The following is a 72,089-nucleotide window of genomic DNA, read 5'->3' as shown; positions in this document are numbered from 1 at the left end:
AAATCTCTGACAAAGTTTAAACACATAAATTTTGAAGGTCCAGCTACCATACTATTACCCACAAAGGTAAAGAAACAACACCACTACTTGATAGCTAGAAAGTCCCAATGTGTGTCAACCTCTGTGCTCCATGGCAAGGCAGACTGGCAAAAATGCCCAACCTTTACTCACATTTGAGAAAACACTCCCAACAAGATTGCTTGCACAAAAATCGAAGAGGCACCGCTCTCTGAATCTCGAGAGCCAGACTCCCAACATGATTACGTGCTCAAAAATTGAAAAGGCACCGCCCTTCGAATCGCGAGAGCGAGACTCCCAACATGATTACTTTCTCAAAAATCGAAGAGACACTACTCTCCGAATCTCAAGAGTCAGACTCCCAACATGATTGCTTTCTCAAAAATCGAAGAGGCACCGCTTTTCGAATCTCGAGAGCCAGACTCCCAACAGGATTACGTGCTCAAAAATCAAAGAGGCACCGCCCTCTGAATCTCGAGAGCCAGACTCTCAACAGGATTACTTTCTCAAAAATCGAATAGACACTGCTCTCCGAATCTCAAGAGTCAGACTCCTAACATGGTTGCTTTCTTAAAAACTGAAGAGGCACCATTCTCTGAATCTCGAGAGCCAAATCCGCGACAAGATTACTTGTTCGAAAACCGAAGAGGCATCGCTCTCCGAACTTCGAGAGCCAGATTTCCTTGGACAAAGCTTGTCTGCAATCTTTACACGTAACATCAGCTTTCCAGATACCACAGACCACTTTTTCAAAGTGCTCTGACAAAGTTAAAACACGTGAAGCTTGCAGCTCCCACTACATTGCTATGACCAAGAAGGGTAAAGGAATAGCACTACTACTTGTTGTTAGGGAGACTCCTATATATGTCGACATCCATCCTCCACAACCAGGTAGACCTGTAAATAAAAAAAATGCTTAACTTTTCTTCACATCCGAAAGGGCACTCTCAGCAGAGTTTCTCGAAATACTTAGCTTCTTTTCCTCCCGATAATACCTCTGCAAACAAGCCACACCAGAGCAAGAGTATCTCATATCATCAGGGTTAAAAGCAAGAGTATCCCATATCATTCTTTTTCCCTGTATTTTCCTTTGTCTTTGTTCTTACCTGCAAGACAAGGAGAAGGAGAGCAATCAGTCAACACTTGGAATCAAGCTTCCAGTTAGGAACTGACTGCCTGGAACCCCTTGCCTGATTACTTACCTGACATTGTTCTCGAGTACTCATCTTCAACATCTTATGCTTCTAGAGAAGATACCACATCTGCCTGAGGAATAGATAGGGTAAGTGAGAAGGATACAAGGAAGCATGTGGAGACAAGAGTAACAGAACACGTGCCGATACATCCACTACTTTGTCAACAACAAAAGTATCCCATATCATCAGGGTCGAACGTACTCTAGATTCGATGGACTTGTTTTGACCCTCAAATTCTTGAGTCAGCCTTATACTCTGGAGGAAACCAGAAAACCCTCCAGCCCAGTTCAAGAATAAACCTGTGGAAAGTTACTTCTTCAAAAGCAAAAGTATCTCATATCATATCTTCTCCATTTGCTTCTCCTTATCCTTGTTGCTGTTTACGACACAAGGAGAAAGAGAACAATCAACTGGAAGCCGAAGTCGAAACTCCGATCCAGGTTGCTTGCTTGGAAGTCTGATTGCTTACCTTATCTGTTACCTCTTTCGGCAAATCTCCTAGCTCGGTGACTTGGGGGACTTCTACTATAGGGTTCATATCGCACTGAACCAAGCCCAAAACTACAAGTAAGCTTCAAGTGAAATTGATACATTACCTTGTGCATCTTCATCGGTTAAAGATACCACCCTTGGATGGAGGAAAAGTACTTCCAGAGAAGATGTCACATTTACGTATGAGACAGATAAGGCAAGTGAAAATGATACCACACTTCGGTACTTAGAAGTTTCGTGATTACTCAATGGCTTGGATCTTGCAAGTCCCCAACCGAGGAGCTTCCTTCACTCGGGAACTTAGGGGAGCACTGTTTGTACCATACTTGACCAATCCCGAAACTACTGAGCACCGGTCAACGTTATACCGTCAAGGACCCATAAGAGTTTCCCTCAAACTAGGGGGCCAATCATAGCGCGACACATGTCGACATCAGAAGCCAATCATAGCGTGACACATGTCAACATTAGAAGCCAATCACAACACGACACGTGTCAATGTCAGAATGAAATTAGAAACTCTTTTCTATAAATAGAGATCATTCTCTCACAATATTGCCAAATGTCATTTGTACCAAATCATTCACTAGTACTCACTAAAGGAGAGCTTGAACCTATGTACTTGTGTAAACCCTTCACAATTAATGAGAACTCCTCTACTCCGTGGACGTAGCCAATCTGGGTGAACCACGTACATCTTGTGTTTGCTTCCCTGTCCTTATCTATTTACATACTTATCCATACTAGTGACTGGAGCAATCTAGCGAAGGTCACAAACTTAACACTTTCTGTTGTACCAAAGTCCTCACTGATTTTGTGCATCAACAAGTATTATGTTTTTCATTTGATTATTTATTGGTTTAAAATATATTTTCCTTAATAGGTAATGGGTCAGGTCATATTATCTGTTAATATTATCGGGTCAGGTCATTTTATCCGTTTATTTTAACAGGTGTTACACGACACAACCCGTTAAGATATCAGGGATGACACGAAAACGATACAAACACGGAAAACACGACATGAATGCTAAGTCTAAACTACCCCCACCAGATTTGGAGACAATTAGAATATATGATTCAGTTACATTTTCAGTTATGATGCTAAAATTACCGCCTCAACGTCTCAAAACTCAATAGAGAATTGTTCATACATAGTTACAAGAATATTTTTTCATTGATAATAATAGGAAACGTTGCACAATAATGCATCGCCCGGTCGACAGAAATAAGTATGAGAAATTACAGGTATATGATTATCAAAATCTGTAACTTTCACGATTATAGAAATGGCACATCTGTGTCTCAGACAGGCTGTATTGCTACCCCTATTATCTTAGCATAAATCATTTTAGAAATACCAGGTTGCTCTTATAGAAACGTCAAGGTCCTTACTAGAACAAAACGTAAGATCAAGGACCTACCAGCATGTGAGAAAGAAATGTCAATTCTCTGTCCATTTCAATTTAAATATTGATGATGTAAGATAAGGGAAAATAATTGGATCCTCCTCAGTTGTAATTTACAGTTGACACAAATGCAGAAAGTACTGGACTTTAACTAGAAGTAGCACAACTCTTTACTATAAATCACATTAATTGGTACCGTTCTGAAACATATGCCAAAGCAAAGTGCAAATTAACCAAATGCAAATAGGTGATCACATTCTCTTTGCACTTGGGATATTGCACAACTACTTGAGATGATGGCGTCGTGGGACAGTTGGGTCGAAGAGGGTCCTTAGAAACTCGAACGCCTGCAACTCATTGGGTCTATCAAACCCATTTAACTCCATAGAACCCAAGATGATACCTAAAAACCTGTCGATGAAGATGAATTCGAGGTGTACAATGAGATTCAGCCGTGGGATCGATCATCTGTGGAGGTTCACATTCCGGAACCCACGTTCCAAAAGTGGCTCAATGAAATTCCCAGTTCCGGTATATATGCATGCGTGCATGCATGGTTCAGTTCAAATCAATTTATTTCAAATTTTTAGGTTAAGATTATGAACTATTTACAGTTACCCTTTTCTGCTGGAATTAATTTATAGGAGATGAGTTGGAGGAAGGCACGCACAAGTTCAAAAAGCTACTAATATTTTCTGGAAATGACTATTTGGGCTTGAGTTCACATCCTGCTATTCGAAATGCTGCTGCTAAGGTATATATGTGTGTGTGTGTGTGTGTGTGTGTGTATAGTGATTAGATTTGTATGTATCTTGAATTAACCATGCATGTTGTAATTAAAATTTTAAATGCAAACCGTGATTCCTAGGCAGCCTTTGAACATGGAATGGGACCAAGGGGTTCTGCTTTAGCCTGTGGATATGTTGATGCACAAAACCGGAGGTCTTGGAACAACGTAAATCCGACCGTGAATCTGCAAGAAAGTAAATAACACAAGATGTATCGTGGTTCACCCCAATGTTTGGGCTACGTCCACACTAATTATTGTATTTCTCTGAGAAGTGAGGGGAGTGAGGGAGAGAGCTTCTGAGGGTGAGAGAACTCTTCCCATGGCCTAAGAAATGGCCTCCCCTAATTGTATGGGTGAGGAGTCCTTTTATAGAATAAGGGCTCCTCACTTATTACATATTTGCCCCTTCCTTTATTACATAATTACATTTAAGTCCTCCGAATATTTGTACGAGATCTGAATACAGAGGCCCTAAGTATGGTATAAACAGTAGTCCCCCAAGTCTTCAATCAAGAGAGTCTTTTGGCTGGAGACTTGAAATTCAGTCCATGTGTGGGCCGAAGTAACTAGATGTTGTCTTGAACTGATGCTCGATCTGAGGCAGTGCTCAATCTAAAATGATGCTCAACTAGAAATAGCACATACTGTGAGGCTACTCGGCTCGTGGCTTATGTTGCCTTGGTTAGCTCGGCTTGTGGCGTTAAAGGTAAGGGAGTCCCTTTTATAGAATAAGGGCTCGCTTCTCAATACATGAATGATGGGCTAGAGTTGATGCTTGCAGCGAGGCGGTTGCTCACCAGGCGGCGATGCTCTCTAATGATGGTGAGGGAGTCCCTTTTATAGAATAAGGGCTCGCTCCTCAGTACATGAATAATGGGTTAAAAGTGATGCTCGTTGCGAGGTGATTGCTCAGCTGGCGGCGATGCTCTCTATTGAAGGTGAGGGAGTCCTTTTTATAAAACAAGGGCTCGCTCCTCAGTACATGAATAATAAGTGCTCTCTAATGAAAGTGAGGGAGTCCCTTTTATAGAATAAGGGCTCGCTCCTCAGTACATGAATAATGGGTGCTCTCTAATGAAAGTGAGGGATTTCCTTTTATAGAATAAGGGCTCGCTCCTCAGTACATAAATAATGAGCTAAGTCCCCCAAGTATTTTTCATGAGGCCCAGTTGAGGCCCAATATATGGTACATAGTGTAGTCCCCCAAGTCTTCGGTCAATAGATTCTGTTGGCTGGAGACTTCAAATTGAATCCATGTATGGGCCGAAGTGGCGGTTGTTCGGATGCAGTATTTATATACCCTGCCCTGAAGCTTTGTAGGTGAAGTTTTGCACCACTGCTTAATAACTAGAAAGTCCCTATGTGTGTCAACCTCCGTGCTCTATGGTAAGGCAAAATGGCAAAAATGCCCAACCTTTACTCATATTCAAGAAAACACTCCCAACAGGATTGCTTGCTCAAAAATCGAAGAGGCACAGCTCTCAGAATCTCGAAAGCCAAACTCCCAACATGATTGTTTTCTCAAAAATCGAAGAGGCACCGCTCTCCGAATCTCGAAAGCCAAACTCCCACCAAGATTGCTTTCTCAAAAATCGAAGAGGCACTGCTATCCGACTCTCCAGAGCCAGACTCACAACAGGATTGTTTTCTCAAAAATCGAAGAGGCACCGCTTTCGGAATCTCGAGAGCCAGACTCCAACAGGATTGCTTTCTCAAAAATCGAAGAGGCACTGCTATCCGAATCTCAAGAGTCAGACTCCCACCAGGATTGCTTTCTCAAAAATCGAAGAGGCACCATTCTCTGAATCTCGAGAGCCAAATCCCCGACAAGATTGCTTGTTCGAAAATCGAAGAGGCACCGCTCTCCGAACTTCGAGAGCCAGATTTTCTTGGATAAAGCTTGTCTGCAATCTTCACACGCAACATCAGCTTTCCAGATACCATAAACCACTTTTTCAAAGTGCTCTGACAAAGTTAAAACACGTGAAGCTTGCAGCTCCCACTACATTGCTATGACCAAGAAGGGTAAAGGAATAGCACTACTACTTGTTGTTAGGGAGACTTCTATATATGTCGACCTCTATCCTCCATAACCAGGCAGACCTGCAAATAAAAAAAAATGCTCAACTTTTCTTCACATCCGAGAGGGTATTCTCAGCAGAGTCTCTCGAAATACTCAGCTTCTTTTCCTCTCAACAATACCTCTGCAAACAAGCCACACCAGAGCAAGAGTATCTCATATCAACACGGTTAAAAGCAAGAATATCCCATATCATGCTTTTTCCCTATCTTTTCCTTTAGCCTTGTTCTTACCTGCAAGACAAGGAGAAAAAAAGCAATCAGTCAGCACTTGGAATCAAGCTTCCAGTCAGGAACTGCTGCCTGGAACCCCTTGCCTGATTACTTACCTGGCATTGTTCGAGTACTCATCTTCAACATCTTATGCTTCCAGAGAAGATACCACTTTTGCCTAAGGAACAGATAGGGCAAGTGAGAAAGATACAAGGAAGCATGTGAAGACAAGCGTAACAGAACACGTGCCGATACATCCACTACTTTGTCAATAGCAAAAGTATCCCATATCATCAGGGTCGAACGTACTCTAGATTTGATGGACTTGTGTTGACCCTCAAATTCTTGAGTCGGCCTTATACTTTGGAGGAAACCAGAAAATCCTCCAGCCCAGTTCAAGAATAAGCTTGTGGAAAGTTACTAAGGGCTCCTCACTTATTACATATTTGCCCCTTCCTTTATTACATAATTACATTTAAGTCCCCCAAGTGTTTGTATGAGATCTGAATAGAGAGGCCCTAAGTATGGTATAAACAGGATATACCATTTACCATAGGAGACTGGAGTCATGCCTGGCAAACCTAAAGAAAAAAAGAGGTATGATTTACTCTAGATTTATATCATACATACTATGCGTGCGAGGTAATTACTGTTGGAGGTATAATTTAGGGGCTTTGAGATCCAGGTCCAAAATAATCATAGAGTGTTTTTAGGAGTGAGTCCAGTTATTTAATTAAATGTATTTATTTCTTTTATACTCATTGACACACCCCGACCCAGGATGTCCACTAGGACTCTAAATCGAGCTGTGCTGGCCGACACCTGGAGGGTGACGAAGCCATAAAGTATGAAGATGTGGAAAAATGTGAATAAATTTAAACCTAAGAGTGCCTAAATACCAGAGTGCGCTGGTGAGCGGGAAGGAACCCACTTCACACGCAACGTTAGATCATAAGTAAGTACAGTAGAAGGGATTAATAATCGTACCCCTGAAAGAATCTCTAATAGTAAGAATCGCCAAGAATCTTCAATGATAAGAAAGCTCAGCTAATAAAAAATGGAGGGTGAAAACAAAACAAGAGTGAGTGGCCCTGGAGATAAAAGTTTAGTAGAACCATATAAAACATTATAACCCTTCGATACAACAATTGTATAGTTTCCAAAAAGTTCATAAATATACTACAACACAGCATCTCATCAGCAATATCAATAATCATGTGATTAACAACCCATACTAGTACGCAAGTCGGAGTCACTTATGGTGACTTGTACGACTGTACCCATATCTCATCAATCGATGTTAACTTATAAGTCGGAATCACGTATAGTGACCTGTATGACTTACCCATATTTCTTCAATATGTTAGCTCATCACATATCGTATCACATATGCTAGTTCATCACATATGCTAGCTCATCATATATTTCATCACATATGCTAGCTCATTGCATATCGTATCACATATACTAGCTCATAAGTCGGAGTCACCTCTAGTGACCTGTATGACTGTAATCATATATCATCAATCAATGCTAGCTCATAAGTCAGAAGTCACCTCTAGTGACCTGTACGACATATTCATATCTCATCAATCAATCTCGCCGGAGTCACCTATAATGACCTATATGGAATATTCATATCTCATCAATCAATCTAGCCGAAGTCACCTATAGTGACCTATACGGCATAATCATATATCATCAATCAATCTAGTCGGAGTCACCTATAGTGACCTATACGACATAATCATATATCATTAATCAATCTAGCCGGAGTCACCTATAGTGACCTATACAGCATTACGCCTGCACACGAATCAAAACCACTATAGTGGTCTGTACGACAGGACTGGGTGTAAATGAATACGCTCAAGTGCTACGATCACGTGAAGAGTCACCTACGAGTCAGAACCATCTATAGTGGTTTGTACGACAGGCATGTGCACCTATCTCGAATTCAAGGTGAGCGTATGGTGCAGGAGGTGAACATTACGTGAAGGACTGTGCCCTGGCCATAAGCGGAAGCACTAACACCGGGGTGCAGGTTTAAAAGCTTTAAATGCATCTAATACAACATGTATGATTCATAAGCAACCTATACGACAATGCCGAAGTTGCCTATTATTGCAACTTGTACGACAATGTCAGAGTTGCTTAAAAAACATAAATGTAGTCATACCATAACCCCATTAATTCAAATAATACCGTATGCTTACCTGAACTTACTTGAACTTACCTGTGAGTCCTACGTTCACCTTTGCACTTCGAAGCATTCACAATAATCATGTGCAAGGAATATACAGATGGAAATACCAGGATGTAAGTCTAAATTCAACATATCATAATATTTCCAGATATATAAACATATAAACAAATGGTCTATAATGCATAAACTGTAATGCCCCATTCCCAAACTAGGCTATTGTCTCGATTATTCATTCTCATTTATTATATGGCTGCATCTAACGTCTCGTTAGACTGCCTACGTACCCTAAACCGAGATCAAGCCATTCGTAGTTTGCAATAGTATTCCAAAGCATTCACAGTAATCATAAGCAATAATCAATTTATAAACATTTATGTAATTGTTAATAATATATATATATATATATATATATATATATATATATATATGATAGGATTTTTATTACTCATGTGTTGGGCTTAAATCTCCTATTTTACTTGCAAGAATCACAAGGTTATTGTAGTATAAACGGATTTCGCAAGGTCATCTCCACAGAGATTATTAAATAATTCGAACTAATTAGATTCCATTTAATTATTGTAAAGTAGAAATTGAAGTGATTGATTTTGTAACCTAATTAAAATAAAAACGAAATTAATGAATTAAAATAAACAATCTGCAATATTAGAGCTAGAGAGAAAGAAAACAGTTTTGGGAGAATAAAATTAAGAAAGCACTAGGGTTCCACCATCACCTAGCAATCCTATGAATTTTTACCAATTACTTATGATCTACACATGCTACTTTGAAGGTTAGATTTTCCTAATTCATATTCTACTTGGAACCTCCAACATAGAACGTATATCTAACATGCAACCCGTCCGGACGTTCGGATCAAATCTAAACATGAAAGACTCATTATGCTTTATGAAAATCCTTTGAAAAACCATGCAATCCTTAAGACGTGATATTCATCCTAAGAGAAATTACAATTATTAATCACAAGAAGCCAGCGTCAATTTCAGGGAACCTTCCAACCAAAATTGCTTCAAATTACTTTTCTAAAGATCCTAATGGTGATCAAGCATTACGACAATTAGATAGTTTTTATCCCGGTGATTAACAATTCAAAGTACGCATGCAATCGATCATAAGTAATTAAATAAAAATCACATATTCATGCTAAGGCTCAAAACTTCACCCTAGCAAAAGAAATTAGTTCCGCATATTCATAATTGAAATCATAGAAATATCTCTTAAGAAAAGGATTGAAAACACCTTCAAGTAGAAAATCTTCAAAACCCTAGCACTTCTCTCTGTCTCCAATATTGCATAAAATAAAGTGTAGTCTGAAACTATAGATGGCTAAGCAATATATTTACTCAGCCACCACACAAACCCTAGCAAACTGAAATTAATAAAAACCCTAAATAAAAATAGTAAAATTCGTCTAAAATATGAACAGCCACGTTTTGGCCCATAAGCTGCTCCAAAACTGGCCCAATATAGCTGGATTTGATGTTTGGAATATTCTGAACACTTTTCCAGAAGGCCACGAACCCATCCGAGGTCATCTTGGGCTCCAAAAACGTCATTTAAGCCCAAAAACGTCATTTTCCAGCACTGCGCACTGCTTCTTTATTTCATCACCAGAAAATAACCGCTTGGTGGAAAAATCCAAAATTTTGATACAATCAAGCGAAGTGACTCACGAACGTCCTCCAACTGGAATTACTCCAAAATTCGTCCATTTGATCCTGTTTTTCTCCAGAGGAAGTCGAAAGTCCTATATTGAAAATACACTTCAAAGTATCAAAATTCTTCCAATATATTAACCAAAATATACTAAGATTAGGGTAAAATATATAATGTAAAATCTACTCATCAAATACCCCCAAACTTAGCTTTTTGCTTGTCCTCAAGCAAAACAAGACTCAAACAAAAATAAAAACTTAACAAACTAGATAACTAGCTAAAATTAACTGACAAAAACTTTCACCTTTAAAGTTGCAATCCATAGCGAATTTCAAAAACTAGAACATCTTTTCAAAAGTTCCAACCAATCCCACCACAGAGTCTAAGCCATTTAGAATCAATTAGAAAAGAATTCACAAACTTCCTTTGGTGTAAAGTGAACCAACATAATTAAGGAGACTCGACTAAAACCCTTACCTCTCGTCCTTATTTATTTCACACATAGTAACTTTAAATATAACTCTCTTTCTTTTTCTTTTTTTTTTTCACTTTTTTTTTTTCATATATAACATTTTTTTTTTCAGTAACAGTAGTGGTCGTGCAATGTCGGTTCACTTAAACTTTCGATCCAACCCATGTAGTGAGCTTTAGGTCAATGACTCCCAAACCACTAAGGCTTTAGGGCACTAGGTGTAGAACACCCCTAAGGACTTATTAACCCGAGCTGAAAAGGTTACGAAACCAACTAACCACCCTGCCCCATGCCAAAATTCTACCGTTTGACGCGAGAATCACTGCTGATTAGGCAGGACTGGCCCGGTTACTAGGCAAAACCTCGGGTGAGACAATTATTACTTTATTCACAATAATAACTGACTTTACTTAAAACAAAAATTAAAAATAACTTAGACTAAAAGCAAGTGTTTCAATCTCACTCCCCACAAACCATGTTGGTGTGATGTGCAAAGTTCAAAGTATAATTCATGAATTAGTGTCTAAGCAACGTTAAATAGCAAAGACTCTAATGTGGGATTAATCTTTACCATGTCCATTTGTTCTAACGTTTAAAATAATCTATGGATATTAACTTAAAAAGAATGAAAACTTTTAACCGACACAAAAATAAAAACCTAAAATGTTATTTTCCCACCCCCAAACTTATTTCACACTTTGTCCTCAAGGTGTGGAAAATAAAAGAAACATGACAAAAATGCAATAAACTGAAACTAACATATAATAATTATAAAAGGGAAAATGAGTAACAAAACCAAAGCAAAGAACGATAGTACCTGGGCTTGACTATAAAGATATATATATATATATATATAATGATATAAAATAAAAAGAAAATGAAAGAAACTATAAAATAACATGTAAAGAAAGGAAGGCATAAGACCTGGCGTTTGTGGAAAACATCATGGCATGACCATGACAAAGAGTGGCCTGGGAATGATGGCACACGGATGTGATGTGGCGGAGTGATAAATGAGTGGCCAAATAAAAGCCACGCATAGGCCATGCATTGAGAACCTGCCAACACGCCAATTCATGTGTACAGTAGGCGTGCACCAACATTTGAAAACATTGGATGCCATGCTTTGAAAGGCATGCAGCTGGCATGCAAGTGGAAAGTGGCGTGCAGCATCAGTCTTCTGTCTATTTCAGGCATCAAACACAGAGCCCAAACGGCTCTCTCCCCTTTCTTCAAACCGTGGCCTAGGGAAGCATAAAAAATTGATGTAGCGCAGACGTGTCAAGCATCAGGCAGGGGAGCTCCATAGGATTCGAAATTAAAGGTGAAGAGCAATCCATTGGCCCATGTCTCTCTAGAAAAACTAAAAAGGCTTTTAATCCTTCTCAGTTCGGCATCCCTCTTCCTGCAAACCTTCCATTTTATTTTTCAGCCCTCTCTCTCTTCTTCATCAAACCCCAATGCATCTCTACTCTCTCTCTAAAATCATGGCTCTCAGAAACGCAAAATCCTTCTGTCTCTTAGAAATTCAGCCACCTCCTCTCTCGGATCTCTGCCCTCGCAGCCCTTTCTCTCTCAAATCTTCTCTGCCGGCAACTGAACAACGTACCTCCCCCTTTGTTGACTAGCCCATCCGTGGTAGAAAATCGGAAAAACTGACAGCCAAAGGTAAAATCATCCTCCAATCTGTTGTGGTCATGTCTCAGATTTATTTGTTTTAGAGAAATAGAATTAAATCTAACACATGCATGTCGTTTTAGCTGTTTGAGGACCCCCAATAATTTCAAATCCGAGACAACAACACAAGAACAACACCCTGAATCTCCATCTCATCTCAACAAAATCATGTTTCCCAAGCCGTAAGCCATCACAGATTCGAGTGACAGTCTTGTAGATCGAGACCACTGCACACAGGCAACGGTAAGCATCGCCCACTTAGGTCAAAATACATGTCGCTCAGCTTGCGAAAAATCTCTGTAAGTTATATGTTCATGATGAGTCTGTAGAAGCTTACACAGATTTTTTTTTTTTGTAGGTGTCCGAGATGCACCAAGAGACTGAAGAGACAACCTCGAAGAGCTCCCAAACTCACGGATCTGCAAATTATTAGGTAGAAACCGTAACCCTTTGGATTGATTGATTAAGATCTGATACTGGAGTAATAACCACTACTGTGACTGAAAAATTTTCCCTCAACTCCAGCGTACAACCGAGAGACAACAACCTGGAGCTTCCGGTCTAGTGGTTACGGAAGGCAGCATAAATGACAAATGTCTCGGCCTCTGCAAATAAGTAAGGTAACAATCTTGTACTCCGTTCATGATGGATTCCATTCCGTGAGACCGTTGCTTCATTATACCTGCATGTAATGAAACTGGTGTGGTATGTTTGTAGAACAAGCGGATCCAGGACAGATCCGAAAGAAAGAATGCTCAACTGGATATCCATCAGACAAAAGGCAGGACACATCGCAACAGCAATGACTTAGCAACCTTGAAGGTATAAACACTCATCCGGCAGAAACTATGACTTTCAGAATACTGTGTGGTTTTCAAAAAAAAAATTTATGTGTCTCAACATAGTCTCATATTGGTGTGCTCTGTGTGATATAGGCGGATCACTGATAGATCCGAGGGAAAGAAAAAGGTGGACAAAGATTAGCTTCAATACGGTACAAGTTGCCAAGAGCCCAGATCGGTGAATCTGGGAGGTAAAATTTCGTATCCTTGCAAGTGGAATTGTTGTAGATCTGGTAATAATAGCTGTACTCAGTTCTGTGGTGTATGGATCTGTGATTTAATTGTGCTTCCTCCATGCATCGCACAACTGAGCTGCAGAAAATTAACTGCTCTAAATTCTGTTTATGTGCTGGATCTGCAACAATCACCCCCAAACTTGCATCTGTGAATGGCTTTTTATGTTGATTGCTTTAAATTTCCAGCATAGTGTAGATGTGGTTGATGTGAACGTTAGACTTGCTGCTGGGTGCAGGATTCCAGCATAGGACGAGCTTTATTTTCCACGTTCGCGACCTGCAATTAACCAATATGCGTCAAAAAATTAAAATAAAATCAAATAAACTGGGTAAATAAAATCAATATGCAATCTTCCATTTTTTCCAAATTTTTTTTTTATTTTGTATTTTTATGTATTTTTTTTATATTTTTTTTATGTATGTTTTTTTTTATATATATATATATATTTTTTTTTTATCTTAAAGAGAAAATCAAACGAAAATTAAAATTAGGAAAGAGTTTAGAAAAATTGGGTTGCCTCCCAATAAGCGTTTTATTTTAAGTCTGTAGCTAGACGTTGCGGAAGTCCGATGGCTAGATCACTGGTGCCTTCAGAGTCAAAGACTCGTATGCAGTATCAAAGGGTGACTCCACGTATGGTTTCAGCCTGTGACCATTCACCTTGAATGTGTTGCCTTGAGCCTCATTAGATATTTCAACTGCTCCATGAGGAAAGATTTTAGTAACCAAATACGGCCCAGTCCAGCGAGATTTCAATTTCCCTGGAAACAACTTTATCCTTGAACTGAATAGCAACACCTTTTGCCCTGGCTGGAATTCTTTCCGTAAAATTTGACTATCATGAAACGCCTTAGTTCTTTCCTTGTAGATGCGAGAACTTTCATAAGCATCCTGACGAATTTCCTCCAGTTCATTGAGCTGCAATTTACGTTGGTCTCCAGCTGAGTCATATGAAAAATTTAACTCTTTAATTGCCCAATACGCCTTATGTTCAAGCTCCATAGGTAGATGACACGCTTTTCTATAAACGAGTCGAAATGGTGACATCCCAATAGGAGTTTTATAAGCTGTTCTGTAGGCCCACAACGCATCATTTAATTTTAAACTCCAATCTTTTCGTGTTGAACCAACTGTTTTCTCCAAAATGCGTTTTAATTCTCTGTTTGAAACTTCCACTTGACCAGATGTCTGTGGATGATAAGGTGTAGCCACACGATGATTAATCCCATATTTTGCCAACAAATTAGCAAATGATTTATTAATAAAGTGCTTCCCCCCATCACTAAGAATAACGCGTGGAATTCCAAAACGCGGAAATATAACCCCTTGGAGGAACCTCAGGACTACTGACCCCTGATTAGTTGGTGCTGCAATGGCCTCGACCCACTTAGAAACATACTCCACAGCAACTAAAATATATTGGTTCCCATGGGACGATGGAAATGGTCCCCTGAAATCAATACCCCATACATCAAATAATTCAACAATCAAAATACTTTGCTGGGGCATCTCATTCCTTTTGGACTGGTTGCCGACTCTTTGACACCTATCACAAGCCTTGCACCAATTATATGCATCCTTAAAAAGTGTAGGCCAAAATAACCCACTCTGCAAAAATTTTTCTGCTGTTCTTTTCTGCCCAAAATGTCCCCCACAAGCAAAATGATGAGCAAACCTTAGAACACTTTCCTGTTCGGCTTCAGGAATACATCTGCGAATAATCTGGTCTGGGCAATACTTAAATAGGTATGGCTCATCCCAGAAATAATGCTTCACATCAGATAAAAACTTCTTTTTCTGCTGCAACGTTAAATCTGGATGCACTACCCCTTTAACCAAATAATTAACCATATCAGCAAACCATGGTGTACGGAATTGGACTGCAAATAGCTGTTCATCTGGAAAACTCTCCCTCAGTGGTAGGGAATCCTCTTCTGAAGTTGTGGGAATAATTAATCTAGATAAATGGTCAGCCACCACATTTTCACGACCCTTTTTATCTTTCATTTCTAAGTCAAACTCTTGCAATAAAAGAATCCAACGTATCAATCGAGGTCTAGCATCTTTTTTAGACAACAAATATTTCAAAGCTGCATGATCTGTATAAACAATCACTTTAGCCCCATCTAAATACGAACGAAATTTTTCCAATGCAAAAACAATTGCCAACAATTCCTTCTCTGTGGTAGCATAGTTTAGTTGTGCATCATTGAAGGTTCGACTAGCATAATAAATAACTTGGGGAAGTTTATCTGTCCGCTGTCCAAGAACTGCCCCCACTGCATAATCTGATGCGCCACACATCAATTCAAAAGGTAGGCTCCAATTAGGAGCTGCAATAATGGGTGCTGTGGTGAGTAGTGTCTTTAACTTCTTGAAGGCCTCCAAACAAGCCTCATAAAAAACGAATGGAGCGTCTTTAGCCAATAAATTACACAAGGGTCGGCTAATCTTGGAGAAATCCTTGATGAACCGTCTTTAAAACCCGGCATGGCCAAGAAAAGATCGAACACTCTTAACAGTTGTCGGGGGTGGCAACTTTTCAATTGCATCCATTTTAGCCTTATCAACTTCAATACCCCTATTAGAAATCAAGTGGCCCAAGACAATTCCCTGCCTAACCATAAAATGACACTTTTCCCAGTTTAAAACCAGGTTGGTCTTAATGCATCTTTCCAGAACTAGAGATAAATTCTGCAAACATTGGTAAAAAGAATCCCCAAAAACAGAAAAATCATCCATAAATACCTCAACTACATGTTCAACTAACCCGGTAATTATGCTCATCATGCAACGCTGAAACGTGGCAGGCGCATTGCACAATCCAAAAGGCATTCTTCTATATGCAAAAGTCCCAAAAGGACAAGTAAAGGTTGTCTTTTCTTGATCCTCAGGGGCAACTGGAATCTGGTTATACCCTGAATAGCCTTCCAAGAAACAGTAGAAAGCACGACTAGCCAACCTTTCTATAATCAACACACATACGCCACCCAGTAGTCAAGCGAGTAGGCACAAGTTCATTATTATCATTTTTCACAACTGTAATACCAAAACGCTTTGGCACCACTTGAGTTGGACTAATCCACTTACTATCTGAAATGGGATAGATCATCCCAGCAACTAAAAGCTTCATAACTTCATTACGAACAACTTCTTTCATAATTGGATTCAACCGACGTTGAGCGTCAATGGCAGGTTTTACTCCATCATCCAACAAAATTTTGTGCATACAAATTGTAGGGCTGATCCTTTTAATGTCAGCTATAGTCCAGCCAATTGCATCTTGATGGCTCCTTAAAATGCGCAGCAGTTTATCTTCTTCTGTTGAACTTTTTGGGTTCCCCCAAACTCTCAAAAACGGGCCTCCAACGTGGGGGTTGAAAATGAACACTTTCCAAAGCTGAAACAAACTCAAAGACCTCTTCATCTTCTGTATTTTTGTTCTCAAACCCATGCAACACATCTAACAATGGATCAGATGTCAAACGTGGCATAATTTCAGCATGTAATAAGCTGTCAAGCACATCAACACGCATACAATCATGCACATCACCTGGCCTTTTGGTAACTTCAAATAAACTGAACACAACAGATTGATCTTGCACTCTAAGTGTAAGTGTCCCAGCCTCTACATCAATTAACGTTCTGGCTGTAGCCATGAAAGGACGTCCCAAAATAATCGGTGTTTGCATATCTTCATCCATATCCAAAATCACAAAATCTGCAGGAAGATAGAGATTATCCACTTTAATAATTAGGTCTTCTATAATACCCCTTGGATAAGCAACTGATCGGTCCGCTAGTTGTAGAATAACTAATGTAGGCTTGATTTCTCCTTGTCCTAGTCTCTGAAAAACAGAAAAAGGCATTAAATTAATACTAGCACCTAAGTCAATTAAAGCACGTTTAAAATGAGAATTTCCAATTGTGCATGAAATTGTAAAACTCCCTGGATCTTGTTTCTTTGGGGGCAATTTGTGAAGCAGAACATCGGTGCTCTGTTCCGTAAGAATTACTTTCTCATAATCAAAAGCTTCTTTTTCTTTGTGCAATCATCCCTCAAAAACTTGGCATAAGACGGAATGTTCTTGATGGCATCAATTAACGGCAGATTAATCTGATCCTTAGACAAAGTCTTTATAAAATCTGCCAATTGTTGATCTTTAACTTTAGGCTTCAACCATTCGGGATAAGGCATAGGTGGCTCATAGACACGATCCTCAACAATATCTGCACTATTTTTGAAACTGTTCGAAGACTGTTCAGAATCTTTTGAATTGGCAGATTTTTCAACATTTCCCGAAACTGTTTTAGGCTGTGAATCCACCCGCGAATTTAGAATGCAATTTTCTTCCCTGTTATCAAAACTTTTGCCGGAACGTAAAACTCTGACTGCCTTGCAATCGGCACCTCCCCTAGGATTTGGTTCTGTTTGGCTGGGAAATGTACCTGGTGCCCTTCTAGAAACCTGCAAAGCATTCTGCCCCATCTGTTTTTCGATGTTTTTCACTGTTGCCTGTAGATTTTGAATTTCTTGAGTGGTAGTATTTGCCAATTTTTCAATTGCAACCTCGCAAGCGGCCTTAGGTGCGGCAGGTTGCTGTACCTGCTGTTGAAATTGAGGCCTAGTGTGCTGTTCCTTATCCCACCTTAGATTAGGATGATCTCTCCAACCGGGGTTGTAGAAATTAGAGTATGGGTCATATCTGGGCCGCTGGAAATTGTTAAATGCATTAACCTGCTCAGCTGTAAAATCTGGTGAAACATATTTATGTGGGCAGCTCATAAAATCGTGAGTTATCATGTTGCAAATGCTGCAGGCAGCTTGTAAGGGTTGCTGTACAGCAACCTGAGAACCTGGCATTCTCTGTAATAACATGTTAAATTTTGCGTCAAGCCTTTTCTCCATTTTTTCAATTTGTGCTGTAACATATGGAGAACCGTTAGACATCTCAAAAATAGACCTAGATTGTGGCTGTTCAACTGCCCAGTGCTGTGTATCTGCTGCCATTTTTTCAAATAACAAACAAGCCTCTTGTGCATTTTTGTCTTTGTACGAACCTTCGCATGAAGCGTTGACAAGAGTTTTTGTAGTCATATTCAAACCTCTGAAAAATATATGCATTTGATCAGTAGTGTTAATACCCGAATGTGGACATTTTGTAAGCAACTCTTTAAACCGCTCCCACGTCTCGTGAAACTCTTCATTTGGTTTTTGGGCAAACGATAAAATTTGAGTTCTCATGTCAAGGGTCTTAGAAGCTGGATAATACTTGTTTAAAAATTTTTCACTAAGTTGGGCGCAAGTTGTAATGCTTCCAGATGGGAGTGTGGGGAGCCATCTCCGTGCCTGATCTTTTAGAGTGTATGGAAACAATCGCAGCTTAATAGATTCGGCTGAAAATCCCCTCACCAAAATGATTTTGCACCCCATTAAAAATTAGGAAAACTAATGAAAAGGGCTTGAAAGTTTTGAGTTTTAATGATAAGGACAAAATAAAGAGTAAAGTGAATAGTACCATGATTAACTTTTTAGTGTAAAAATGTGGTTTTTCGTTAAAGTGAACAGTACCGGGTGCTTTTCGTTAAAGTTCCCTTAAAAATTCTGTAATGTGCATGTTAGGATCATCAGATGATAACCCATGAAATGTAGGTAGAATATTCAACATGTGCTGTTTTATTTCAAATGCAGTCGCTTCCTCCACTGCCGGATATGTAATGCAACTGGGTATATTTGTGGAATGGGCAGTCAGTGAATCACCCAGGGGCAGACCTGCCTCTGGAATTACAAACGCCATTTTTTCTTTGTTGTGCAGGTCAAAGACTGATTTCAGAAACCTCTCCTGCAGAGGACGAACCCGCTGCAAATTTTGCTCTCTGCGTTTCCTCCTTAAATGCTGCTCAAATTCTGGATCAAGTGAAATCAATTTCTGCACTGTTGAACGGGTGCTGACCATGCACAGATTTCTGAAATCTGTACTGTTGTACTGTTGTAATCTGTAAAAATAAAATATAAACGAAAATTAAATATTTTTTTTATATGTATAAACAGCAATAATTAATTGAAAATCTGATTCGTGGGGATTATTTTAAATAATCCCCGGCAACGGCGCCATTTTCTTGATAGGATTTTTAATACTCATGTGTTGGGCTTAAATCTCCTATTTTACTTGCAAGAATTACAAGGTTATTGTAGTAAAAACGGATTTCGCAAGGTCATCTCCACAGGGATTATTAAATAATTCGAACTAATCAGATTCCATTTAATTATTGTAAAGTAGAAATTGAAGTGATTGATTTTGTAACCTAATTAAAATAAAAACGAAATTAATGAATTAAAATAAACAATCTGCAATATTAGAGCTAGAGAGAAAGAAAACAGTTTTGGGATAATAAAATTAAGAAAGCACTAGGGTTCCACTATCACCTAGCAATTCTATGAATTTTTACCAATTACTTATGATCTACACATGCTACTTTGAAGGTTAGATTTTCCTAATTCATATTCTACTTGGAACCTCCAACATAGAACGTATATCTAACATGCAACCCGTCCGGACGTTCGGATCAAATCTAAACATGAAAGACTCATTATGCTTTATGAAAATCCTTTGAAAAACCATGCAATCCTTAAGACGTGATATTCATCCTAAGAGAAATTACAATTATTAATCACAAGAAGCCAGCGTCAATTTCAGGGAACCTTCCGACCAAAATTGCATCAAATTACTTTTCTAAAGATCCTAATGGTGATCAAGCATTACGACAATTAGATAGTTTTTATCCCGGTGATTAACAATTCAAAGTACGCATGCAATCGATCATAAGTAATTAAATAAAAATCACATATTCATGCTAAGGCTCAAGGTTTCGCCCTAACAAAAGAAATTAGTTCCGCATATTCATAATTGAAATCATAGAAATATCTCTTAAGAAAAGGATTGAAAACACCTTCAAGTAGAAAATCTTCAAAGCCCTAGCACTTCTCTCTGTCTCCAATATTGCATAAAATAAAGCGTAGTCTGAAACTATAGACGGCTAAGCAATATATTTACTCAGCCACCACACAAACCCTAGCAAACTGAAATTAATAAAAACCCTAAATAAAAATAGTAAAATTCGTCTAAAATCTGAACAGCCACGTTTTGGCCCATAAGCTGCTCCAAAACTAGCCCAATATAGCTGGATTTGATGTTTGGAATATTCTGAACACTTTTCCAGAAGGCCACGAACCCATCCGAGGTTATCTTGGGCTCCAAAAACGTCATTTAAGCCCAAAAACGTTATTTTCCAGCACTGCGCACTGCTTCTTTATTTCATCGCCAGAAAATAACCGCTTGGTGGAAAAATCCCAAATTTTGATATGATCAAGCTAAGTGACTCACGAACGTCCTCCAACTAGAATTACTCTAAAATTCGTCAATTTGATCCTGTTTTGCTCCAAAGGAAGTCGAAAGTCCTATATTAAAAATACACTTCAAAGTATCAAAATTCTTCCAATATATTAACCAAAATATACTAAGATTAGGGTAAAATATATAATATAAAATCTACTCATCAATATATACAGTAGAAAGGAAAAGACCCACTCACCTTAGATCCGTGCCACGACTCCCTAGCACGCATGTCGAGACATCACGAACCATCGTCGCCTATGACCAATTATCAAATCACATCTCAGAGTTTGTACCGATAAAATACACAATTTACATAAAACACATCCCTACGTATTTCAATTTGGAAGATCTGCATCACGGATTTCTGATCCATTTCTTCTAAAGATCCATATTATACCTCTAGAACAACATCCTAAAGTCCCATTACGATCCAACGGTCGGATCTCCGCCAATTGCCAAAACTAAGTGGCGGTTAACCTTTTATTTCATGAACTTACAAATTCAATTCGGGAAGATCCGTATAGCGGATTCCCGATCCGTAAGTTCCTATGGTCCTCAAATATTACGTACTAAAACCTATTAAAGTTTGGTGACGATCCAACAGTCGGATCATCGATTCATACAATGACGTATTAATGTATAGTAGAGAATTTAGGTTCCAACAATCAACCTACGACATTCAAATATCAAAACTGAATTCAAGACATTTAACATAGCATAAAAATAGCATTGGCGGCCCACTGGCCGCTTGCCGCTGCACTCGCCGCCGAGGGTGGCGGTCGGCCGTCCCAACTCGCCAGAAAATTCAATTATTTCCAAAAATTACCAAAATTTACAGGAATGAAGATCTCAAAGAGAGGAACAACCTTCATACCTACCACGAAGTCCAAAAGTGGACGGAAGATGGTCAATTTTGCCCATAAAGCTGATGGGTGCCTAAAACTTCCTAGTGTCGATTTGTCGTCTACGGTGGTCCAATGGGGTCAAGGTTGGTTGGGTTTTGCTCCTGGGATGATGGGCTACAAAGCCCAAGTGGTGGCATTACCCATCGCTTTGCCAATTCGCCGGAAAATTGAAAAGGGTGGCCGGAGCATTGTTGATTTTCGTCGACTTTCGTGGCCTCAAACCGCCACATACCGTGGTTAATCAAGTTGGTTCTTGGGTGGGTTTTGTAGAGGGGAATGAGAGCTTCAAGATGGTCGTGGCGGTGTACGGACGGAAAACCCACGGGAAAGGCTCCCAGCTTTTCCCTTTTTTTTTTCTTCTTTCTCATTTCTAATTGGGTTGTTGCCCTTTTCTTCTTTTTCATCTAATTGGTCCTTCTTAATCTTTTAACTAACTCTCAATAACCAACTTCAAACATCCATAACTATATCGTTATAATCCGGACTTGCAAGGGTTTTCGCCTATGCGTTCGCACCAACGAGTACTATGAGGATACGCTAAAAGAATAAGTCATACGTCTCTCTAGATGCTGGTCAACGGTAGTCAAAATCTTTGCCTCTAGGGCATTTTCGTAAATTCACGCTTTTAAAATTAATAAAAACGTAAAATTTGGAACGGGTTGTCACACTCATTTAATGTTTTCTAAAAATATTAAAAATCAATTAAAATCTTTTAATATTATGCATTTTCCAACTCCAAAATATCTAATTAATATCTTATAACAAAAAAACTAATATACTAACATAAATCTATCTGCAAAACATTCTACTCTAACTCAAGTAGCAAATTTATGAAAGTATATTATACCTATAAGTGAGATATGAAACCTAATTAAAAGGTTGAAAAAACATAATATACCTACAAGCAAGACACATTAATTTGTGACAGGTTGACTATGAAAAAACCTATCATATAGGTAGATAAATACAATTAACCTGTAATATAGGTTGATTATAAAAATTAAAATGAAATCTATAAATAGGATAAAGCAAGTGGAAGAACAAGAAATAACAAATAAATAAATAAAAAGAAATAATCAAAGAGATAATTAGGAAGAAATTTGATTTTACAATAAATTTTTTCATTGAAGAGATAATTATTTATAATTAAATTTAAGGAATTGGACTTATTTTAATAAATTGGATTATTCCTACTATTGACTCAAAAAATTGGACTTATATCAATCTCTATATTTATTCTTTTATTTATATAATATATTTTAAAGGGTGAATTAATAATTTGATATCAAACTTGTTATTTACAAAAGGGGTGTGCTATCCACATACCTCTTTTTACTTCATACACACCATCTTAATTTGCGGTCGTCGGATTGACTGAATTAAAGAAGATCAAATGACAGAAATTAACAAGAAGTGTGTGAGAAGCAAAAAGGGGTTTGTGAATAGCACGCTCCTTTACCAAATTCGAACATAAAACCTCTCACTTACAATTGAAGATACCACGTAGAAACTACTTCTTTCACTACTTTCACTTCTTTAAGTGGACGATGTTATTCATTCCATGCCTTTTACAGTTAATAATTTTTTAGTGTATCCAGAGCACAATCACGTGACATTATTATTCAACTCAAATTATAACACGCATATTTTGTATATACTCTAAAAGTGAGACATATAAACCATATCATTTCGGTACTTTTGTGTTATAACACGTAAAATAGTACACAAGGTCTTTCACCATTTGTCATTCATGATTTATCACTCATTCTGGTTTTAGGTATCTGAGTTTTTATTTGAAACCCTTGGACTGTTGTTTGGAGGTCTAAAGTATTTGCTCTATGATTTGTTTGAATTCTCTTCTATCTATATGTGTTTTAGCTGAAAACTGATGCAATCTTGTTTAACTTTCCATCCACTGTACTTGTAGGATTGTCTTCTTTGTCCTACAGGATGTGCTGCCAATGTAAATGTAGCCTTGATGGCAGCTTTGGGATCTGTTGGCTCTTTCTTGGCTGCGAAAAAATCAGCTTTACCAGATGAAAAGATTGCCATTTTTTCTGACGAATTGAACCATGTGTCGATAATCGATGGTGACATGGCTCACCTTAATGCATTGTTGTACGTCTTAGTTATGACATGGCTCACCTTAATGCGTTGTTGTACGTCTTAGTTAAGCTTTTGTTTCAATCCTTCTGTATGCCACTGTTTATGGGATCGATACATAATACATTTGTGCTTTGACATGCAGATCAAGTTGAACAATGAGGAAGAAAGTAGTCGTGACTGATAGGTACGCAAGTCATATGCTCTTTTACAATTCTACGTACTTTCTATATTTTAGTTCGAATCAGTTTCATCTTTATATGAGACCAAATAAAAAAAACATCAATCTTTTATATATATAAAGTCTCTTATGTTTTCTGTTATCTTTTCTATAACTTATTAAAATTATGGTCGACTACAGCTTGTTTAGTATGGATGGAGACTTTGCACCAATGGCTGAGCTTGTGAAGCTACGTAAACAACATCACTTTCTGTTTGTTATTGATGATGTAAGTCAACCAAGGCCAACCGTGTATGGCGGGCGCCAGCTTAGGCGACTGCCAAGGGCTCCGCATCGAAAGGGCCATATATATATATATATATATAGAGAGAGAGAGAGAGAGAGAGAGAGAGAGAGAGGAAACCTTTAAGGGAAGGGTCTTTATTTTTTTTTATAAAAATGAGGATTAGTTGTGGGTTCACATCAAATCAAACTTTAACGATCCGAACTGTCTACTTTTCAAGTTGGACCTCATAAATCATTCTTGCAAAGTATTAGCCAAATCGGAAATGTTTAAGACATCTAATTGAGTTCAAAGAAATTAACGAATACTTTGTTATATAAGAAACAATGAAATTTTATCTTCATAATTAAATAGACAAATGGTTTTGGATTGAATTGAATTTTTGTAAAGATGATCTATGAAACGAGACTTACAAAATAAACTGTTCGGATCATTGAAGTTCGATATACAGTGGGTCCTACACCTAATCCCCATTATAAAAAATTGAGAATCCCTTTGCATAAAGGGCCTACACACACTTTCTATTCCTTAAATTAATCAAGTCACCGGTACTGAAAAGCTTATATAGTTGCTGGTCCGACCTTGATCTGTAATGCTGTGTGACAATAAGATAGAAATCAAACTATAATCTGACAAATTAGAAAATTGGAATTCACCAAAAAAGCATGAGAAAAGTCGAATAATCCTAACACCAATCGTTTTATAGTGCATCTCAATCCTAGGCTTGCTAGGAATCCTAATGAGAAACAAAATACTAAAATAAAAATACAAATAGATCATTACAACTTAAAATGTTGTTGCAACCTTGTAAATTAATGTGGAAATTCGGCTTTAAATGCCATGTGTTAACGTCATTCTCTCAAATGACGGGTTATGGGACTAAAGAGAGAGGATCCTCGCCGGATTCTCTTTGTCAGGATTCTAGGGATCCTCAAACCACATCCGTTCATCATACAACGTGCAGTCATAAATTATTGTAAATTTTTTTATTTAAAATTGAATATAAACAGTACTTGACAAAAATTGGCCGCACGATATAATATGAACGGATATGATTTGAGGATCCAGTGAGGATCCTCACTCGGAACTAAATTGTTGCTTAGAAACTAGATCTACAACACATGGACATAATTGTTGTCGGATTTGTCTTTTATGTCCATTCTATTCTACATCATTTTAAGGGCTAGTTTGAGATTGTAGTACTTTAAGAAAAAAAAACAATTTATTAAACAATTTGGAACATCAAATGTGTTTGGTAAAACAAAAAAAAGTGGTTTTAAAAAAAAAAAAAACTGTTGTCAATGACTGTAAAAAAATCATAGGAAAGCAGAAGTATTGTCTACCATGCTTCTAAAAAAAATTGTTTATTTTTCAAAGCATAGTAATCAATGCCCATTTAATGAAATTTTCAAATGGCAAGTACATCCCAACATATTTACAAAATTACAATCATTGTCTCTACATTATTCTCTGACAATTATTATATCACATTAAATATCATATCATTTTTAGTCATTTCACATATTTACATCAATTTATATAAAAGTTTACCAAACACTCAAACCCTATTTTTTGCTAAATGCACTTTTACCAATAAAAAAATAAAAAAATAAATAAAAATAAAAAAAGTTTACCAAACACTCAATAACTTTTATTCTCATAGCCTAGCAAAAATAGTTTTTTTTTTTTTTTTTTTTTTTTTAAAGTACAACAATACCAAACTAGCCTTAGTAACAAATGGATACAAAACTTAGATAAGTAGATAGTCTTCGGGTTCTGGAGTATATGGAAATGCAGGAATGAGGCGGTGTTTAATGGGGTGCGAACTCTTCCTCATATGGTTGTTGATCTTTTGCAGCGATAGGTGGAGGAGTTTAGGGATGCTATGAGGGATATGGAGGGCGAGGGAGGGGAGCTTAGGATGGTTGGTATGGCTGGTGTGGGGAAGGATTTAGAGGAAAGGCCTGGGGGAGGGTACGGGATCAAGGGAAAGGCAGCATGTAAGGGTGGGAATGGAAGAAGGAATGGGGCATTGGCTGAAACCTCCTTTTGGGGTGCTGAAACTTAATTGTGATGCAGCTTGGAGGAGAGACACGAAGGAGGGAGGAGTGGGGTAGGTACTTTGGGATTTCGCTGGGCTTCTTAAGCTTGCAGGAGGGGTGGGAGGGTTGCGGCTTGGGGATGTTTTGATGGCGGAGGCAGATGCAGTTTGCCAAGGCTTGGAGTGGATTGTAGGGAGTGATATTATGGGGGCTACTACTCGGATGGTGGTTGAATCAGATTCCAAGGGTTTGATCCAGATGTTAAATAAAGTGATAGTGGCTAATGTGACTATAGAGATTTATCTCCAAGATATTTGGAGATTGGCAAGTTTATTCTAGTTGGTGAGGTTCTGCTTTACCCCTCATCATTGCAATCGTGCAACTCATTCGATAATGGCGTACATCGTTAAGCATGGTGGAAGATTTGGCTGGGATGATTTAGGGCTAGAGTTTTTGTTTAATGTTTTAGCAGAAGATGCACTTGTATCTGTTCGTATTTAAGTTAATATATTTCCTATCTTTCGACAAAAAAAAAAAAGATAAGTAGATTTAAAATAGGATTAAATACTTAAAACCCCTAATCTTTTAGTGTCATTAATTCCAAATTAATCTCAACCTTTTTAAACATTCCAAACAAGTACCCAACCTATTAAAAATGTCACATTCGTTAAACCCCAGTTAATTTTTCAAACATAGATTATATTCAACCCCACCAACTGGGTATATCATGGACAATATTAAAATTAGTTGCCTCAAAATCTAAATTTCAAACATAAATTATCTAATATATATGAAACCTAATGATCAAAGAAGTGTTGATTTGAATAGAACATGGACCTAAATTGAAATTACATCAGGAGGGAAATCTCTTAACAAAGAAAAGGGTTAAGAATTCATATAGGGTCAAGAAGCTTGTTTCTGTTCATGTGATTTCCTGTTTCGCCGATTCTCGATTAGTAAAACTTCCAATTCTTCTTTGTGGACGATGAAGATGCATGATTGTAGCCACACCATGACAATCTATACTATTTCAGCAACCTCCATGACCTTTTTCCGATGTTGGCAGCTTGAGGTGTAGGGTGGAGTTGATGGTGTTGCGTTGGGTTTAGAGGTGATGGCCTGATGAGAGTGGTGGTAACTGGTAGTTCGTGGAGGCTAATGCTTCCATCACCTTCTATTGATTTTAGAAACAAAGTAAGCCTAGTTAATCTAATATATTTTTAACTAGGCTTAACGGATGTGACATTTTCAATAGGTTAGGGACTTGTTTGGAATGTTTAAAAAGGTTGAGACTAATTTGAATTGACATTAAAATGTTGGGGGATTTTTGGTACTTAATTCTTTATTAAAATAACTAGATGCAATGTCACATCCCGGCTCGGGCCCCCACCACATCTCTGGCTCGACTTCACCGTAGCACGATATTGTCCGCTTTGGGCCCCAACCACACCCTCACGGTTTTGTTTCTGGAAACTCACACGATAACTTTGGAGTAGGTCACCCATGGGATTGATCTCGCGTAAACTCACTTAACTTTGGAGTTCCGACAGAACCCGAAGCCAGTGAACTCCCAAAAGGCATCGTGCTAGGTAGAGATGGGAATATACATATAAGGCTTAGAGGATCCACTCCCCTGGGCGTTGTGGGATGTACAATTCACCCCCTTTAGGGGCACGACGTCCTCGTCGGCACACTTCTGGCCAGGGATTGGCTCTGATACCAAATTGTCACTTCCCGATCCTGGCCCCCACCACATCCCGAGCTCGACTCCACCGTAGCGCGATATTATCCGCTTTGGGCCCTAACTACGCCCTCGTGGTTTTGTTTCTGAGAACTCACACGAGAACTTCGCGGTGGGCCACCCATCATGGGATTGCTCTCATGCGAACTCGCTTAACTTCAGAGTTCCAACGGAACCCGAAGCCAGTGAGTTCCCAATAGGCCTCGTGCCAGGTAGGGATGAGAATATACATATAAGGCTTAGAGGATCCACTCCCCTGGACGATGTGGGATGTTACATGCAATGCACTTAATGTAGATGAATAACTTGAAATGAGTTATTTGACAAATATTATTTAGTGATTTTGTAATGCTCACATTGTGCATTTCAATCCTTTATCTTGATTGTTTTTTATCTTTATGCGCTAGAACTCAAATTTTCGATGCAATGCACTTAATGTAGATACTATCGCTTGTTCAAAATAAATAAGTAAAAATAAAAATATTAGCCCACCCCTTTGAAAAATCTTGGATCAACCCTTTTACATATGTCAGAATTGAAGTTCATAATATGAACTATCTATTGTTTAATTCTTCAAACATCATCCTTCCTAAAATTAAACAAATTTAAAACCACTAAAAAAATCTAATTACAGCCAATAAAAATAGACGAACATTGTATTTCAAGAACACAACCACTTAATTGAGTGATTTAATGATCTCAAACGTGAATGATTTTTTGTATAGATAAATTGTGAGGGAAAACTTTAAACCTCAATGGTTTGAATCATTGAAATATGGCAGAGAGGGGCACTACACGTATCTCTCAAATAAGTTTGTTTGAGGGAACCCTCCAATGAATCTTCATCTACAAACACAGGTCCATAGTATATATCAATTTATGTCTTGACATAACAGACCAGGTTATAAGCAAGTTAACTAGAACAATGTGCTTCCTCGTTCTTGTGGTTTATTTTAAATTAGAATATCACTCGAATCAACAAAAACATGTCTCTGTAAAGCACTTATGCTCATAAATGCTTATGCTAAAAGTGATTTATTATAAACACATTGAAATTCTTATTTTTATTATAAACACATTGAAATTCATTTGCCTTTAGTAAGCTAGTAGCATTAATATATGGGAGTTTTAACGAAAAGGGCTTGGTACTATTCATTCTTAACCATAAGGACATTTTATGTATGAAAAGTCTGTAATAGATCAAATTCTTCTCTTTATTTACTCTTATGCCATTACATGCGGACCACAACGATGTTGACATTTCTGTCTGGAAATACATTATGATGCTATTCATCTTATGCTAATTTACAGCTAGTTCTTCAGGCTTCCATCATGTTGTCGATGTTATGCAGCTTTTCTTCTGACAAATTATTCCAATACTGTTCATCACCTTCTACTAGCTCCGCATCTCTTTCTCTATCTTCTTTCACCTTGTAATATATTTCCGCTGTTTCTTCTTTGAAATTTTGGGGCTTCCAATAAGGCTGATGACTTATTCTTGTCTTGCTGTAAATATACATCTCTTCTTCTTCTGCTACTAGTACCATATCATACCTAAAATCTTCAAATTCATCTAAAGCAAACATTTGGATCCCTCTAAATTTTAAAATATCTTTGTATGAAGGAGTCCACCTATGTGAGGAGATAGGGTTTAGTCTAAAGGACTCTTCATTGATCATGGCTATATGCCTAGCTTTCTCCTTATGCATGTGTACATACCAATCTGGAGGACTACTAATAAAACTTATGCAAATTTCTTTCCACCTTTCTAGATAGTCTTCTGCTACTTTAATAAGCTTTTCAGGAAATGATTCTAGTTGAGAAATACGGTTAATAAATATTTTATCGAGATAACCAAACTCTAATAGTAGGGCAGGGGTAACTTCTACCTCATTATGCTTTTTCTGATGCTTATAACTAAAATGCCATGTTTTAAAATCTCTCATGTTAATCATGGCCACAGCTACGCCAACCTCTGGTTTACAAATACAATTCTCTGTACTATCACAAAGACATGGATGATACATCTTTGTAATAATATCCATCCCTGGTTTTGGATCAAAGATGGACTGATACAAGGCGCATTGTAATTGTAATTGTAACTCTTTCATGGACTGTGATGCTCTGCTCAGGATCTCATTTTGCATATCTGTTGGCATTATTCTCAGTTTTGCTTTTGAAATTTCTTCTAATAAAACATCGTCTAATATTAAGTCTGAAGATATATTCCTAAGAAAACTTTCATATTTTTCTTGTTTTTCTTTGTCACTCTGAACCTGATGCTGATCATTACTTTGATGTTGCTCCATTTCAACGTCTTCTTCTAAGAGCTCAATCTTAATTTCTTCTATGGGCTCATTAGCCTCTTGTTCTATGGGTTCAATAACCTCTTTTCCTTTATGCTTATGCTGATCAATCTCTAAACCTATTTTTAATTCTCTTTTCAAGGTATCACTTGCCTTTTGCTGCATTCTAAGAGATTGGAGTTCTTGGTTCATTTTGGTAAACTTACCAAGTAATGACTCATGGTCCCTAGAAATGGCTTGAAGATTGTGCTCAAGAGAATGAATATGCTGCTGGCTTTGGTGGAAATTAAAGCTATCAAACTCTTGTTCCAAGGCTCTAATTAATTTTTCATGACCTAACCTCATGCTTGGCTGCTTAATTTGGATATTCCAGAAATTATCTAAGAGAACCTGCTGCTTATTCGAAAGCCCCGGTACCCTTGACCTGTATCTCAGAGTTGGATTTCTGATTCCTTCAACAATATTGCCATTAAAGTTGAACGTGGGTACTGGTGGTGATGCTGGTCTGCTCATGCTATTTTGAAATCCACTTAATGGTGGAGGTTGATGGTGCATCATCATGCCATTGAAAGAAACTCTTCTGCCTTGCAGTCTTGTGCTATTTGCTGATGATGGTCCACGATATTCCATACCTGTTCAACAAATTAATCTTGATAAGATATCAGCTAATGTATTGTCATTACCTTTTATATGTTCAAAAATTGGTTTAAAACCATTTCCTGTAATTGAATCAACAAAATTAACCCATCTTCGGGCTGCCTGTTTATTAGCATGTATCTTGTTATAATGAGAAACTATATTTTGACAATCTGTTCTAATCGTAAATACTTCATTATGTAAAAATAAAGAAAATGCTTCAAGTGAATTAATTATCCCTAAAATTTCTAAATCTATTGATGGTAATCTTGACTGTACATCACTAAACTTTCCTGAGGAATATCTACAAACTTGTTCGTCAGACTTTGGAGACTCCCTATGCCTTTTCTGGTATAGTATACATGCCCATCCTAATGATGAAGCATCTGTTTCGACTATCTTGTAACTATCATCTAATGGTAATGTTAATGGCTTAAGTTTAGTAATTTCTTCTTTTATTTTTTGAACTAATTTAATATCTTCACTATTAAAATATTTTTGTCCTGTTTTGCTAGTTTTACTATGTAATACTGCTATTTTTCTTCCTAAATCAGGGATAAAATTTCTTGCATAATTTAGCAATCCTAAAAATGCTTGTAACTGTTTCTTATCTTCTAATTTATCTGGAAATTCTAACACCTTTTTAGCTATATGATCTTGTAATTGGATTGTACCTGACTTGATATACATTCCTAAAAATTCTATATCTTGCTTTTCTAATGCTATTTTATTTTTGCTAATTACAATTCCATTATTGATAAATTCTTGTAATACTATCTCTAAATGCTTCCTATGTTCATTTTTATTTTTACTATGTACTAAAATATCATCTACATAAACACTACAAAAATTATCATATTTCTTGAAAATTTGGTCCATCTTTCTTTGAAAGATCGATGGAGCATTTTTAAGTCCAAATGGCATAACAAGCCACTCAAAATGTCCTTCTGGACAAGTAAAGGTTGTCCACTCAATTGATTCTTCTGCTAATCTTATTTGCCAAAAACCTGATTTACAATCAAATTTGCTAAAATATTTACTCTCTTGAATTTTGTTTATAAGCTCATCCTTATTTGGTAATTTATAACTATCTTCGTATGTATTATCATTTAATCTCTTGTAATTATAAACTATTCTAGCCTTACCTCTTTTTAATTTCGAATGTTTCCTTACAATAAATGCTGCTGATCTATGTCTAGACTTAGATGGTCTAATTACTTTTAAATTTAACAACTCTTTTATTTGCTACTCAAACTTTTGTTTATCTATTAGACTACAAAGCATATCAGCCGTCTTAATGGTTAAATCTGGGTTAATTATATCTAATTTTGCTAGTATTTTATTTTTGCTCCAATGTAACTATGGGTCTTCTCCTATAATCCTAGTTTGTTCTGCTAATTGTAACAATTCTTCTAAACTCTTTGGTCTGTCTAACTGTAATATTTCTATACAGGTTCCTTCTTCTAAAATCGGGTATTCATGTTCAAAAATGTCTTCATCAAACTCTTCTACGTTATTATGCTCATCATTTTCTTTTGAGTTTTCTAAATGATAACTATCTTGGCCACTAGTTTCTTCTATACTTATGTTTTTGTATGCTTCTACAGTATTACTTTGATCAGTTATTGTAATGCCTCTTTTGAAAAATGTTATGTTAGGGTTCATAAATAAAAAACCTTGCAAACTTTTCAAAAAGTTTAATCCTAAAATAAATGGATATGATCCTACTGGTGAGACAAATGTTAATGGTAAATTAAATTGTTGTTTTTCTACTTTAATAAACTCATTATTTATACAATGTGTTAAGTAAACTGGTCTCTCATCAAATTGTGTTATTCTTACTGGTTTTGCTAATTTTTGTCTATATTTTTCTGGTACTAATTCTTCTCTTATGACACTCTATGTACTTCCTGTATCTATCATAGCTATGGTTTGTATCTTATGTTCTTTTGCTAATTCTATTTCGCAATTTATAGTGATTAAGGAACTACTTTTTGGTTTTTCTATACTATGAACAATATTTCCTAATATTTCAGATTCTACTGAATTAACTTCTAATAACCTATTACTATAACATTTTTCACATAATATTGAGTATGTATTGTAGCATTTATTTGCAACTAATTTATTACACTTATGACATTTTTCTAGCCAACCTAAATTAATGTATTTATATTCTTCTTCATGCTGTTCTTCTATGAATGCACACATATATTCTTCTAGATCACTATTTGTGCTACTTGAATCTTCCGAATCTGTATATATCATGTTAATACTCTCTATACTATAAATACTCTCATTATCACTTAAATTATCTAAACTGTATATTGACTGAATATCCTCATCTTCTTCTAACTTAAACAACTCCATCAAATGTACTTTTTCTTTCGACTGTTTACCTAATTTTGGACATTTAGGTCTAATATGTCCAGCTTCTCTACATGAATAACATTTACAATTACTCTTATCTTTTGGTGTTTTATATTTTCTAATTCAAGGTCTGCCACTTCTTTTTCTAAATTGTTTTGAAATATATTTTCTCTTCCTGTATGTTCTTGAAGGTCTTATACTGAAATTCTTATGTTGTTTGTAAGGTTTATATGACTTATATTTCTTTTTGTATATTTTCTTATGCTTATTTTTCTTATGACAACCGTATTGTTGTGGTAAATCTATATTTTTACAACTCATGTAAAATTGTTTCCTAATTTGTCTCTTAGCTTTTATTTGACTACACTCTTGTCTAAGTATATCATATACATGTTGAATTCTAGGTCCTATTGCAATATCATTTTTCTTTGGATGCTTTTGCCATTCATTCCAAATCTTTTCTCCTATTGGTCCTTTTATTTTTGTCATATACGTATCTAATAAATTAATATCACTAATTCTACTTGTTCTTCCTAAATATTTAAAGAAGTTAGTGGTATATTCAGCTATATATTGTAAATCACAAATTTGTAATTGTTCTAAATTTCTAATTGCTCTTTTCTGCTCTTATTCACTTCTGCCATCTAACCTATTATGATCTAAAATTCTTGTTTAATCAAAGTAACAAAACCATCAATATTAAAATGTGTTTTAGCTGCCTGATGCTGTTCTGGATTTTAGACTTTCCATGACTGGAAATAATCAAAAACTAAACCATCTAAAGTATGCTCAAAATAATCTAGCATATTTTGTGAATTACTAAAATCTAACATCAATGCTGCATGTACGCAACCCTTTTCCCATATTTCAATTGTTCTCTCCCAATCTTGTGGATCTACATTGTCTAAGTTTAATATATTACCAGCTATATTAATTTGTTCTAACCCTTTCAAATATGGAATCCTATTTTTTCTAGGTTTTATCATGCTTTCTTCTATGTGGTCTACTCGTGCTCCTTCATTATAGTGTTCATTTGTTGGTCTCAAAAATTGTTGATCAGTTCTACTTGCTTGTCCTGAATTTTCTACTCCTGATGTACTACTTTCTTCTGTTGGATTACATTCTTCTTTTAATTCTAATAAATTATTATATTCTTTTGATCCTAAAATATGTTCTACTCCTATTTCTAAAATTAAAATTTTTATCTCTTCATCTAAAATTTTATGTAGTCCTAAATCATATGTCTTATATTTTTCTAAGTATTTTTCTTCATCTAAATGATCAATATCTTCTATAAGCTTGTCTACAATATGATCAAAATTTTGCTCAACTAAATTAATATCTAGATTATCAAAGGCCATATGTATATTCTCATTTTCGATCTCATTCTCATCCTCTTCTATTTTTTCTAGTTGTTTATAATTACTAAATCTAATTGTTGTTTGACCTGTGCTAGTTTCATATATTTGTACTTTGTCTGGTTGTCTATTTCTTGCTACTTGTAAATTAGGTAATGTCCACTGAGTTCCTTCTAAAAAGCTATTATCTACGGGTTTTGCTTCTATCATATTTACATGTTTACTACCAAATGTTTGAACTAAATTTTGAAACTCTAAATTAAACTTATGATTATATCTATCAGACACTTTTCCTATATACATTAGGCTAATACACAAATTTTTATATTCTCCTTTCATATTATAATTTTTTGTTCTTATGCTCACTTTAATATATTTACTAAATTCATTAATTGTCATAACATAATTTGGAATACATCATATGACTACTAAGTTTGAACTTAAGTCTACTTCGGCTGTTGCTATTGCTGCTTGTTGGTGGTTATCCCATCTATCATCATATATGTATACTAATGCTTTTGTGCCTACTTGTGCTCTGGTTAATCCTGTTATTCCAATTAATATCGTACCTATATGAATTTGACTAAATTGTGATTTTCTCAAATGAGTAACTGCTTCTTTACTAATTAAATTAAGCGTAACTTCTTTATCAATACAGCTAACTTCATGTTGACTGATGCTACTTACTATTCTACTTCTATTTTCGAATAAACCTAATTGGTACAAATTATATTTATTTTTCTGTGTTCTTTCAAATCCTCTTCTAATGAATTCTTGTGCTTCTTCTTCATTTGGATAAATATCTTCAGCTCTAACTACTTCTTTTCCTTTTCTCTTAAACAGTTCCATTTTCGGTTATCAAAAGGATTTATCTTAGGTCTTCTAATATTATTATTTGCACTTAAAGTTAAATTTTCTAATTTGTCTAACAAAGATGGTGGAAATGACGAAGATGCGTTATGTAAAACTTGATTTATTTCTGCTATTTGTTCTTCAACTTGGTCTAATTTCTCAGCCAATCTTAAAACTAGTTGAATAATTAAATTATTTTGTCTAATGGGAATATTACTACTAGCTACTTGTGTTGAATAATCTGTTAATCCTACTGGTTCTTTATCTAACTTACTAATTTCTTTCAAAGCTTGGATATAATTTCTGCTAGTTCTAGAATCTGTCATTAAACTAATAATTTATCTATTTTATTATGCAACTTATCTACTTGTTCACTCAACTCCTTTTGTACGAATTGAATTTTTTGAACTTCTAATTTTAGTTGTTCAACTATTTCTAATGACCTAAGTTCTACTTGCTTTGGCTTACTATCTATAAGGTCAACAAGCTCTTTTATCTCTCTTTTGCTAGGAAACCTTTGAATATTTTTATTATTATCTTCTAACTGAGATGTAATATAATCTAAATTTTGTCTAATTATCTTTATGGAATTTTTCTGAAAATGTTCTAACAACTGGTTTAACAAATGATTATGCTTATTATTTTCTAATTTTATATTTTCTGCTTGACTAATAATAAGATCTACAATACTATTGGCTTGCGGATTTTCTTCACTATGCAAAATATGATTATGTTTTCTTGATGGAAAATAACAAACTAAATTATTTTGGTCTAAAGTTATTTTTCTTCTTTGAGGTTCACTAATTTCTAAATTAAGATAATCTATCATAAACTACAGTCTACCCTTCTCTAGAGTTATAGCTAACTGGTTAAAAACTCTCTTTCTTCTCTCAAGGTCTCTAAAGCTTGATATGTTGTTCCTTTTGCTTCTAAAACTTTATGCTGCACTTCTGTGTTATTATATTTACGAATAAATGAAGGATGTTCAAGGTAGCCAAGATAAAATTTTTGCTTCTTCAAAGTACTGATAATTCTTTTGAATATATATGTTAATCTTCTCTTTATACTAGTTATAGTTGGATGTCTGGGACAATAAATACCTGGTAATTGTGGTTGACAGGGTCTACAAGGACAATAATATCTGTTGTTCATACACAATAAATAAATATGATATCAGTTGTATCAATGACTTCTGTCCTCAAGGTACTTTACTATTATGCTTATATTATTAAAATGCTAAACTTGGCTCTGATACCAAATTCGAAAAGCATGCTCGGTTAAATAGTCGGATGACCATTATAACAACTAGACATAGAACCTTGCACATGGAACTCGACATGTTTCAGCATGACGGCCACTCACAGTACAAGTATAAGGCCTTAACGGCTGAACTCAGAGGTACGAAGAACTCAGAGGTACCCTGGTTAATGTCCAGTTATTTGTATGGCAAACATTCAACTAGAATAGAGTGCTCGAACAAAGTATGATCGTCAGTTTAGCAGGTTAATAATATAACCATAATAATGTTTCCCTGTTTTGGACTAGAAGTCTAATTAAACAAACACACTAAATAAGGAAAATAACACTTACTTAAGACTTGGAGATTGCTTGAATATGTACACTTGAACTTTTATTGATATATGGAATGTTTACAGAGATAGTTGTTTACAAGAAAGTGATTACAAAGAAGTGTTTATAAGGATGCTATGGAGGCTACGAATGCTTGAGTGAGTATGGTGTTTTCAGATCTTGAGAGAGGTGTGTGGTCCTGTGTGTTCTGTATGGGAGGAAAGGCTCTCTTATATACAAAATCTAATTCTTCAAAAACAAAATAACATTTCATCTATTTACAATTTTCTGAATAGTGACAGCACACTGTTTCTGAAAACTGTTAGCACTGTCTCTGAAAGCTGGCTATCTTGTCTTTGCTTGAATGTCATGTGAATTTATGTTGTCTTGGTTGCTGCAGTGTTTGCCACATTTTCTTTTGCATGTGAATCTGTATTGTCTTGGTTGTTGCATGTTTGCCACATATTCTTTTGCATGCAAATGTTTTCTGAAAATGTCAATCTCCTTTTTCTTATTTTGGATGTATCCACTTGAACTTTGCAGAAAACTGACCCAATCTTGTACATATGTGTGAAGGGTAGGATTGGCATTTTTGAAAAAATCTGTCCTTATGATTAAAAGTAAAGATTTGAGGGTGTTTTGGTTAGTTTTCCATTAATATATAGCAATTTTTAAAGTTGTAGGTTGTCATGGTGGATTCGTTTTTGGTTTTTAGTTTTCATAATTTTACCATAAATAAATGAGAAATGAAGAAAAGTTGGAGGGAGGAAGAAGAAATGAGGAGAATATATGGACGAAGAAAAACATGGAAATGTAAACGCTTAATTAACTAAAATTTGCTTTCATATTTTAGTTTTCATTTTATGCACCCTTCCATGTTCATTTCTTCCTCGTCATTCCCACCACTCTTCTTCGTCTTTACTTTCTTCAATATATATTGAAAACCAAATGGTTACCAAACAGACCTCAAGTTTCTAACAATAAAAATTGAAATTATATATATACTAAACGCCTAACATTGTGGTTAATTCCCTTTGTGTCCTTTTTACTGTTCATTCACCAGTGTTCTTCCTTTTTTGCCCTTTCTTTGTTTCTGTCATCACTGTTCATTCTACAGTAGAATGGCATTTTTGTCCCTGCTATGCAACAGGGGTTCTTTTATTTCGTTTGTGCCTGAAATTGAAGGAGTGGAAAAACTGGGTTGTTCGGGAGACTTCTTTCTACAATTTGATTTTGTCACCTGGCGGCTTAGCATAGTGACACGTGTTGAGTGGGACGCGTGTCACTTTACCCATCTCCTCTTTCTCTGCTTTTGCTTTGCTTTAGTTGTTTTGTCTCCTCTTCCAGACTCCTCCATCCTTATTCCTCAACTTTGGACAACATCTCCTCCGCTCCATCTCCTAGCTATCTTTTTCTCTCTATTTTTGCTCCGACTTCTTTTTTATTTGTTAATATCGATTTGTTGCCGTTTATAAATGATTCTCATCGTTTTTTTTTTGCAGTTTTCTATGAAGGTTTAGTTGAACATGGGGAAATCAAGAGTTGCTACTCACAGAAAAACTGATGCGAAGTGAGATTATGTTTTTTATTTCCGTTTTGTTATGAATTTTCACAACTTTTTGCTATTTGATTTAAGATCTCGATATGAACCGTCAATTTTGAATTTTTGTTTAATTTTCTGTACACCTGTTGGTTGCATGTCCAAGAAATTCCTTTTTTGGGTATCTTCATTGTCCAAGTTCTTGATAAGTTTCTGTATCTTTGAGAATCCGTTATTTATCATTTCTTCGTCAATGATTTTGACAGGCTGGTTCATGAGTTTCTCTGTCTTGATTATACTTATCATCAATGTAAGTGAAAACAAATATAAAGTTGTACTGCGAACTTGACTTTTGAAAAGATCACCACCAAGCTCTGTTTGATATTAACCACATATCTCATCTTTATTTGTGTGTCGGTGTTGGTTTCTGATTTTCATAGGATGAAGAGTAAACGTGGAGATGCGAGCAAGGAGGTTGTGAAGGATCCGAACAAGCTTAAGAGGCCTGCAAGTGCCTTATTCGTTGTCATATACGTTTCGTTTTTCCAATGATTTACTTTTTAATTTTATCTAGAGAGGATTTTTTGGCTAAAAATTTTTAAGATTTATTTTCCACTTTGTTTCGATTTTTGGACCTCTTGGTGTTTCAAAGACACAAACCAACACACAACCCACATATTAATAACATTATCACTCCTACCTGTTAATTTTATTATTTTTTTCAGATAAAATTTGAGGCCAAAGTTGTTCGCTTTTTTAGTTTCTGCTGCTGCTCGGCTGCCTTCAGACTATGTAATGAACTCTTCTTCCCCAAATATCTCTTCTTCTGATTGTATAATCTTCATGGTCTGTTTGGGCTGTTCGGATTTCAATTGGATTCTCTCTGTTGGTTCTGTTTGAATTTGGAAAAATACATATGTTGCTTTTATAGTTTGATTAACAATTCTATTAGAATTGGCTAATTCTTTTACTAAGCATTCGTTTATACTCATATTTCTAACGTTGGAGATTTATTCTAATTTAAGATGCAAATTGATGTTATGAAGAGTTTAAAATGTCAGGTCGAAACACTGTCGTTCTGCATGCAACCGAGCTTCTCAATTTCTTAATTTCTAAACATTTGAGGTACTCTTCTTCTTAACAATGCGTTCTTAATTTTATTATGTAATTTGTTTCTGGAAAACGATGATCTCTTAACTTGCTTTTGCAGATCTTCTTTGGTTCCTATGCTAGCTTTGTGTGTCTCCATCTCCAAATAATTTAGTTGAAAATCACTAATACGCATGCAAATTTGAAAGGGTTTTGATCTTTCGATGAGTTTAAAATGTTTGTTGGTGGTTGGTTGTATTGCTGTCAAATATTTGTTGGATAGTTTGGAACGGAGAAGTTGGTTGATTTAGAGAAACTGAATACACAAGGAATTTGGAAGAGTTTTTGGTCTTATATTGGTTTAAACTACTTTTTTGACAATCAAGAGTACTGGAGGGAGCTTTTGGTGTTCCATTGAACAATTTTTGTCATATTTTATCAATGTAAATGACACAATATTTCTTAACGTTTTTTGCATGTAAATAGCCCAAAGTTCCATAACCTTTTGTATGTAAGTACTGCTGTTGATATCACAAAAACTACCCAAGTGGAATGTGTAATATTCTATGTACATAGATAGCCAACACTTCTACAATTTTATGTGGAGTATCAATTAAATATAGCAATGAATTGTATTAATCTTTTATGACACAATTTTTTATATCTGTCAAACATAATACTTTTTACATTTTTTAATCCCGCAACAATGTGTGGGGGCAATAATTTCTAGTTAAAACCTAAAACCATATACTTACCGAGCGGACCCTAAATTTCTGTGAAATGTGCTAAATAATACAGAGAAACCATGGTAGTTGATGACTTTCTGTTAAAGCTACTTTAGGCGTTCGTTGGAGTATTGGATTCTTGCATGCATGTTTGATAAATCAATTTGTATGTGAATAGTTATGAAATTGAGTTGAGCATTTTCTTATTACCATGAACAGTAAAAGGTGGAAGCAATTCATACAAACAAGGGGTTGCTCTTTCATATTTTCAACTACTAAACCAGTGCCAATTGCTGCTGCTGCCCATAGTAAATCATATATTCTTTTCTTGGAATTAATAGTTTTCTGAGGGTGATTTAATTGAATACGATCCATTTTAAACATATCATACTTTTGATTAAACACAGAAGCTTGAGCTCTGCTCGACCTTGAGTTGTTAGGTTGTGTAAGGAGTAATTTTTCCCCAAGTCAACGTAATATATATCAATCATGTCGGTGATCCATATTGTAATACGTGGATTAGCAACACTAGCTAGCATATGTGACCATTTGTTTTTCCTTCTCTATATTGGATTTGTTCGTCTAGAGGAATATCCAGTGAGGACGTTCCCTGGCCAACGAGCACACAGCTCCCCGAGAGGTTGGCGCCGGTTGATATCGTCTATCGGGCTTCTGCTTATTGGCGGGCTGTAAGAGAAGGACAAAGTTAATTCTGAAAGGTGCCTTTGTGGGGCCTTAGGTGTAGGCCTTGAGGCTCACAATTAAAATTAACTTTAAGAATCCAGGTGTGCCACTGTCATCTTTAGCATGACAGATGTAAAACCAATGTTAAGTTTTATGGTGTATATATATATATGCCCGAGCGACCCAGTTAGTTATGAAAGGTGCCTTTGTGGGGCCTTAGGTGTAGGCCTTGAGGCTTCCCGTCAAAACTAACCGAATACTTGCGCACATCTTGGTTGTTTCATTATTGCATACGTATTACTCCCGTTATACGTTAATTACCCAAGCCCGCAAAGTAGAATGAAGTCAAATGGGTGCCTTTGTTGGGCCTTAGGTATAGGCCTTGAGACTTCCTATTAGAGTTAATTCTATACTCAAGCGTTCTGTGGGAATTATGATATAACAGAAGTAAAACTAGAGGATAAGCCAATTACTTGCGCCCCAAGTAACTTCGGACTTTTGGTGATCAAAGATTGTCGTGGATGGGTTAAGGCCACCTAAAGTTCTTTTTATGCCTTGAGACCAAGGACTTTTAATTGGTCAATCTTGTCTGCCCGAATGGTTAGAACTTAGAAGTCTTTTAATCATAAACTGGCTAGCAATAACTTGGATGCAGATGGAAACATACATCATAGTACTAGATCTATGAATGAAAGACAACAACAAATGAGGTCGGGCAAGGTTTCACCTTGTCGGGCAAGGCTGATAGTCTTGCAACTTCCTCTCTTTGTGATTTACAGAGTGTTTGAATGCTAGAAGGGGAGATTGGACGATGAATCTATATGAGGTGATCGATACTATAGCAAGATTTAAACAAGGTAGCAGAGCTTTTACAAAGGATTTCTAGTGAAGGTTGATCCCGAAAGGGATGAAGACTGGGGGCTGACTACAGCTTCGTGAAGGCAAATCTGGTTTGAGCAGAGTTTGAGCTTGTATTTGTTTGTTTGATTGAGTGTCCTTGTCTCTGATTTTTCTTCCTCCTTTTATAGACGATTTGGCTTGGCTGTCTGCAGTGTTGATTTTGCTCGAATGCATATGAAGGGCAATGACTCATCAACTTTTTACTTGTACTGCCATTGTAAAGTACTTTTAGGCTGATTAGCTGGCTGGTCTACACCACTTGACCTCTAGGTAGGTGAGCAGGTAGTTTAAATGAGCTGTATCTGGTCGGGAAACAAGCCCTTTCTTGCTTCTGGACTTCAGCTGGGCCTTGGACTTTTCCTTCTTCTGAACCTCCTTTTGGGCTAACCTCTTCTTAACCCAAAGTTCAAGTTTTGCCCAAACAGTGCCCCCTTCAATTAATATTTAGGCTGGAATTCCAGGCGCCAATATTAATTGAATAGCCGCATGCCTGTATACCTGCTCTCGAAACTTGTGTTTTCCAGATGGGATGAATGCAATCTTGCATCTCTTTCTCTTCTCATGACCTTTGAGCTATCCTTTGAAGTTCCTATAAATTCCAGCTCAAAACTTCTCCTGTCCAGCCAACAGATCATCTTCAACCTTCTCTTTTATCACCATCGGATGTTTCTGCCTTCTTAGTCTTCTTCTAAACCTGGAAAATGGGTTCCTCTGGATTCAATTGGGGGTTCCTAAAACTCCCTTTTTGTGAGAAATCAAATATTTACTATCTCCAACACCTTTGGTCAGACACCCCGATATCCCCAACACCTTTGGTCAGGCGGTTTTCTCCTGAGGATTTGCCCTCCTGCTCGTTGCTTTGATAAGTCGGGCTTCACCATCATATCCGGTGATGATCCTTATCGAGGGTCCTTTACCAAGCTTATCTTGGCCGCACAACCCGATCACCTGCCTGACCAAGTTTTGTCCATGTAGATACCAGAAACTAGTTGAAACACCAACACAACATAGAAGGAAAGAAACATGACACATTGAGACTTGCTCCGATGTAATTTTATCAATTCGTCGAAATGAATGAAGCATCATTTTAACAACTTTTATCTTTTTGTCTTCTTGAATGGTTGATAAATACACTGCATTCTAACACCTGCTTTATTTCTCATCTTCTTCAATATAACAATCCCTAACATCCCATAATGTAGGGCAATACCTTTTTAAGAATTTGACATTGATGGGATGTTTCTGCCAATTTCCTTCAAGATCAGCCAAGTAATATCCTCCCTTGTCTAATACTTGACTAACAATAAAAGGACCTTCCCATGTCGGGCTCCATTTCCCAAAGCCTCTAAGCTAAGCTCCTAGAGGGAGGACTGCCTTCCATACTAAATCTCCTTGCTTGAAAGACTTCAGTTTTACCTTCTTGTTATAAGCTCGGGCAACAACTATCTTCCCTTCCTAAATCTGGTTCAAGGCCTCAATTCGGGTTACATCTAAATCTTGAATCCCCTGTCACATAGCTTCTATGTACTCTTCATTATGTAACCCGAATTAATTTTGAATTTTGACAGAACTTACATTGATTTCCATGGGAAGAACCGCATCTTGCCCGAACGTCAAAGCATAAGGAGTTGTCCTCGTTCCTGCCCGTTTAGAGGTTCAGTATGCCCACAAAGTATTCCCTAGCTTTTTGGATAATGTTTATCAAAATCTTGTTGCTGGCTTCGGCTTGACCATTTGACTGAGGATAGTAAGGACTAGACTGGATCATCTTTATTTTGTATTTGCTTGCAAAATCTTCAACTTCTTTTGATATAAAAGATGGCCCACGATCCGTGACTATGGTTTCGGGCACCCCAAACCTATGCAGAATCTTGGTCTCAATAAACTTCTTGACTGCAGCTGAAGTTATGGTCTTTACAGCTGATGCTTCTACCCATTTGGTGAAATAATCCGTTGCCACAATTATGAAAGTATGCCTCTTGCTAGAAAATGGATAAATCTGTCCGATGAAGTCCATTGCCTATCCTCTAAAGGGCCAAGGTTTAACCACCAAATTTAAAGGTACTGAAGGCACATGTTGGAGGGGTCCATGCCTTTGACATTCCTCATAGCCTCGGGTATAAGACTTGCAATCTTTTTCTATGTCACACCAGAAATACTCATACCTCCTAATCAACCACCTCATCTTCGCTCCAGCTTGATGTGCCCCACATATCCCTTCATGTACCTTGGCCATTGCTCTCATAGATTCTTCTTGACCTAAACATTTCAATAGGAGCCCATCCGGAGTTTTCCTTAGCAGGTTCTCTTCCCATAAGACATACTTAGTTGCTTGTTGTTTATTCTTCTTGCTTGTGGGTGCAGAAGGATCTTTCAAATGATGAATGATAGGCCATCTCCAGTCTTCCGTCTCGGTTTTTAGGACCATTATATCTAGACTGAATCCCCCTTTTAAGATAGAAAGAAGATTTCTTCTTTGAACCTCAACATCTACTCCATACTTCCTTTCTTGGATTGGTACTCCCGAGGCTATTTACGCCATCTCGTTGGCCGCCAGATTAGATTCCTTGGGAACATAATTAACTGATACTTCAGAATCCCAATAGCTCAACAATTGTGTGGTCGCCAAGTAATACCCAGCCATGGTGATGTGTCTGCACTTGTATTCTCCATTTAGCTGGTTTATCACTAACTTTGAATCAACAAATACCTCTACCTCCATTGCCCCCAACTCTATCAAGATCTCCAAGCCAATTATTAAGGCTTCATACTCCGCCTGATTATTGGTATTCCCTTGGTAATCTAGAAGGAATGAATAATAATTGTGAACTCATTGGGATTTATGATGATAATCCCTGCTCCAGAAACCTTCTAAGTGTACGAACCATTAAAATAAAGCTTCCAAAGAGTAATCCAGAGACCAGTTACCCTTTTTATTTCTTGTTGAACCCATTTTTCTTTGCCCGAGATACCCTTGCCTGGTGGGATCCAAACATTAATTACTTCCAGGATCCCTGGTACATTGACGATCTCATCTTGAGACTCTTGGTGCTCTGCTAAGAAGTCAGCAATTGCTTGGCCCTTGACTGCCCTTTCGGGTACATATTGAAAGCTGAACTCTGATAATGCTAGAATCCACTTCCCAATCCTTCCTATTAGCATTGGTTTTGACAACATATACGTTATCACATTTGTTTTGGAAATGATGTGCACGTGACAAGGTAACATGTTATGCCTCAACTTATTAGCAGTGAAATACAGAGCTAGGCACAACTTCTCTATAGGGGAGTACCTTGTTTCTACCTCAGTCAAAATTCTACTGAGGTAGTATACTGCCTACTCCTTTCCGCCTTTATTGTTTTGAGCTAGTAAACTCACGATTGATTTCTCTGAAGTAGAGATATATAGCTTTAAGGGTTTTCCCCTTTGAGGTGGTACCAACACTGGTGGGGAAGTCAAATAGGCTTTGATGCTGTCAAAAGCCTTTTGGTGTGGTGGTCCCCATTCGAAACTTTATGTATCCTTCAGTCTCAATAGAGGAGTCAACGGCTGAATTTTGCCTGCTAAATTGGCAATGAACCTCCTTAAGAAATTAATTTTGCCTAGCAGTCTCTGAAGTTGTATTTTGTTGGTGGGCGGAAGTGATTCCATTATTGCCCGAGACTTGTTCTTGTCCACTTCTACACCTCTTTGATGAACCAGGAATCCTAAGAAGTTGTCCGCTCTTACTCCAAACGTGCACTTTTTTGGATTCATCTTGAGTTTATAGATTCTCATCCTTGTCAATGCTTGCCTGAGGTCTATTAAATGCTGCTCTTCTGTTTTGGATTTCACCACGATGTCATCGATGTACACCTCCATGTTATGGCCAATCAAATCATGAAAAATAGCATTCATCGCCCTTTGGTAGGTTGCACCAGCATTCTTGAGTCCGAACGGCATGACTAGATATTCATATGCCCCCACATGACCGGGACACCTAAAAGCTGTTTTATCTATATTTTCCTAGGCCATCTTTATCTGATTATATTCGGCATTTCCATCCATAAAAGATAAGACTTTATGTTTTGCTACCGCATCTATGGACAAGTCAGCCATGGGCATGGGATATTCATCTTTTGGTGTGGCGCCATTAATGTTTCTGTAATCAACACAACATCATATTGCTTTTGTTATGGCTTTTAAAACGGGTACAATATTGGTCAACCACTCTACATATTTGGCAGGTCTAATAAATCCAGCTTTCATTAGTCTTTCAATTTCTTCTTTGACCTTTTCTTCTATCTCTTTTGACATCCTTCGTGGTGCTTGCTTGACAGGTTTATATCCCTCCTTGATGGGCATTCTGTGTTCCACCAAGGTTGAATCTAAACCTGGCATCTCAGTATAATACCAAGCAAAATAATCTTTAAATTCTTGCAGAAGACAGACAATCTTTGCCCGATCATTAGTTTCTAATAAGCCACTGATTTGTATAAGTCTTGGATCTTCTTCTGTCCTTAGATCAATAACTTCCAAAGGATCTTGCACTTCTGGTGGTGGCTTGTCAGGTTCTGTACATAAAAATTCGACTAACTCCGAGCTCTCGGGCAAGTCTTCTGGTCCATCCAAATCATATATGCACTTGGCCATTCATATGGCCACCTCCAATTCTTCTCCGTAAAGTTCTTCCCTGTTTTCATCCTGGCCAGTTGAAGTTCCTGGCTGCCGCTCATGCTTTTCTTTTCCTAAGAGCTCTCTTTCTTGTTTTATGTCTCTCCCATACACCAACAGTCTTTTGATCAGGGACCTGACTGCTGTTACCTGATCCTTCCTCTTTTGTTCTGTCATTAATGATATTGAGGTGTTGGGATGATACAGGGTCTATCCCATTCTTCTCTAGTGAGAAACATTCCTTGTTCTAAAAGCTTTTGGGCCGTCACCTTGGTAAGGCGGCCGTTCTTATTTGCTCCTGAACATTGCAGAATTCCTACATTGGGATCGTAGAAATTTGCTTCCGCTACGTTGGTTGGAGGAAGAAATGGCCGTGACTCAGCCTCCACCATCTCTCAAAAGCCTGGTCCCCCTGTTCCTGCTTCGTGGTAAACAGCAACTTGTTGATGTAGAGTGGAGGGTATGGCAAGACTTTAGTAGATCCAATCCCTTCCGAGTAATGCTCCATAGGTGGAAGCACAATCCACCACAAAGAATGCCAGCATGATTCACTTGGATCCCAAGTCCACTTCTAAAGGTAATATCCCATGAGTTTTGGTGATAGGGCCAGAGAAGCTCGAGACCGTGAGATCTGTGGGAATGAGGTCTTCTACACCTCTTCCTATCTTCTTCATTTGCTTGGCGGGCAATATGTTAACAGCTGCTCCTTCATCAAACAAAACTCTTTTGAAGGGAATTCCCTCCAAATGAGCTGCAATATATATTGGCTTAAGATGGTTGGCTATCAACATGTTTGGGCGGCTGAACACCATTTTATCAGTATAAATTCTTAACGGACCATTCTGGAATGTCTTGGATGATTCAGTTTTTCCCAATTCTTCCTCTTCGGCTACTTCAACGCTGACATGGGCCATCATTGGTTCTGTTATCAAATAGTCACCTTCCATAGTAGCGGGCTGATCAGGCTCAGCACCAAACATGGCGGATAACACATACGTCATGTTGATATGAAAGGTACTAGGCTCTGGAAAGTCTTCTTTCTTGCTCCCGATCTGTTCCATAAATTCGTCTGACCAGGCCATCACATCTTCTGAAAGTAAAGGTTCTGGTGCTCCCTCCTGTTGATTTATGCCCAAATCTGGTATCTGCTTGGGAACTTCATCGAAAGGATCCAATGATACACTAGGGGGCTTCCTCTCAGGCGAAACAGTTCCAAAACAAATAGGCTATGTCCTCAATCCAGGAGTGGGCATCATTATCATATCTTCTTGAGCTCTTCTCAATATCCTGTACTTCCCAGGGTGTAGGCTTTGTGGTACATGGTTTCCCTCACCCTTTGTTTTGCTATTAGCCCTCTGCACCTCATTTTTATTCCTCCAGTTAAACTGACTACTTCCCCTAGTGGGTGTTTTTTCAAACTTTTGATTCTTTGAGGCTTCAAATGTCACGGGAATCTTTAAAGAATTCATATAGGCTTTATGTTGCCTATGGACCCTTCTAATCATAGAGGCTCCCATTTGTTTGGTGGGTTGGCCATTTTTCCCGACCACGTACCATTTTCGTCCGAGACGGGTTAGGTTCTCCTTTTTGACAGGATTTGATATCCTATCATTTCTTTTATCTTCTCTCCTTGCATGGCCATATTGAGGATGCCTTATCTCCTTCTCTTTTATACCTTTAGCTTCCTTATCTTTTGCCTCCTCAGAAGCTTCGTGATTTCGAAACACTTCTAATAAAGCTCTAGGTTGGGAATCCCCTCCTAACCGTTGAAAGACACTTCGGGAAGTCTCTCTTCCTACTGTCCGTCTAGCTTTTTCACAGGCCTCTTTTCTTTCTCTTTCCTTTTTCCTTCTGATTAGTTCATGATCAATGAGGACTCTTGCTGGTGGTACTTCAAGCTTACACTCGCATTGGCATCTACTGCACAGAACCATTCCTTTGATTATGGCTGCTTTTAGAGGTTCGGGCAATTTGATCACCTCTTTTGTAGATCTGTCAGCTGGCTTTCTTTCTTCTGTCTCCTTTGCAACCTTCCTTTTCCCCTTCTCAGCCCATGCTAAATTAATCATATTAACTGGGGCTTCTGAAAAGGGGTATGCATGCTTGTTTAGCATTGTTTTGACTTGCACCGAATATAGGTTAGGTGGACTGTTTGTCAAGATCGTTTCTTCATCTGGTTGGCTGGCCTCCAGTTTTTCTCTTTCTTCTTCCTCATCATCTTCCCTCCTAACTAGAGGTAAAGATATGGGAATATTTGGTTTCATAAGGCATGTTTTCCTTTTGAAGTCTGCGGAGGTGTTTTCCAATCTTTGCAACATCTGAAACAAGGTAGTTTGCAAATCTTCAGGTAGCTTTGACATATTGCTTTAGCAAATAAGATTTTACCAAGTGGTCCCACTGGGCGTGCCAAAACTACGTTCGCCTAGAGGAATATCCAGTGAGAAGGTTCCCTGGCCAACGAGCACACAGCTCCCCGAGAGGTTGGCGTCGGTTGATATCGTCTGTCGGGCTTCTGCTTATTGGCGGGCTGTAAGAGAATGACAGAGTTAATTCTGAAAGGTGCCTTTGTAGGGCCTTAGGTGTAGGCCTTAAGGCTCACAATCAAAATTAAATTTAAGAATCTAGGCGTGCCACTGCCATCTTTAGCATGACAGATGTAAAACCGATGTTAAGTTTTATGGTGTATATATATATATGCCCGAGCGACCCAGTTAGTTATGAAATGTGCCTTTGTGGGGCCTTAGGTGTAGGCCTTGAGGCTTCCCGTCAAAACTAACCGAATACTTGAACACATCTTGGTTGTTTCATTATTGCATACGTATTACTCCCGCAGAGCAGAATGAAGTCAAATAGGTGCCTTTGTCGGGCCTTAGGTATAGGCCTTAAGGCTTCCTATCAGAGTTAATTCTATACTCAAGCATTCTGTGGGAATTATGATATAACAGAAGTAAAACTAGAGGATAAGCCAATTACTTGTGCCCCAAGTAACTTCAAACTTCTGGTGATCAAAGATTGTCGTGGATGGGTTAAGTCCACTTAAAGTTCTTTTTATGCCTTGAGACCAAGGACTTTTAATTGGTCAATCTTGTCTGCCCGAATGGTTAGAACTTAAAAATCTTTTAATCATAAACTGGCTAGTAATAACTTGGATGTAGATAGAAACATACATCTTAGTACTAGATCTATGAATGATAGACAACAACAAAGGAGGTTGGGCAAGGCTGATCGTTTTGCAACTTCCTCTCTTTGTGATTTACAGAGTGTTCGAATGCTAGAAGGGGAGATTGGACGATGAATCTATATGAGGTGATCGATACTACAGCAAGATTTAAATAAGGTAGCAGAGCTTTTACAAAGGATTTCTGGTGAAGGTTGATCCCGAAAGGGATGAAGACTAGGGGCTGACTACAGCTTCGTGAAGGCAAATCTGGTTTGAGCAGAGTTTGAGCTTGTATTTGTTTGTTTGATTGAGTGTCCTTATCTCTGATTTTTCTTCCTCCTTTTATAGACGATTTAGCTTGGTTGTCTGCAGTGTTGATTTTGCCCGAATACATCTGAAGGGCAATGACTCATCAACTTTTTACTTGTACTGCGATTGTAAAGTACTTTTGGGCTGATTTGCTGGCTGGTTTACACCACTTGACCCTTAGGTAGGTGAGCAGGTAGTTTAAATGAGCTGCATCTGGTCGGGAAACAAGCCCCTTCTTGCTTTTGGACTTCGGCTGGGCCTTAGACTTTTCCTTCTTCTAAACCTCCTTTTGGGTCAACCTCTTCTTAACCCAAAGTTCAAGTTTTTCCCCAAACAATATTATTTCCTCTTGTTAACACTACAGATGTGACTAAATTTGCAGCTGCGATCTTATTGTGGCAAGAAAGGAAACATGGCGTAGAAGGGCAGTTTGGAATCGAGTGCAAGACTTTCGTGTTCTGACTGGAATCCCCATAACTAGTCACATAATCTCTCTTATCATTGGGAGCAAAGAGAAGGCTCTACAAGCTAGCCATCTTTGTTTCCCTCTCTATCTGTTTGTTATGTGATTTGGAGATCCTTGCAACAACATAAAATAACTTTGTTTATCATCGATGAACAGAAGTTTGTTGAAATTTGGTTTCCTTGTAACTGCAATCAAACCCCCTGTGGTGCCACCCAACTGAAGCAGGTTAGCTTGTTTCAAGTTTTCCTTGCACTTAATATGGGTGTGTACTTATATAAGCTCGCTCTCTCTCTCTCTCTCTCTCTTTCTCTCTCTCTCCCCTCTCCAGTTTATATCTTTAATTGTATCTTTTTTTCCAGGCTACGAGTGACTTTGAGCGCAGCCCACACGAGGGATGATATTGAGAGGTGTGAGATGCACTCTCTCGTTGTATCAGTTTCAAAGAAATTAGCATCCATGGCTCAAATGGATGTGCAAGGCATTAGGGTTTTTATTCAATATAAGTAAGATTGGATGTGATATTGGAATAAGTATATAAATGCAATTGTGAATCATAATTCAAATTAGTGTGTGCATTTGGGTTTGTTATAATAAAGCTGGCGCTGGAGCCTTTGGAAGGATATTCCTTGAGTTTGAACGTAGGCGGTCATGTGCATGTGGATATTTGTATGATGTTTTTTTCTTTATACAATATATATTCTATTTTAAATTCAACAATACTTGACTATTCAAAGATGAGTAGGAGCTCTTACTCAAATTTCTTAGTGTTTGAATCAAAGAGTATTGTGCTTATGACTAGAACCGTTGATATTATGAATCACATTGTAGAGATCATGTCTGCAAAAAAATGAATTAAAATTAAGGTCGTTTAAACAATTAATTCTAGCAAATATATAAACGGTTCGTAATTGTAACAGTGCAAGAAGATTTTGTGAAAACATGTTCATTTGAATAACATCTATAGCATGCATTTAACAATTAAAAGGCGGAATCATGCTTGCATGCATTCAAAAACAAAACATTACCCATGAAATTCAAAGCCTAGTAGATTGGTGAACCAAGACTCAACTCAAATCAAAGTGAGTTGAGAAATTTATACCTTTGTAGATTCCTCTTTGCATAAGCAAAGGCTAAGCACCCAAGGAGAGGGCCTTCATTCCTTGCTTCTTAGATCCATGGATTTGGATGGAAGAATATGGTTCTCCAAGTTCCCAAAATTGAGAACCTCTAAGTCTCCACACCAAGGTTAGATTTAAGTAGAAATGAGTGACCATGGAGGAGTAGGATTGCTAGCTAATCCCTCCAAGGGGGCCGGCCTCCTAGAGAGAAAAGGAGAGACATGTTCTCTCCAATTTTCTCCAAAAGAACCCTTAATGAATTTTAGGCTATAAAGTTCTTTATATAGTCACTTCTTTAAATGACTTAAGAACCAAAAACCCTAATTCAACACACATGGCCGGCCACATAAGGGATTTGGGCTTTTGGGCCTTTGTGAATCTTTATTCATTAAATTGTCATACAACTTAAGTCAATGGGCTTGACGTTCGAAGCCCATTGGGCCTTAAGGTCCAAAACTATCCCGAGGTCTTTAACGAACTTATTCGTTTGATTAATTAACATATTAATTAATCCTTGCCATAAATAATTAAACCATTTAATTATTCTTACTCATCTCCATTGTTTCTTCAATCTCCACCTGACATGGTGTACGATCCATTAGGTTCCTTTTAGCGAGGCAGTGGGCGATTAAAACTCTTTCAAATCGATTGTGAATTGAAACTTACTTTCAATTCTCCCTTTAGTGTTTATACACGTTTAGGGCTTCCACAAACCAAGAGTGACACCTAGCAGCATATCATGGTTACCCAAGCTAATCAGAAGAGGTAGAGAACCTATTCAGTTTAGGATTACAAATGCAATACGGTCTTTCTCTAATACAATACTCTTGACCACATTGTTTGGTTTGATAGTTTATTCATGTCTACTATCCAATGTGATTCGTGTGCTTGTATGATTACCTTGAATGTGATTTGGAACGACTTTCCTAAATCTCATTCATACTCTGGCCAGAGATTCTAAATCATATCATAGAGTATTCTCCCCCAAACGGTTTGAAGGTTAGAGATCCCTTATTGCGCATTCACTTGCCTCCATAGCTAAGTGGCTTAACCCCAACTATGTCGTGGACACCCTCCTGATGGAGTGACTTTGACATAATCAAAGATCAAGGGCTTAACCACAAGACAACTATGATGCCTCAGGTCAAAGGACTACTTTGCATTATCCCAACCACGAGTTCTCATGTGACATGAATATGAGAACTCTTCGTTGATCGTGTTCAGTGAACTCATTCTCTATTGAGCACCTACGTACTTGTCTTGATGTCACACATAACAATGACTCGAGACTAGTCACTCTCCCTGAGAGAAGACACAACACGTACTGATCTTAACGGACTGTCAATGCCCAATTGGCAATCCTATGATCAGGAACGTTTAGGATGTGTCTACGAAAGAATGGTCTCATGAATCTAACTTCTTTAGATTGCATTCTCCCAATCACATATTCCTTGGACTTATCGTTTAAGCATATAACATTTATATGAGACGGCTTAAAACAATAATCTTTGCCCTTTATATTTAAACTAGATTAGTTTAACATGTGAAATGTCCGTAAAGTATCATCATATGATTGGTTTTAGGGCACATTTCCAACAATCTCCCACTTGCACTAGAGCCAATCAGCTTGGTCATCAGTGATGATACCTCTTCTGTAGTCATTTCATAAATGGCTGAATAGTAGGCCTAGACAATGGATATCTATATGTTATCCATAGAAGCAACCTTGAGAATAACGACGTCACCATTATACATGATTCTCAATCATGTGGTTCAGTCTCTCATTTGAGTTCGGACCTTGATGAGACCTTGATTCCCTGGCTTGAGCTATCGCCCCATTAGTGTCATAGTGTCAGTACACTAGATACACTTTTTGGTTGGAACCGAATAGAGAGTTCATAAATGAACTTTCCCATCCAAACAACATTGTTGTAAGCTTCTATATGGCAATATATTTTGCATTCATAATGGAACACACTAAAGTCATTACTTTTAATGTTTCCATCCAAATATCTCTTTAGTCATAATAAAGAGATATCAGATTATCTCTTCATTCATAATGAAGAAACATCCAATGATGGATTAGATTCATAATCTAATACATTTACGCTTCCTTTACGTTACTCTAATTCTTCCTCATTCTTTGAGGAATCTATCCTTTAGTATTTCTTAAATACTTAAGGACTCACTTGACAGTTGCCATGGTTCTGATCCTGGGCTTGCACTGATATCGTCTTGTACCGTTCTAGGTACAACTCATATCAATGTTTTTCATACAATATGAAATACATAAATCACCTTTATGCGTATGCATAAAGGATTCTATTTACGCATTATTTCTTTGGGAGTCAAAGAGTACGTTCTCTTTGAGAAGAGCAACTTCTTAGTCTCACTAGAGTTGTCCTTCTAATTGAAGTTTATCATCATATGAGAAACTTCCTAGCATCTATTGTCTATTATTAGGGATTGATATAATCCAATTATATCATGAAATATATCATTATAGATTTCCATCCCATGTATATAGACTATATCTCCCATATACATTCTATCTTCATATAATGTTTCAAAGTCATAACTTTAAAGAAGAAGTATTCTTTTCATTTCCAAAATTAATATATCAAATATATATTTAAATTTTAGGAACATGATTAACTCCCACTAATCTTTTGTAAACCTAGTAAACAAAAGATTCATTTAAATCTTTATGAGAAATCAAACGATTTGATCCTTTTCTCATAAGATGCTCATAGCTCCCACTAGCTTGCTTAGATTCATGATGGATGGATCTCTACAACTTATATGTCTTGTGATTCATAGTTTTAGACATATATTATTAAGACCATCTTAATAATGGTTTCGGAAACCCATATTATGTCCAAACATTGAATCACCATTTAGTTGTAGCTAGCTATCTTCGAATTAATTGAAAAACAAGACTACGTCAAAGATGGTTTCTTCAAAGTCAACCATTCTCTTTGATTGCAGTCACCTTAAGCTACCAATTAGCTATGGGGGTTTCATTATTTCGGGTCAAATGGTACTTTACCATTTCCTTGAGTATATATCGTATATACACTCAATGTAGTCATAAGGATTTTTATTCTTATTTCTTTCGAATTAAGAGGTGCAACTCTAGGACATAGTCATAAAGTTCAAACCATTCAACTTTGACGGTTTATAAATCCTTCTTGACTACCTTGGAGCTTTTGGTATAGGAACTAGGTTGTTTATATTTGTTGATTACTTTCTTGTCTCTCAAAGAACCCATTCTTTGAGTTCTATCTCTCGTTCATTTGCTTTTAGGCAAATCACATTGTAGGATTACAATGAACTACCCAACAAAACAACATTTGTTAATTGGTTTATAGAAGCGATATCCAAAAGTTAATTTAAGGATATCCCACAAGATTGTTATCAAACAAATATTGCTTATTAGCACACAACCCCAAATCTTAACACGATTAAGTTTTGTCTTTCTTTCCAACTACATCTTATGGAGTCATGAAAATTTTTGGAAGATCTTCTAATTGACAATCATATTGTCTTAGAAGTATATATCCTATATATGGGTAATTGATAATATCCAATGAACTAAATCTTATTCAAGTTCGTTCTTCTCCTTATGGAGAAATCCATTATCATATGATGCTTATTTCCTTGATATCTTTCAAGGAAACTATTCTAAAGTGTTACCTTTCCTTGGATCAAATCTAAGGAAGCAAATACTTTAGACATCTTACTCATCAACTTACATTTCTTGAATTCTTTGAAAACTTTTGCAAAGTATTCGGACTTGTGTTTATTCAAAATAAACTATAGTCCAACCGAGAGTGATCTTCGGTGAATGTCATACAACATGAGTAGTATTATGTTTGTGGACAAGTGCCACTAACATCTAAGTGAATTAACCTCAACAACTTTGTGATTCTTTATTCTTTCCAAAAGAATAAACATTCGAACATTTCGCCTCTATACAATTTTAACAAGAAGGTATTGGATCCGGATCTAACGATCCAAAGCATCCATCTATGACCAACTCGTAATTTATGTTTTAGAGGTATCACAACTTTAGTTGGGATTAGTCGCTACCTTGCAACCTTTTGGGTTTTAGGTTTTAAGCATCATTATATTCTAAACAGTTAACACTACCATATCATCTCTACTATAGAGACAATCAATTAGATTACTATAATCCAATCATTGATTAATAAAGAACAATGTTTTGTCAAACAAAACATTCATCCATCTCTACTATAGTGACGGAATTAAGTTCCTTAAAATTGGAATGTAAAGACAATCTTTGGTTTTTCCAATTTCTTTGGTAGTTCATATGAGGAAGTAAGTACTATCTTCTTTCGCAGAGATCTATATTTTATTCACGTTCCGAATGTGAAGTACCTTTTCTTCTCTCATATATCTTCTACTTCTTATTAGTCACACTTTTACAACGATTGTAAAACATAGTTACTAATACGGAATCAAGCATTCAAGTAGAAGAACCAACTATTTTGAACTATTCAAGAACATTTTACAACACCTTCGAAAGGTGTGTTCTTGACACTTGCAAGACATTTCTTGCAAATACCCCTTCCAATGTCCATTCTTTCATAAAGAAAGTTTGTTCCCTTGGAGTTAATTTTATCTTCTTCATTTGACTTCTCCTTTGACTACATTAGTCATGGTCCCTAAACTCCCACTATCTCTCTTGAAACTTATTTCAATTGTGTTATACACATCAAACATTTTGGGGAGTATGTGTTTATTGTTCACCATACAGTTTACAATAAACTTAGTGAACCATTAGGATTGGGACATAAAGGTGAAGTCCTTGCCTAGTTTCCGTCTTGTTAAGTGGTTTATCACTTCAACACTCAATGATTCAAAATCATCATAAGTCCATGTTGATGGACTATTTTTGTCAACCAACCATTATGTTCTAAACATAATTACAAACTTTCAAGAGTTGTTCAAGGCAACTCTCATTTCTTCATACAACAATTTGTAAGTGAAGAATCATGGCACATTAAGTGTCCATGCCTTTGTACTTTCTTCTAAAGTTCCTTGTTCATGTAACAAAGAAACAAGCACTAATGTTTGCATTGATTAAGGGTTGTTCAAAGCAACTCTTATTTCTTCATACAACAAATTGTAATTGAAGAATTATGACATTAAAAGTGTTGTCCTCTTTATGATAGACCTTTTCTAACATATTCTTCTAATGATACATTATCAATAGGAAGATTGTGAGGATAAGACTACTTAGGTACATATGCAATCTTTTTAAGACAATCTTTGGGATTGTGGTACCAAGTCCCGAAACTAAAGCATTCGGCTTTTCTTTGTCAAGTTTTGGATAGCGTTTGCAAATATATTGGTAAGTAAATACATAACGAATATAAATTGATTGATTTTAAGCCATTTGATTCGGGTCTTTAAATCAAATAGCACCACCCACTATTTTTGGCAAATTCCATATCCCTCATTGGAATTCGAGAGTTTTGGAGGAAACTCTTAGTAGGGCATGGGAGACTCACTATTACCAAGCCCACCTCACAATGATATGATGTTGGCTAGCATTAATAATAATGAGAGAGTACGCTTACTCATTTGCATCTCTTGTAAGTACCCATCTTATTTGGCCTCTAGAGAATGTCACCTCACAATGATATGATGTTGGCTCCATTGCACTTAGTTAAGTCATTCCCACCATGCTTAGTTTGTGAAGGTGTTCAAGAATAGCCTCACAATGATATGATGTTGGCCATCCTCGTTGCCTACACTCACCTCATCAAGTATGTATATAGACTCCTCCTGAGTATAAGCATGCACTTTGCACTCCCCCATGATAGGGTGAAGGCGGTGTACAAGTCATAAACGATTGGAGCCTACCACGGTGGAAGGCCACGAAAGAGTGTTCAAAGCACTCTCACGCTTGTCAACTTAATAATGGTTTGGTTGAGGGTTTTAGGTCTCATCATATATAAACATACATTTTAATCTTATTAAAACAATTTTGGTCCTATTACAACTATTGGTCCATTTGATTGTTTTAGTTGTATATAATACTCCCACTATGCTTATAAAACGGTTTTTTTAAAGCAAGAGTATATGATACTACTAACATAAGGTTTGCATTCATTGATGGACTATATAGTTGCCTTAGGGCCTTAGGATGACTATGAACCTTTGTTTAGATTCAACACGAGCCTAGTGTTGAATCTCGGTCTAGGGATGGTGATTGATTTTAGTTACTCGTTTAATCAAATTAAGCCGTGTTGTCTTAGGGGCGTTGGACCCAACTACTTCATTTTCATGCATATCAAATAAAGCAAGAAAGAAGTACTTCAAAGTAAAGGTGAGCTTATGCTCATTACAACATTTGCATAAATCAAATTACTTTAAAGTAAAGAAGAGCTTATGCTCTTTTACAACATTTGATCAAATCAAATTACAACCAAAATCTAATCTACACATTCCCATGGTTCAAACAAATTTGAAACGGCCTTTCACATAGCTCAATTATCGTAGGCTTAGGTTCATAATCACCCTTTAATTAATTAACACTTTAACTAATTAAATTGAATGCAACATTTTCATTTGGTTTTTGTATCCATAAGATTGATTTAAATGGAGCTAAATGAAATGAAAATCAAATTCTCATTTAAGGAGACAAAACAATTTTGTTCTCAACCTAATTTGGGCCAATATGCAATTACCACAACATTTGGGCTATATTGCAAAAACATAAACTTTTGGGGTCACTTTGTAAAAACACAAAAGTCCACTACTTCATGTAATTACAACTAGAACCCAAAATTTAAAAAATGCAAAAACTTCATTAAAGGAGCAAAACAATTTGTCCTTTAGCGTTTTTGGGCCTAAACGTAAAAACGTAAACTTTTGGGCCAAAGTGCAAATACACAAAAGTATCAAAACTTTATGTAATTGCATAAAAGCCCCAAAAGTACTCCCACTTGAGGGAGGGCTGGTTTTGGAGAAGGATTAGAGTGATGTGTGTGTTGATTTGTGAGTTTTGACATAAAGCATGCAAGTGGTGCAAGTGGTGTGTGTGAAAGAGAATTAATCCTTTCACACTCACCATTATTTCTACCACCATTTAAACAAATATCTAACACATTAAATCATTTGAAAAACATAAAACATAAACTTTATGAAATAAATCAAAACTTTGAATCAAAACACAAAACTTTTTGTTCTTGGCAAAAATGTCAAGAACAATGAAGAACATTCATGAAAAACCCAAAAATTTCCATGAACATTTTTACCCCAAAAACATTCCAAAACCATTCAAACTTAAGGGAAATAACATATAACCAAACTAGGGTACATAGGGGTTCCAAAAGTCACTTGAAAACATTTTTAACAAGTCAAACAAGAACCCAAAAATCCAACCTTTGGATTTGGCCGAAAATTCCCAAAAGCATGGCACCAAATTTTAGCTTCAATATTCATGCTCATATGAACTACATCTACAACATTTGAGATGGCAAATTTTCTAACAAAATTTACATTCAAAGAAACAAGAATAAAGCTTGTAACATATTACAACTTTTAAATCAAAACGATGAACTACAAAACCCAAAATGATTCACCAACTACTAGACCTAGGCTCTGATACCACTTGAAGGAAGATTTTATGAAAACATGTTCATTTGAATAACATCTATAGCATGCATTTAACAATTAAAAGGCGGAATCATGCTTGCATGCATTCAAAAACAAAACATTACCCACGAAATTCAAAGCCTAGTAGATTGGTGAACCAAGACTCAACTCAAATCAAAGTGAGTTGAGAAATTTATACCTTTGTAGATTCCTCTTTGCATAAGCAAAGGCTAATCACCCAAGGAGAGGGCCTTCATTCCTTGCTTCTTAGATCCATGGATTTGGATGGAAGAATATGGTTCTCCAAGTTCCCAAAATTAAGAACCTCTAAGTCTCCACACCAAGGTTAGATTTAAGTAGAAATGAGTGACCTTGGAGGAGTAGGATTGCTAGCTAATCCCTCCAAGGGGGCCGGCCTCCTAGAGAGAAAATGAGAGACATGTTCTCTCCAATTTTCTCCAAAAGAACCCTTAATGAATTTTAGGCTATAAAGTTCTTTATATAGTCACTTCTTTAAATGACTTAAGAACCAAAAACCCTAATTCAACACACATGGCCGGCCACATAAGGGATTTGGGCTTTTGGGCCTTTGTGAATCTTTATTCATTAAATTGTCATACAACTTAAGTCAATGGGCTTGACGTTCGAAGCCCATTGGGCCTTAAGGTCCAAAACTATCCCGAGGTCTTTAACGAACTTATTCGTTTGATTAATTAACATATTAATTAATCCTTGCCATAAATAATTAAACCATTTAATTATTCTTACTCATCTCCATTGTTTCTTCAATCTCCACCTTACACGGTGTACGATCCATTAGGTTCCTTTTAGCGAGGCAGTGGGCGATTAAAACTCTTTCAAATCGATTGTGAATTGAAACTTACTTTCAATTCTCCCTTTAGTGTTTATACACGTTTAGAGCTTCCACAAACCAAGAGTGACACCTAGCAGCATATCATGGTTACCCAAGCTAATCAGAAGAGGTAGAGAACCTATTCAGTTTAGGATTACAAATGCAATACGGTCTTTCTCTAATACAATACTCTTGACCACATTGTTTGGTTTGATAGTTTATTCATGTCTACTATCCAATGTGATTCGTGTGCTTATATGATTACCTTGAATGTGATTTGGAACGACTTTCCTAAATCTCATTCATACTCTGGCCAGAGATTCTAAATCATATCATATAGTATTCTCCCCCAAACGGTTTGAAGGTTAGAGATCCCTTGTTGCGCATTCACTTGCCTCCATAGCTAAGTGGGTTAACCCCAACTATGCCGTGGACACCCTCCTGATGGATTGACTTTGACATAATCAAAGATCAAGGGCTTAACCACAAGACAACTATGATGCCTCAGGTCAAATGACTACTTTGCATTATCCCAACCAAGAGTTCTCATGTGACATGAATATGAGAACTCTTCGTTGATCGTGTTCAGTGAACTCATTCTCTATTGAGCACCGACGTGCTTGTCTTGATGTCACACACACCAATGACTCGAGACTAGTCACTCTCCCTGAGAGAAGACACAACACGTACTGATCTTAACGGCCTGTCAATGCCCAATTGGCAATCCTATGATCAGGAACGTTTAGGATGTGTCTATAAAAGAATGGTCTCATGAATCTAACTTCTTTAGATTGCATTCTCCCAATCACATATTCCTTGGACTTATCGTTTAAGCATATAACATTTATATGAGACTGCTTAAAACAATAATCTTTTCCCTTTATATTTAAACTAGATTAGTTTAACATGTGAAATGTCCGTAAAGTATCATCATATGATTGGTTTTAGGGCACATTTCCAACAAATAGCCCATCACAAATTTTACATTTTTATTAACTTTAAAAGCGTGAATTCACGAAAATGCCCTAGAGGCAAGGATTTTGACTTTCGTTGACCATCGGTTAGAGAAATGTATGATTTATTCTTTTAGCATATCCTCGTAGTACTCGTCGCTATGGACGTGTGGGCGCGAACGAGGCATGATTTGGAGCTATAGCGAGGGAGATATTAACGTTTGAATTTTGTGTATATTAATAATTTGGTTATTATAAGAAAACTCTAAAAAAAATTTAAATGAAATCTAGTGTGCCACGTGGGTGGCCCAGATTTAGAGACAAGGATATGGATGGTTGTGATGGAAAGGCAAGAAGAGAGATGAGAGATAAGTGGAGCAATGAGGAAAAGAGAGAGAAGGGTGGACCAATGAGGGAGGAGAGGAAGGAGAGAAAGGAGAGAACAAGAAGAGGAGGGAACCGGCTGGGTTTACCATGACCCGTGACTCGACCCGGTTCCATCTCCCGATTCCGACCACCATAGACGGCAAGGTTGGTGTCAAAATGATCCTTAGCTCGAGGCCATTCGATAATTCTTCCTATTTCACCCCAAAAATCAAGGGATTTGGCATTGATTTCACAAAACCCGCACGGTGGGGTGTGGCGATTTTGGGTTCGAACCACACAATTCCAAAGTTAACCACATTCATCACCACCACCCATAGCATCCTCTTAAGGCTTGGAATAAAGCCCAAACAAGTTTGGGGGCGGAGGAGTTGTTTTGGAGTCAGATCGAACACACCCAAATTCAAGGATTTCGTACGGTTTTAGTAGAATTGAAGCTTTTCCAGGTCAAATTGGTCTTAGTCACAGGTATAGATTAATTCTTCTCGTCGATTAGATAAATTTTCATGTTTGGATCGTGTGATTTGGTTGAAAAATAAGAAAGTTATAATGATTTAAAGTTTGCCCAATTTCTGGCGACCTCTGCCACTTTCGAGTCATTTGCCGGCCAAACCACGGTGAGTTAGCCTTTGAGAAAGGTATCAATCTCTTCCTTTCGTCGAAAACTAAGATTTCTGTTTTTGAATCACTCAATTTCGTGGAGTATTGACAAAGTTATGGACGTTGAAAGGTTGCCCAAAAATTCCAACGAGTTACCAGTTTTCCTGCCGACAACCATCTTTCAGACCATTTTCTGGACACCTCCAGCCACTATTTGGACTCCAAGCTGGTATATTTGTTCTACATTTCTCTAGCTTCGATTTGGTATATTATGGGTTAAATTTGATTGAGAAACAAGTGAGATATGGAGTTCTAAAGATTGCTTGGAAATCTGTGAAATATGCAGAATCCGGTGAAGTTCCATTAAGGTCCACCACTTGATTAGAATAGTAATCGACGATCTGACCATTGGATCGTCACCAAACTTTGTTACATTGTAGTACATAATATTTGAAGAATGTAGGAATTTACGGATTGGGAATCCGACGTACGGATCTTCCTGAATTGGATTTGTAAGTCCATAAAATAGAATGTTAACCGCCACTTGGTTTTGGATATTGGCAGAGATCCAACCGTTGGATCGTAATGAAATTTTAATATGTTGTTCTAGAAGCATAACGTGAATCTTTGGAAGTTGCAGATTGGAAAGATTGTAGACCCTACCGTCGATCTATGATCGACGGTTGACTGATGGTCAATGAGTCTCAAACTATTTTAGAATGTCCTTGAGGATGTATTTTATGTGAATTACATATTCTATTGATAAGAGTTATGAGATGTGATTCAATAATTGTTCTAGGCACCAATCATTCGGGACGCCTCGATGCACGTGTTAGAGAATCATAGCGTGGACTCTAGGTGAATGGGTCTTTTCCTTTTATTATAAGCATATAATTGATAGCTCCACAAACGCTTCTAAAGTGATTTATGCATGTTACCTACAATTAATTATTGTGAACTACGAATGGCTTGATCCCTGTTTAGGGTACGTAGGCAGTCTAACGAGACGTTAGATGCAGCCATACAATAAGTGAGATTAAATAATCAAGACAAAATCTTTGTTTGGGAAAATGAGCAATGTGAAGGAATCTGGTGAAAAACATGAGATTTAACCCTATGTTTTGGGTGAATAAATGTTGGTTATAAATCAACGTGCGAGGAAACGAGAAATTCTGGTTTTATGTTTTATAAATGCCATGCCATAATTAGTTTACATTTTAGTATGTGATTTAGTACACCCTTGCACAATGTTGCATACCAATGCGGAGGCTAAGGTAAGTTTAGGTGAGTATATAATTGAATTCTAATTAGTAATGAATGGATGTGATGAGATATGAATGAGTCGTACAGGTCACTATAGGTGACTCTGACTTATATGCTAGCCATGATTGATGAGATATGCAATGAGATATGAATAAGTTGTACAGGTCACTACAGGTGACTCCGACTTATATGCTAGCCATGATTGATGAGATATGTGATCAGTCGTACAGGTCACTACAGGTGACTCTGACTTATATGCTAGCCATGATTGATGAGATATGTGATGAGATATGAATGAGTCGTACATGTCACTATAGGTGACTCCGGCTTGCATGCTAATATGATTTATTAAGCACATGATTATTTATATTGCTAATGAGTTGCTAAGTAGTATTATACTTCGGGGTTTACTGTTAGTATATTTTTGACTTCATACTTCTATGTAGTATAATTTGCTGGAAACTATACAGGTTTTACGGCAAGGGGTTATTACCTTTGATAATGGAAATGACTTTGAAAATCTTTGTTTTGACCACTCACACTTTCTATCCTTGCACCCCTCCAAGTTCTAGTAGCAAGGTTCTGTATCGACGAGAACTTGTGGCATTCCCAGTTCTGGTGGCTCCTTATGATGGTATAATTATTATCACTGCGCACTTGTGTACTTAGATACTTTTAGAATTAATTTATTCACATTTTATACATTATCACACTTTATGGCTTCGTCACCTTCCAGGTGTCGGCCAGCACGGCTCGATTCGGGGTCCTAGTGGACATTCCGGGTTGGGGTGTGTCAGTAATGCTTTTACCAATTTCATTCATTTGTTTTTAAATTAATCTTGTACTGTAAAAAGGAGAGCCGAATTCAAGTGGATAAGGAGAATACATTCTTCTACGCAATGTGGCAATGCCTACTTATGTGTTGTACGTCTTGATAAATAAGATTCATAAATAACATAAGATACGTAAGAAGACAATACTCAGATAGATACTCAATAAGAAAACTTTTTCCAACTTGTGTTAGCTTGTATAAGTGCTAGATTAGTTTCCAACAAATCATGGAAAATACCTAACACAAGTTGGTTTAGCCCCAAACCGACATAACTTAGGAATCCCAATCACATTAAAATATCGGGAATGCATCGTAACTATATCAGTCAGTGAGCAAGAGTGATGTTAAGGAGATCACATATTGTAAACCATATCCAAACACACTATCTCTCTCTCTCTCTTTCTCTCTCTAATAGAGTATAAGTACATCCTATCTCTACTAGAGAGTTTAAATGTGATCTCCCTAGCACTCTTCTTCCTATTAATGCATCATGGGTTCACTCTTGATCAAAGCACATAGCAGACACATGTTAATGACTCTGAGCCTAAAAGCTCTAACATTATCCTACTTGGGAAAACATCATTAACTGAATGCACCAATTGGGTTCACCCATTAATGCATTTTCATAGAAGAAGGCTCAGTTTGGCTGTGAGGCCTCCCAATTCAACTTTGCCTCAAAGCTATGAAGCAGTGTTCTAAAAAACGGCCTAGGCACTGAGCGGTGGCCAACAACCAAGATTGATGCAAAATTTGGAGCAAAATCAGGACAGGGATTAGGCGGGCGCCGAGACGGCCTAGGCGGTCTGAGAATTTCAATTTTTTCTGCATTTGAACTTGAGAAAGGATGAATGCTTCTAGTTTGTGTTTTGGTTTTTCAATTTCTGGTCTATGTTCTTGCGAAGATGAGAGAAAATTAATTTCTCTCTCTTCCTTCCACACCCACGTGATCACTTTAAACTATTTAGTTTTTTTTTTTTAAGTAAAAAGGCTGTTAGTTCATCCATAGCATCAAGTGCTATTAATTTTTTTTCTCAGTAAAAAAATATAAATTGTCACGCTATCAGTTCATGGCATCAAGTGCTATTGATTTTTTGGACTTGTTAGATATGCATTTTATTATTCTTTTACTATCTTATTCAGGGATTTCATATAAGTATGATTTTTTGTAAGTATCAGTATACACTTATTTACAAGATATACAAGAAATTTACCTAAATCCGCCTAGGCACTCGCGTAGACCCCCCTAACTGCCTAGGCGCTAGGCGCCAGCCCGCCGTTTGCCTAACGCCTAGTGGTTTTTAGAACCTTGCTATGAAGTAGTTATTCAATATTTTTTACTTTAACCAACTAGTACTACGGCTTAGTAATATTCTTTTTCATTTATACATGAGATGTCTTAAGTTCAACTCACATAAATAACGAAGATGTATTATATTTGTGTTGAGTTTGATACCTAATAAATGGCTAATCCATTATAATGAATATCGTTGATTAAAAAAAAAAAACATTTCCGTTTTCTAATTGACCAAAAGAATATTCTCCTAAGTTTTCCTTACACCTAATGTGGGTGTATGCTTATATATGTTCTCTCTCTCTCTCTCTCTCTCTCTCTCTCTCATAGAGTACAAGTAAATTAGAGAGCGTTTAAAACGTCATCTCACTAGCACTCTTCTTTCCTATTAATGCATCATGGGTTCACCCTTGATCAAGGCACATAGAAGACATATGTTAATGACTCAAGCTTGAAAGCTCTAACATTAATCTCCTACTTGGGCAAACATCATTAATTGAATGCACCAATTAGGTTCACCTTTGGATGCATTTCCATAGAAGAAGGCTCAGTTTTCGCCTCAAAAGCTATGAAGTAATTGGATCAATGCTTGAGCTAAATGGGCCAGCGGGTAGTCATTTGCATCTAGGTGAGGCCGGCCTGTTAAATTCCCCTCTGGCCCATAACCACCGTCTTCCCCATCAAACTGTGAGCTTTCCCCACCGGAGTCTCACCGAGTCATCATCTCTCGCAACTTCACGGAATCACAGCAAAGCAAAACGTCGCAACCCGAGACCCTGGATCCGATCCGACCTTGATCCGATCACACCATGTCCTGCTTAGCCCTCTCTCTTCAACCCGCCAATGGATCCGACATCCTGCTCCAAACCCGAGAATGGTTCCCGCCTGCCCGGGCCCTCGTCGCCGTCTCCTCCTTCCGCCAGACCCGCCTAGCTTTCGCCGCCGCCAAGCAGCAACAACTCCCCACCACCAAAGACAATTCCCACAGCCACTCTGACTCTTCCTCCGATACCACTGCCGACTCCGTCGCCTCCCTCGGCGACGACCCACTCGCAGCCTCGAGTGGCCAGCTCATCGTGGGTGTCGAATCTCGGTACCGGGTCGTCTACCGCCTCGTCAACTCCATCTACGTCCTCGGCGTCACCACCGCCGATCACGACAACTCGATCAACGTCTTCGAGTGCATCCACATCGTCAACCAGGCCGTCAGCGTCATAGTCACCGCTTGCCGCGGCGTCGATGTTACTCCGGAGAAGCTGAGTCGGAAGTACGCCGAGATCTACATGGCTCTCGACATTGTTCTGAGAGGTGTCAGCAATATTCGATTAGCGGCGATGCTTTCGTCGATGCACGGCGACGGCATTGCCAAGATGGTGCACTCGGCGTTGGACACTGAGAACAAGATCCGTGGGGCGGAGAATTGGAGAGCCGTTGAGGCGCTTTCCGTCGAACACGAGGCGGGCATTGTGGCGTTCAACAATTTAGGGTTTGAATTGCCGCCGGAGACGATCGCTGCTGGAGATGAGGTGGCGGCTAGCTTGGCGCCGGTGGTGCAGAGTGAGGAGAAGGATCAGAATTTAGAGAATGAGGACGAGAGCCAAGCTGAGAAGGACCCATTTGCGGCAAGCGAGAAGATTAATCAGCCTGAAGAGCTGGTGAGTGGGTTCAAGAAGAACAAGGATCCTTCCGCCACGGACCTAACAACAGCGCTGGCGACACTTGAAGTGACTACATTGCCTCCGGCAGAGGCGACCCAGAGTACCCATATTGCGGTGGAAGGGTTTGAAGGGGAGTATGGTGGGATTGAGTTTGGGAATGACCAAGCTTCTTTGGGTGAGACTTTTGAAGGGTTTAGTGATGCTTGGGGAGGTGGGTTGGATGCTTCTGAGTTTGTTGGATCGAAGAAGGTTGCGAAGAAAGAAGGGCTGGGCGGGCTTGAATTGTTGCAGACCGGGCCTGATGCTCCAAAAACTGCTGATGCCACTGCCGGTGGTGCAGCAGCAGGTACTCCCCTTGATACCCTTGTAAAAAGTGAAATGAAGGGTCCTGAGATGCACGTTGTGGAAGAGATCAGTGCTGAGTTTAGAGAGTCATTGCTTGCTAGAGTGGGATTAATGGGTGTTGTTTATTTGAGAACTTTGCCTACCAAAACTAGTGGTGATAAAGAGACCGAATTTTCTTTCCGGGTTGAGGGAACCAGCCCGGTTAAGAGGTTTATTATGCAGAATTCTCGCGTTAGTAGTCTGGGGAACGGATTGTTTCATGTGAGGACCGCAGCCTCCGATGAGCCTTTACCCATTTTGAAGTATAGTCTGCTGCCCAGGTTGACACCATTGCCCTTGAGGGTTCGTCTTGTGCAACGCCATACAGGAAGCTTACTTTCTGTGATGATACAGTATGTGTCAAACCCTGAGTTGCCAGCGCCTTTGACTGATGTGACATTTGTTTTAAAACTCCCACTTGATCCTACATTGTTGAAGGTATCACCAAAAGCTATATTAAGTAGGTCTGATAAAGAACTGAAATGGCATATCCCCGAGATTCCGTTGAATGGATCTCCTGGTCGGTTGAGGGCAAGGATGCCTGTGGATTCTAATGAAGGAGATGGCAGTGAGGAGATTGAAGTTGTTGCTTATGTGAAGTTTTCTTGGCAAGGAACTAAATCATTGTCTGGAGTTTGTTTGCGGCCAGCTTCCAAGGGTAATACAGACTTTTATGAGGTTAATCACAGGTATGAGAATGGGTTATATATGTGCAATTAATAGACCCATGATGAAGTCACTGTTGTATTGTAGAGTAGAGGGTTGTGTCTCCTTTTATGTTGTTTATTTTGAGAGGTTTCTGTTGATTGTATCTTGTTGTAGCATTCTTTGATAATGAGCTTGTAGCTTAGTTTATCGGTCATTTGAAAGCTTTATGTCTTTGTGTATTGTGTGAATGGATATACAAGTTTCTCTTTACATGCTATCTTCCATCTCCTGGTTTATTAATTTTACTATCACATGAACGTGTAGGTTTTGTAATTCAATAATAAAACAAACTTGTATAATAATACAGAACACAATATAGTGAACCTTATGCTCTAATCGAGACTTTCTGACTAAGGGATCATTGGTAATAAAACAAACTCTGTTAAACAGAAATAAAACATTGTAATGAATCTTATATTGTAACTGAGATATTCTGACTAAGGGAGCATTAGGACTCAATCTATTGAAATTAAGACATTACCAGCAATGTTCACAAAAGTCGGTACTGTAGATGGTTAATAAGTTTTGAACCATCTAAAGTTCTGTCTCACTTTGTTTTACATGGCCTTTTCAACTTGAAACTTTGTAATGGTTTTTATTTGTTTCTTCTTTTTGGCAAGACACCAATGCCCGAGGCTTTCATGAAACAATTTGATTCCTCTTGTATTGCAATTTGTGTGAATCTGCGAACATAGTGACAAAATCATATATACCTCTTCCCATGTCCAACTGATTTAGGCAGTTACTCCTTGAATAGTTCAATGATAATCTGAGCTTCCGAAGTTGAAAATACGGGTGGCTTTTATGCATTTTGTGTATTGTGTTCTTACATCTTTGCCTATTGGTTTAATAATTTCTTTTGTGATCAGGAATAAAAAGATGTAAGAAATAATATGGTAAAATGACATAGAGTGTGAACTTGTTCAAAACATTGGACTTCCACTATTGGTTCCTTTTGAGTTTAAAGACCTCTTTTACATTTGCCTATCACATTCATTCTCATGATACAGGTTTCAAATTTTTGTGTTATTCATATTTCTATCCGATGTTTTATCATTCTTTTGTACAGAGCCGAAGTAGCTTCCTTTATATGACTTTTATCTGTTTGTTACCGCTAACAGTTTTAGTTTATCACCTATTCGAACCTTACCGAAACCCTAGAGTCGAGGCCCAGCCTTTTTCTTTTTTATTTATAGAGGACACATACATTTATGTGGTAACTGCAGATTGTGTAGAAGGGTGGAAAATGGCACATTAAAGATTAGGGATCAAAATGGAAACCAACTCTTAGGGGTCATCAATGAAATTTACCAAGTTTTATTTATCACACTGAACATTTGGTTATGTTGTTTTGTTTAAATGTTGATTCAAATACATGTTGAAGTTTTCGATGTTTGGGCATCCAAAATTCGGAGTGAGTTTGTATCATTGTATTTTTACCATGTAGCTCTAGCTGGAAAGTGCTACTTTTCAGAAAAATGTAAGCAAGCAATCTTTTGTTTTCCAACATGTGAATTAGAAGTTAGATGAGGGCTAATCAGGCTACAATTTATCAGAATTCTTCTCAATCGTCCTATTTGCTGAAATAGTCTGCTAAGCATACGATGGATTAGCCATTTGGTTTCTGCCAATCATAACTAACAGTGCAGTCTGCACTCAGTGTCGTCTCCCGTAGTCTTTAAAGGTCATTCTCTGTAGTATCTAAATCGATTGCAAATGTATTTTATGAACCCAAGATCCATGACTACTGGTAATTCAGTGTGATAATTCGCTTTTGTACTTGTAGAATTTCAGGGCTACATGTAGCGGCAAGTTGAAGTCGGGTAAAAAGTTATACTTCTCCTGTAGTTGCTTTGATTCTTTTGATCCCTGTTAGTTTTACTTCTCCTGCAGTTGGATCTAAAGTAAGAGAATTAAAAGCATAAGTTTAGGTATTTAATCAAATTTTAGTTATGCAGGAGTAGCTTCAATTTTTCTCTTCTCTGGGAAGAGCAAATTGTTGAACCAAGAATGCAGTGGTGTAGATTAATTAGATGTAAGGTGCTCTGCAGGAGCTTCTTTCTCCTGAGATCCAACAGGTCCATAAGCACTTCTCGATCAACAACCGATCGGCCGGGTACCTTCACTATGGTATATGATGTAGTTTGTTTCTATGAAGGTGACCTGCTTTGCTAGCATGATGATATTAACATCAGTGGAGCTCTTTAGTATGTCGGTGTATACGATTGATCGGATGTGTCAAAATCTCATCATCTTGGCCATGTTGCTATTGATCGGATGTGTCTTTTATAGGCCAGCAGCCCAACCTATTAGGCTTGAAGCTTGAAATACCCGATGACGAGTCCGGTAGACCCCCCCATACATAGGCTCCAAAGTTATATACTAAATTAAACTAATGACTTTAAATGGGGATTATATCTGGAAATTTTATTGTACATGTTTATCAATTGAATTGCTTGTGTATGTTTGTGCTACTGTATTGTTATGAGAATACATGTACAATGAACCTGAAGTTCATACTAAACTTCGAACCGAAATTTTGAGTCTTGCCATAGAAACCTTTTGTGTTTCCTAAAACCGCGCCACTCATGTTGAACCCTGAAGTTCTCCATAATTAATTTGTTAAACCAAACTATGTCTTAGAACTTGAATGTTCTAACCTTGATACTTATGGAGGTTTTAAGTTCTCGTATCATCAACCACGACTCGTTCCCTCCTTTTAGTGGATTGCCGAAACTACTTGTATGTGGGTATGAGTTTTGAACCTCCACTTAATTATCGAGAAGTTGAGAAACCATTGAAGCCAACAGTGGCATGGATAGAGCTGAACAAGACTCTACCTTGACTTTCATTCAAAAATTTATAGGTGATCCTTCCGGAAATGTTAAACAAAAGTTTTTCCCTCGTATGTCGGTCACTTTTACTTTTTTGCTATTTCATAATCTCCAGGGTATGATACCTTATAGCTTTACATTTACAAGTCATTTTCTTATTACTTTCTATCTCCCATTTTCTATTTTTATTGGCATTACTATAGTGGGATTTCAAAGAAATGGGCTTCATTTTTTAAGCTTTTCATTACCTTTGTTTCATTAGCAAAAAGTATTACATGACGACAGTATCGAAGTTAGGAATTGTTTGAGGGACGGACGAATTTAAAAGAGTGCAAGGTTAAAAAAAATGTAGACAACCAAATTTGTATAGATATTAGACAATATTAGGAATGTCTGTAATGTATCAATACTTGAAGGACTACCTAGAATATTCGAAGGTAGACTACCCATAATATTTGAAGGGAGATTTAAGCAATGGTTTTTATAGTATCATTCCATTAAGTCTTAGACTCTTAATCCTAGAGAGAGTATACTATATGACTAATAACTAATTAAACTAACAACTCAATTAATCAGTACCAATAACTATATAAATTATTCAATAAACCAAATTTCAATTCAATTGACCAGGATCAATAATTATATAGGTATAGATTATTCAATAATCAATAATTTAATTAATCAATAATCAAGAATTCAATTTTTCAGTAATAAAAAATTCTACTCATCAATAATTGTAGTATCCCACATCGACGACGTGAGGGCTGTCCTTGGGCCTTATATGTATTCGCTCGCAGGTACTCTTCAGAGACGCGTTTTGGAGCTGCGGCTTGCAAAAACAAATCCGTGAGTGGGGTCGGACCGGTGCGCCGGGTTCCACCACAAAGCGGACAATATCTCTGCGGAGGAAGGCGTGGTCTACTGTTTGGTATCAGAGCCAGACTCACGGCCGTTCGGTGTGCCGACGAGGACGTCGGTCTCCCTAAGGGGGGTGGATTGTAGTATCCCA

The 72,089-nt window shown here is 37.4% G+C and overlaps 2 protein-coding genes, 2 long non-coding RNA genes and 1 other non-coding gene across 6 annotated transcripts; 4 read left to right on the top strand and 1 right to left on the bottom strand.

Moving 5' to 3' along the window:
* Nucleotides 1–11,705: 11,705 nt before the first annotated feature.
* LOC103415086 (uncharacterized) lies at nt 11,706–19,411 on the top strand. The gene is made up of 7 exons (XR_003767899.2): nt 11,706–12,216; nt 12,309–12,468; nt 12,584–12,658; nt 12,751–12,845; nt 12,943–13,047; nt 13,161–13,258; nt 19,121–19,411. It is a non-coding gene; the product is annotated as an uncharacterized lncRNA (long non-coding RNA).
* LOC114820799 (small nucleolar RNA R71) lies at nt 18,448–18,552 on the top strand. Its single transcript, XR_003768277.1, has one exon. It is a non-coding gene; the product is annotated as a small nucleolar RNA R71 (small nucleolar RNA).
* Nucleotides 19,412–29,275: 9,864 nt separating the features above from the next.
* On the bottom strand, nt 29,276–30,892 carry LOC139190913 (uncharacterized). The gene is made up of 2 exons (XM_070811403.1): nt 30,060–30,892; nt 29,276–29,510 (listed from the first exon to the last, which is right to left on the bottom strand). The coding sequence occupies exons 1-2, from the start codon at nt 30,890–30,892 to the stop codon at nt 29,276–29,278; spliced, it is 1,068 nt and encodes a 355-aa protein (XP_070667504.1).
* Nucleotides 30,893–38,242: 7,350 nt separating this feature from the next.
* Nucleotides 38,243–40,159, top strand: LOC108170880 (uncharacterized). 2 transcript variants are annotated; one of them, XR_003767900.2, is made up of 5 exons: nt 38,243–38,617; nt 38,854–38,897; nt 39,028–39,379; nt 39,649–39,712; nt 39,798–40,159. It is a non-coding gene; the product is annotated as an uncharacterized lncRNA (long non-coding RNA). The 2 variants fall into 2 exon arrangements; XR_011574619.1 differs by lacking the exons at nt 39,649–39,712; nt 39,798–40,159 and having other exon boundaries at nt 39,028–39,402.
* A 25,740-nt stretch (nt 40,160–65,899) lies between these two features.
* Nucleotides 65,900–68,463, top strand: LOC103427800 (uncharacterized). The gene has a single exon (XM_070810643.1). The coding sequence runs from the start codon at nt 66,306–66,308 to the stop codon at nt 68,256–68,258; it is 1,953 nt and encodes a 650-aa protein (XP_070666744.1). The 5' UTR covers nt 65,900–66,305; the 3' UTR covers nt 68,259–68,463.
* Nucleotides 68,464–72,089: the final 3,626 nt, after the last annotated feature.

The sequence above is a fragment of the Malus domestica genome, chromosome 13 (assembly GCF_042453785.1).
Source record: "Malus domestica chromosome 13, GDT2T_hap1".
In the NCBI taxonomy this organism is placed as follows: Eukaryota; Viridiplantae; Streptophyta; class Magnoliopsida; order Rosales; family Rosaceae; genus Malus; species Malus domestica.
Note: the sequence above shows the minus strand (reverse complement) of the source record. Positions and strands in the feature narration are given on the sequence as shown.

Coding starts and splice junctions, on each gene's coding strand:
- LOC139190913 (XM_070811403.1), bottom strand. CDS start 30,892: ATGGAATATCGTGGACCATCATCAGCAAATAGCACAAGACTGCAAGGC. Junction 29,511..30,059: donor GCATCACAGTCCATGAAAGA/GTTACAATTACA, acceptor TGAAGATTTTAG/GTATGATATGGTACTAGTAG.
- LOC103427800 (XM_070810643.1), top strand. CDS start 66,306: ATGTCCTGCTTAGCCCTCTCTCTTCAACCCGCCAATGGATCCGACATC.